Source organism: Amphibalanus amphitrite, unplaced genomic scaffold (genome assembly GCF_019059575.1).
Source record: "Amphibalanus amphitrite isolate SeventyFive unplaced genomic scaffold, NRLGWU_Aamphi_draft 000021F_arrow, whole genome shotgun sequence".
NCBI classification, from domain to species: Eukaryota; Metazoa; Arthropoda; class Thecostraca; order Balanomorpha; family Balanidae; genus Amphibalanus; species Amphibalanus amphitrite.
The window spans coordinates 343,548-412,837 of record NW_024881517.1 but is presented as its reverse complement, the minus strand read 5'-3'; the positions used below and the strand labels follow the sequence as shown (position 1 = coordinate 412,837).

At 50.2% G+C, this 69,290-nt stretch overlaps 5 protein-coding genes across 9 annotated transcripts; all 5 read left to right on the top strand.

The window, feature by feature from the left end:
• The first annotated feature begins 6,296 nt into the window (after positions 1-6,296).
• Positions 6,297-13,225, top strand: LOC122391215 (basic proline-rich protein-like). The gene is made up of 5 exons (XM_043384914.1): positions 6,297-6,731; positions 6,948-8,318; positions 8,741-9,002; positions 11,488-11,733; positions 12,243-13,225. Exons 1-5 carry the CDS (start codon positions 6,297-6,299, stop codon positions 12,296-12,298), a joined length of 2,370 nt encoding a protein of 789 aa, XP_043240849.1. The 3' UTR covers positions 12,299-13,225.
• A 1,387-nt stretch (positions 13,226-14,612) lies between these two features.
• LOC122390804 (cellular tumor antigen p53-like) lies at positions 14,613-22,190 on the top strand. Of its 3 annotated transcripts, none has more exons than XR_006258228.1 (6): positions 14,613-14,707; positions 16,856-17,022; positions 19,715-20,124; positions 20,422-20,770; positions 21,208-21,731; positions 21,959-22,190. XR_006258228.1 is itself a non-coding variant. In XM_043384140.1 (6 exons), the coding sequence occupies exons 2-5, from the start codon at positions 16,858-16,860 to the stop codon at positions 21,349-21,351; spliced, it is 1,068 nt and encodes a 355-aa protein (XP_043240075.1). In that variant the 5' UTR covers positions 14,627-14,707; positions 16,856-16,857; the 3' UTR covers positions 21,352-21,389; positions 21,425-21,872. The 3 variants fall into 3 exon arrangements, 2 of the variants coding, with proteins under 2 accessions (XP_043240080.1, XP_043240075.1); XM_043384140.1 differs by lacking the exon at positions 21,959-22,190 and having other exon boundaries at positions 14,627-14,707; positions 21,208-21,389; positions 21,425-21,872; XM_043384145.1 differs by having other exon boundaries at positions 21,208-22,190.
• A 1,015-nt stretch (positions 22,191-23,205) lies between these two features.
• On the top strand, positions 23,206-42,509 carry LOC122390803 (methylthioribose-1-phosphate isomerase-like). Its single transcript, XM_043384124.1, has 7 exons — positions 23,206-23,340; positions 37,658-37,818; positions 38,258-38,493; positions 39,365-39,573; positions 40,097-40,305; positions 40,707-40,863; positions 41,254-42,509. Exons 2-7 carry the CDS (start codon positions 37,687-37,689, stop codon positions 41,370-41,372), a joined length of 1,062 nt encoding a protein of 353 aa, XP_043240059.1. The 5' UTR covers positions 23,206-23,340; positions 37,658-37,686; the 3' UTR covers positions 41,373-42,509.
• Positions 23,226-37,019, top strand: LOC122390792 (mucolipin-3-like). 3 transcript variants are annotated; one of them, XM_043384103.1, is made up of 2 exons: positions 23,226-23,377; positions 33,830-37,019. In XM_043384103.1, the coding sequence occupies exon 2, from the start codon at positions 33,907-33,909 to the stop codon at positions 35,905-35,907; it is 2,001 nt and encodes a 666-aa protein (XP_043240038.1). In that variant the 5' UTR covers positions 23,226-23,377; positions 33,830-33,906; the 3' UTR covers positions 35,908-37,019. The 3 variants fall into 3 exon arrangements, with proteins under 3 accessions (XP_043240038.1, XP_043240028.1, XP_043240045.1); XM_043384093.1 differs by lacking the exon at positions 23,226-23,377 and adding an exon at positions 23,624-24,249; XM_043384110.1 differs by lacking the exon at positions 23,226-23,377 and adding an exon at positions 31,931-32,129.
• Positions 42,510-57,515: 15,006 nt separating the features above from the next.
• On the top strand, positions 57,516-61,719 carry LOC122390790. Its single transcript, XM_043384077.1, has 3 exons — positions 57,516-57,627; positions 60,204-60,354; positions 60,974-61,719. The coding sequence occupies exons 1-3, from the start codon at positions 57,625-57,627 to the stop codon at positions 61,177-61,179; spliced, it is 360 nt and encodes a 119-aa protein (XP_043240012.1). The 5' UTR covers positions 57,516-57,624; the 3' UTR covers positions 61,180-61,719.
• The last annotated feature ends 7,571 nt before the right edge of the window (positions 61,720-69,290 follow it).

Genomic DNA, 69,290 nt, shown 5'->3' with positions numbered 1-69,290 from the left:
AAGTATTTTTAATCATTTTTCAAAAATAGCCGTTCTGCCGTATCTTTCAGTGCAAGGTGCCGTCGGTCATCCCCGACGTGACGTCACGCCGGGGATTTCCAGATTTTCCTACTAGACTTCGACGCCCCCTGGGCGGTTTATTCTTTACAACATGGCGGCTGGCGTTACTTTGGCCCAAGGCCGTATAAGAGAGCTTCGGATTTGCCTACGAAGATGAACAGAAGCCAGGAGTGTAGTCTCCAAGCCTGTTCCTCCTCGGATTCGTCAGCAAGAGCAGAAGCCAGGAGAGTAGTCTCCGAGCCTGTTCCTCCTCGGATTCGTCAGCAAGAGCAGAAGCCAAGAGAGTAGTCTCTGAGCCTGTTCTGCCCCCGACTTGTCGTCTAAAACAGAAGCCAAGAGTGATGACTCTGAGCCTGTTTTATCAAGCCTGATATGTTCTCGAGCCCAGCTGCTTCCTGCTGAAGATGCGGCTGATCTCCAGTCCTCCGCCGTCTCCTCTGTCGGCTCGGCCGCCGCTCTACACGGGACGGCCGCCGCGCGGCGCTCCGCCATGGCGCGCCCCTTGACGTGCCCGGTCGGCCGAGGAGTCCGGCGGCCCTGACCAACGATCGACTCACCGAACGTGACGTATGTAACCGTGTCATGTCCTTGCCGAATAGTGTCCTTCGAATTTCGATACGAACCGATGTGATGTGCTGAATAGTGACTAGTCATGCGTGTATTTTTTTTTTGTCATCCGCGGTTATTTCAGTTGTCTGTTTTCATGCGTTGCTTATCGGTAGACCTTGATCATTTATATCTAACTATAACCCTCTGCTGTTTTTTACGCGTTTTTGATCCCCTGATGCAGATGGTTGGGAGAAAAAAGTGAAAAGTGATCACACCACCACACCCTGCTGACAGGTGTGGTGACGTCTGTGGCTCGTCGTGCCGCCTGTGGCGCGTTGTCTGTGAACGGCGCTCGGCCTCCACACCACACGGTTCGTCGGAAGGTCATCTCAGGCTCAAAAGAAACGGTATATACCATTCGAAAGCTGACGGCGAGCTGAATCCAAACATGTATTTTTTATCAAAATCGATCGATGGCCTTTTTTGAAAATTGCGTTTTTGTAAAAACTTAATAATCTTTTATTCAACGGGCTGTCCCGGACATTCTTGAAAATATTAACATATATTTTTGAGTTCCAGTGAAAGCTGAACGCTAAAAGAACAATATCTAGCGAAGCAATATTTCCAAACATTAATATGCGTCTCCCACAGCCGACAATAAGGCGCAATCACACAGCTCAGTGTCACGATGGACCAAAGTCAGCCACACAGAAGCGTGAAATGACCCCTATCGACTCGCAGACCGGGCGCTCTCGGCCCGCCTGACCGGCCACGGAAAGGACGTTCGGCTCTCGTTCTACTAAAAAAATGTCATATTTGTCACTTTAACTGTCCACATCGCTATTAAAGTTATTCAGGATACCTGTGAAGAAAATTCATTGTTCTGCTCGATTTACAACAAGCTTTAATTTACATTTTTCTTATACATGTTTTGTTCCATCCAGCTGCGATCAGTGCCCGCGCAGGGGAAGTGAGTGGGGTTTCACTGTCAGAGGCTGTACTGGTGACAGCTGCTCGGCCGTGCGACCGGTCAAAGGTTACCCTGCCCCGCCGGGCGCTACCCCCACTCCACCCGAGCTGAGGCCGGTGCAACCTCTGACATTTCAGCGCGGCCAATTTTCCTTATATGGGCATGATACCAAGCTCAATTGAGCAAAGTAGACATGAACAAATGCAAATTAATGCATGATGTGAAGATGACAGAACAATGAATTTTCTTCACAGGTATCCTGAATAACTTTAATAGCGATGTGGACAGCTAAACTGACAAATATGACATTTGTTTAGTAGAACGAGAGCCAAACGTTCTTTCCGTGGCCGGTCAGGCGGGCCGAGAACGCCGGGTCTGCGAGTCGATAAGGGTCATTTCACGCTTCTGTGTGGCTGACTTTGGTCCATCGTGACACTGAGCTGTGTGATTGCGCCTTATTTTCGGCTGTGGGAGACGCATATTAATGTTTGGAAATATTGTTTCGCTAAATATTGTTCTTTTGGCGTTCAGCTTTCACTGGAACTCAAAAATACATGTTTATGTTTTCAAGAATGTCAGGCACAGCCCGTTGAATAAAAGATTATTAAGTTTTTACAAAAACGCAATTTTCAAAAAAGGCCATCGATCGATTTTGATAAAAATTACATTTTTGGATTCAGCTCACCGTCAGCTTTCGAATGGTATATATCGTTTCTTTTGAGCCTGAGATGACCTTCCGACGAACCGTGACCAGTGCCCAACTGGTGCGCCGAGCGACGATCTGCGTGCCACCTGTTGGCCGCAGCTGAAGATGTGCGTTGCCCCCGTTCACGCATTGCAGCGCTGTCTGCATCCGCCACCTGGCGGCCATAGTTGGAGTTATTAGTAACTTCCGTTACGTCGCACTCTCGGCCTGCGACCGCCGCCGCGTCTGGTCGACGGACGGACCGGCTCGTGTTAATTCGTAATAAATCTGCTGTCACTGTAGTGAACCTCTTTCCATTCTACGGGGTGACTGGCGCAGTGTCTTGGCCTCGGGACTCGGGAGTTCCTGCCCAAGGACGTTCTCGCCTGCTTGTAGGTTGACCATAGCTCTGTTCGCCCCCCGTTTATTCATCAGCAGGCTGCGAGCATGCTGCTACTTCTTGGCTCCTCATTGGTCGAATTCAAGTGGTCTATTCGTTAGACCAATGAGAGGCCAAGAAGCGCCAGCAATAACTTCCTTATTTGGGGAAAACCGACAGCACGCTGAGATATAAAAACAGTGCCCGAACAGAGCTCATGTTGAGGACCTTAGGTATTTCAGAGAAGGTGGTGGGTTTCTCTTCCATGGAACCTTGTTCTTAAGCTTTTTTTGTGTAGATCCCGGGATGAATTGGATATCAGCACTTCCAATATGTCCTGGAGACGTTGGTTCGAAGGCGTCATTCACAGATAAATCAGTTGGGCAAACTGCAGGGAGGTAATCTAAATGTAGATTAATCAGAATTTAGATTATTCTATGCCCATATTTGGGCATTTGTGCAGTCCTCTGCAGAAACAGCTGTGTAGTGGCCAAGGAGTGACAGAATCACACCACTCTTTCACAAAGCACAGTTAACATCTCAAACTGCCTCTGAAGCACCAAAACAGCTCTGAGAAAAAATTTGGGGTTCCTGAAATATGATGGGGAACATAATCTAAATTAGGATTAAAAATCCAGCCTCAATGGGCGGATAATCTATATTCAGATTATGTCATCAGCTGACTAATCTTTATTTAGATTACACAATCAGCTGACTAATCTTAAATTAGATTACATTCAGCTGGCCTAATCTAAATTAAGATTACATATCTCGCATCCAAGAGGGTAGGCATAAAGTTTAAACCCTAGCATTATAATCTGACAGTATAAGGCGCTGGAACGTCACGTCCTGTGCAGGGAGATAGAGCCAGTCTAACGTAGAAAAGAAAAATACAGCACATTACCTGGCTTTCTGTAAGTATATTTAAGCTATTTTAGAAAATAAAACACAGAAATAAGCAATCAAAATTTGTTTTTATTTAAGCTCAAAAGCCTATTCAAGGTATATAATGCCATGTGAATGTGGAATACCAATGACCTGGCCTAACAACGATATCGTCCCACGACTTTTCCTGTAACACTTCCCGTAACTACGGAGGCTACTCAAGTTTTGGTATCCCTTGGGACCTACCGCACTTTATAAAGATAAAAACTACCTAACTTGTTTGATTTCCGCAATGATGTCATGTATTGCAGCCCTGTTGGGCTCTGAGGGCTGTTCACGGGCCCTGTGTGCGGTCGGACCGCACACAGCCTCCAAGCTCCGCCCACTGCGTCCCTACGTCAGCCTTCCGTCACCGCACACAGCGACCGCTGTGGCCGGTCAGGACTGGCCACAGCGAACCGTCCACCGCACGCAGCCGTGACGTCAGAGCCGCCTACCCATCCCCTACCCCCACGCCTGCTGGACGCTCCGCACACACCGCACGCAGCAGTGTGCGGTGCCCGTGAACACCCCTCTGACTGGGGTTCCGGGGCATGCAACTTTGAATAATTCATACTTTTGAGTTTCGTGTTAAAATACCCGTATAGCATTAAAAGCATTGAAAATATAAGCCAAAACTGCACCCCAAACCACAAACACACAGACTGTCATTTCAAGGAAAAATATAAATAATCAAAATTCAGAATTATTTCTGGAAATATGACACCATAATACAATGTTTACATTTTCAGAGAAGTGTCCCAGCAACTCATTTCTACTCTCTCAGACAAAGGTTTATAATGAATTGGCACCAACGATTCAGGATGTGTTGATTGATGTCCTAAGTTGTCAAAATTAACAAAAACATGCCATGCCTGACAATATTTTGTCAAAAAACTAGGTTGAAATGACTGGGGGTGCAGCTGAGTCACCTTCATAACAACACACTCACCGGTTTTGTACGCCAATAACGCATTAATGCCACACTTCTACCACCCAACTTTAATTTTGCTGGGTAAATAACATGTTACCATTATTTTGGTACCACTTTGGCACCATTCCATCGAAAAATACGGGCGGGAAAAAATTATTACCGAGAGGATACACGACGCCACGGACAGAGCTAGATCGCGGCCGTAAATCGCCGTAGCCGAAATGAAATAAATGCGTTGTATTATACGCATTTTTTCGTAGTGGGATTGAATAATTTAATATTTCTTATCTCAGAACTGCCAAAAAATCCTTTCTTAACATTTAATGAGTACCATAAAAAGGAGTAAAATGGATTAATGTATTTGCCCGTTCAGCGGTGACCTTCACTATTCACGTCATAACTCCCAAAGTCCAATCTCAAATGTGCTGGCCAGTTCGCAATCTGTAGGATCGGGTTTTGTCTGTCACTCAACAAAAAAATATCGTGGTTATGAGCAGTTCTTCGATGGTTATGAGGGGTTTGAATGAGGACACGTCGGAAATATAATCTAAATATTGATTATCGCTCCTTATATGGTCATCGCTCCGCCCATTTCGGTGACGTCATAATCTCAAATTAGATTAATCTTATTTTAGATTACCTCCCTGCAGTTTGCCCGACTGAAATAGGCTGAAGCTCAAGGTCCCAGTCAATTGTTGCTATATGGCGGTTGATCATGTCATATTTCCCGTGGTGCCACAACAGACGGTGCGAGTTCTCTGGAGACACCTCTATGTCTTTGAAAAAACATAGCTGCAGTGGATGCTGCAATGATCGCATCCCGGAGGAGGGGCATTGACCATAACGTCCCCTATTCTGTCGTCCTCAGATGTGAGTATGAGGTCGAGGATGTTGCCTGATCGTGGAAAAGCCGTAAACTCATCGCACATAGATGCGCCATGCTCCACTCTTTCGATTGGGTCTATCACTAAACGAAGTATATGCCTTTCGTGGCAACAAAATGCAAAAGTTTGCTTTTGGGGCAAATATAAACTTTTGGGTTTTGTTGCCAAACTGGATGGAAAATATATACGATGGTAATGCCAATATAAGGTGCAGAGTCTCGCGCGTCTTGCTGTTACGATTTCCGAGTGACCGATAGCATAGTATCCGCGTTATTCTCGGTTTTGTCGAAAAAAAGAATACCTACCACGCAGTTTGCACTTTGCAGAGGGCTGTACCTTCAAGTTTCAGGCCTTGTTTGATGTCAACTGTGCTGCCATGTTTTGCAATTTGGCTATGTGTAATGTGAATTTTGCGATTTGCATATAATTTCACAATATTTTCGTTATTTGTATCCTTTTCATTTCAATTTCTTTCTCACCAGGATCAGGAACTCAAAATTTTTCCCTTGGAAGGATGATTTATTATGATTATGAATACCTACAGTTGAGTTATGGAAAACTAAGCAAAAACAGGAGCTGAGAATGCATTGAAATTTGAAGGTGTCCCAATCACCAAAAAAGGCAGATGGGTGATGATTCCTTTGCAGATTCTTGCCATGAATGATAGTGAAGTTGTAAGTAACCACAGCAGATGTCGTGTTGCTCCCATCAGCAGTAATTAGTAATTACTGTAAAATTTTCTCTTCAGATATCACCATTGGCTGGCTGAAGCCTAACAAGTGCATGGAGATTGTGGTTTATCAAAGATCTAATGATAAAAAAATCAAGACATATCACACATGAGATTTGAGAAGCATTGACAAGTCTCACAGTTGTGTATCTTTTCGAAGGAACTGAAGAGCTGACAAAGGATGTCAACGTCGCGCGTGTTTTACGCCAGCGGTGCCGGCCCGGGCGCGGAGACGGCCGGCCGGCCTCGGCAGTCGCCGTTCGGTGGCGGAGCGCGCCGCTCGGCCGAGCCGGGCCCAGGGCGCGAGCGCCGTCCGCCGCAGCAGCTGTACGTGCCGCCGCGACACCGGCAGGGCGGCGCCAGCAGCGGCTTCAACCGCGCCTCGTCACCCGGCCTGTCCATTTGCTCGGAGATAGTCACCTCGTGGCGGGCGCGCGCCACGCCGCCGCGCGCCTCCTCGCCGGGCCCGCTGAGCCCGAGCGCGGCCCGTCCGCCGACCGGCCCGCGGCGGCGACTCTCGCAGCAGGCCAGTGACGGCGGCGGCGGCGGCGGCGGGGCGTGGCGACAGAGCGGCGACAGTCTGAGTCAGTCGCGGCCGTCCAGTCGACAGGGCAGTGTAGAGCCCGCCGGGTCGCCCCGCAAACGCTCCGGCCGACGGCGGCGGCGCAGCGGGCGCCGCTCGCGCTCCAAGTCCGAGGACCGGCCGGCCAGCGCCGCCGAGCCGATGTCACCGTCACACGCGCCCTGGCGGCGCGACCACCGCGACTCGTGGGACGGCGGCCAGCCGCCGCGCCCGTCGTCACCGCGCGGCCCGGCCCGGCCCCGGTTCCAGCAGGTGTATGTGCCGCCGGCGCGGCGGGACGGCGAGAGTCCAGCTCCTCTGGCGGCGGCGCCGCGCCCCGAGCTGGACCGGCCCAGTCCGGCGCACCAGCCGCCGGGCGGCGGACGCGGCCGGGGCGTCCACACGCCTCAGAGAGTCGCCTCGCCGGCACCGACTGCGGCGTACTCCCGGCCGAGTCCCGCGCCGCCGCCGCTGGGCGGCCCGCCGCGGCGACCGCCCGCCGGGGACGAGCCAGGCAGCACAGCCTCACTGGGAAGGCGTGGCAGCTCGCGGCGCCGGCGGCGCGGCCGCGACAGCGGCGCCGCGGCTCCATCACCGGCGCCCGACCGCCGCTCCATGTCGCCCACCGATCTGATCGCCAGTCTGCAGCTGGAGGGCGCCGGGTCCGCACCGCTGGCGCCGGGGTCACCGGCCGGCCGCGCGCCCGCCCTCAGCGAGCCCCAGTCGCCCACAGACGTGATGGCCCACCTGGGCGTGCGGCCGAGCCCGCTGCTGGCGCGCACCGACAGCCTCGGACAGCTGGTCAACACCACCGACGACGAGAAGGTGACGCTGGGCGGCGGCCGCGGACGGGGCAGGGGCCGGCCGCGGGAACGCCAGCCCACCTCGCCCGGCCCGGCCGCCGCTGTCCTGCCCCAGTCGGACGAGGTCAAGGCGGCGCTGCGGCGCCCTCACAGCGCCCGGTCCAAAGAGCGCGGCTGGGCGGACTCTGCGGATAACGAGCGTGGCCCGACGCCGACGCCTTCTAAGGTTATCGTGGGACCCTCTCCTGCTGGTATATCCAATAAGTCTGGGTGTGATGTGTCGCCGCACCACGTCCAGGGCGCCATTGTTCGACAATCTCCGGAGCGGAGTGGGGGAGGACCGGGTCACATCAGTGCCGGGTCGGCCGGCTCCCAGCCCGCCGTCTCTCAATCCCCGCCGGCCACATCGTCACCACTAGAAGGCGTCGCTTCAGCGGCAACAGTGACACAACAGTCGGCAGTGTCACGTGCGCCACCTCTTGCCACCAGCGCAGAAGAACGGACGCCGCCTAGCCACCCAGATTCCTCTCAAGTGATGAATTCACCGCCGGAGCCCCCGTCCGCTCCTCCCGCCGACCCAGCGCCCGTAGCGCCCGCCCCGGACTCCGTACCCGCTGCTGTGGACGCCGAGGGTCCGGAACCGGCCGGCTGTCGCGCGGCCGAGCGGCCGGCCTCTGCGGAGCCGCCGGCGCCGGAGCGGACGCGGCGCCGCTCGTCCGCCTCGTTCAGCGGCCTCTTCAATCTGAGTCTGGACGAGCCGTTCGACTGGGCCGACGAGGTCGACGAGTGGGAGCGGCGCTTCAACGACGACGGAGAGGCCGCGGACTCGGAGCACAAGGTGGGTATGTCCGCTGTCGGCGGTGGACGGAGGCCAGGCTTTGTTAGGGGCTTAGGATTAGCGATTCGGGACAGAGATGTATTGTCCGGCCTGTACGGATTTGTCATGTAACGGGTTTATATCGTGCGAAGGAGCAATTTTCCTGTGACATCGTGAGCGAGTCATTTCCGAAAAATAATGGGATACATACTATTTTCCGTGTTATTCAGTTAGCTACTTCCTATTCAGCGAACACATTTAGTCTGCTTGTTGACCTTGATCACGTAGGGAAAGTGCAAATTATAGCTCTAAAGAAAAGGTGTACCACTACTAGTCTGCACTGCACTAACGTCAAGTCTGTTTGTATTGCCTGCCTCTTTCTTTCACCACTTACTCCAATGACGATGTGACCCGTGTCTGACCCGTATCCGACCTGTCACCAGGCGCCGGCCAGTCCGGTGAAGCGGCGACCGTCTGCCGGCGGTGGCGGCGGCCGGTCCCGCCGTCCCGACAGGCCCGAGGTCGGCGACGAGCCGCCGTCAGACCCGTCCCTGCCCGCTCACGTCATCGAGCTCTACAACTTCCCGTCTGGCTTCAGCAAGCAGGACTTCAACGTGGTGTTCGCCGACTTTGTGAAGAGTGGGTTCGATGTGCGGCCAGTGGACGACCGGCACGCGCTGGGCGTGTTCTCCAGCGCCGCGTGTGGTGAGTCCGACCAGTCCGACCGCGGCGCGGCCATCCGCCTACCGGGCCCGGCGCTCAGACGAATTACTGCGAGGTAGCTGTCGTGCAGGCCGTATGCTATGCTTTTTGCGCGTTAGGAAACGGCTATATAGGATACCTTTGACGGCATTGACTTGGCATGGTGTATGTAGTCTTGCAAAATGTGACAGGTTCGGTGGCTGGATTGTAGTGAAGAGCTGCGTTAAAGGTAGTGTGCCACCTTTGAAAGATTTCCCATTTTATTTTTCCTAGGATAAGAAGCTTCTGTTTTTACCTAATATCGCAAAGAAAATCAAAAATGGGCCTGGAATAGTGCCTTTTTCGCCTAAAAGTTTATCGGTTTTTCGATATGTATAACAACTGTAGTGGGCTGACCTGCAAACAGGCGTCGGCAACAATCGCGAATGCGGCGCACATGTGACAATAAGCAAAGGTCATTATAGAGTTACGACGTACGGGAATGAGTTATCAGCTGTCTAATCGTAGACAACACAATGTCGAGCCTTAAACTGTAAGCCTGTATTGGTATTGTTTCTTTTATTTGGCTGTCGAACATTATTTATGGTTTGAAATATGATTTTATGTAAAATAATTGATATGAAAAAGCCGTCTCTTAAGTTATGACCCCATTTCACCACACGCAAGTGGCAGAAATGACAATGATCAGCTGACGCATTTTTCTTGGCCGAAGTCAGAGCGCGCGGCCCGACGCACCACCACCGCACCACAAAGTATGAGCAGAAGCCGCGCCCAAAGCCAGGGCCCCGGTAACGTGAGGTAGCCGAGTCGGGGCAGCGTGCGCTGACCCAAGCCGGGGCCGCAGCTTTGGGCGCGGTCTACCGCATCCCCGCGGGCAGCCCCGGGCTATCACATGACACCGGGAGGACGCGCGGCCCCGGCTTGGGTCAGCGCACGCTGCCCCGACTCGGCTACCTCACGTTACCGGGGCCCTGGCTTTGGGCGCGGTCTACCGCACCACCTAACAGGCGTGTTCGAAACCGCAGGAGATGATGATGAACGGGTTTATCGAAACTTGATTGGATGAGCATATCGGTAATAGCGATTTCAGTGTGTGCATTTATTGTTCATAGTGGTGTGAAACAGACATGTGCACGGATCTGAGACAGCCAATCACGAAAATCGAGCTGATCATTAGATTGGCAGTCTTCAAGCATGCAATTATGGTGGAAAACATGGCTAATAGAAGCCTCTCAACGATCCAACTATTTTGCATGCCTTCAGAGTTTACAGTTCTGAGAAAAACGACAAAGATCCATCTCGGATCCATAATCCTGGCTCATGGATCCGAGATGGATCTTTGTCGTTTTTCTCAGAACTGTAAACTCTGAAGGCATGCAAAATAGTTGGATCGTTGAGAGGCTTCTATTAGCCATGTTTTCCACCATAATTGCATGCTTGAAGACTGCCAATCTAATGATCAGCTCGATTTTCGTGATTGGTTGTCTCAGATCCGTGCACATGTCTGGTGTGAAATGTGGTTGGGGTACGACCGACAACCCGTCGGGGCGAATTTCGCACTGGGGTACTCAAAATTTGAAGAATTTAAGACGTTTCCATGAGTTTTGAAGGTATGGATAAGTTCTAAAAATCCGGTTCTCCTTATCTGGGCCATTAACTCCATACGGTCCAGGAAAGCTGGCACACTACCTTTAAATCATCGCTCATAAAGTTGTCACTGTTAAATTAGATACGAATAGCGCGACTTTCACTCCATTCGCTTTTTAAGGCCGATTGTTCGTCTATTTGCTGTGCATCTGACTAACGATAGACATTGGGTATGTTCCAGTGGCTCCTCCAACCTCCTCTAAGCTCCTCCAACCTCCTCTGGTTCCAAAAAATTGTTCCCGTCCCTCCTCCAAGCTCCTCTAAGCTCATCCCGATTCCACATCTCACCACCACTATTTGCCTCCACCCTCATCCCAAACGAAAGTTGGATTTATGGATGAGGCTCTGCGTAGACATATTGGCGCACGTTATTCGAACAAATTGTTTGTACGTTAGATTTGAGCGACAAGGATATGATTGTAGGGACTGAGGAAGATAAGAAATTTTTGGATAGTAATTGTCAATATTTATTCATATTTTTTATTTGAAAGCAATGCTGATCTCAAAATGAATTATGGCGCACCATAAATCGCCATCCAAGAGCCCGCAAACAGCTGATTTCCTCGCAGAAACGTTCCCGTGACTCCTCTAGTTCGGCTTACCTCGAAGCTCATCCAACCTCCGCTGATATTTTTTTTTTTAATTTGCCACTGGAACATAGCCATGCCTAGTGTGCATCGTAGTCCAGTTGGACCAGCTGGCTCGTGCCGCTGGGCATGTCTCCCTGTCATTATCAGCCCCGTTGCACGGGTGCGGTTCCGTCAGCTCCGTTCTACTATTGAACGGTTCCAGAGTGCTGCTAACCGCCCGTCCCCTCCCCCGCTATCTTTCCCCTGGACAGCGGCCGAGGCGCTGCGCCTGTGCCACCCGATGCTGCTGAGCCGGCCGCTCTCGAAGGCGACGGCCCGCTCTCGGCAGAAGGCGGCGGTGCCGGCCAACGCGCAGCTGCCGCACCGGGCGCGGCCGGAGACCTCGGCGCTGCACGCCGGCCGAATGGTGGCCACCGCCCTGGGCGTGCACGCGCCCGGTGACGGCCGCGCTCGACAGCGCCGCGACCAGGAGCAGCGCAAACTGCGTGACGCTAAAGGTGCGCCGCGGGACGGCAGTGCCGCACAGGGAACTGTGACGATCAGAGAGTTAGCCGAGAGGGACTGACGAGCAGGGAGGAAGTCGGGAGGGACTGTGACGAGCAGGGAGGAAGTCGGGAGGGACTGTGACGAGCAGGGAGGAAGTCGGGAGGGACTTTGACGAGCAGGGAGGAAGTCGGGAGAGACTGTGACGAGCAGGGAGGAAGTCTGGAGGGACTGTGACGAGCAGGGAGGAAGTCGGGAGGGACTGTGACGAGCAGGGAGGAAGTCGGGAGGGACTTTGACGAGCAGGGAGGAAGTCGGGAGGGACTGTGACGAGCAGGGAGGGAGCTGTGACGAACTGGCAGAGACCGGGACGGGAAGGGTGAGACTGCGGCTGGTATCACTAGTCTCGCGGTCAGCACGCGTGCCAGGTTTTGCATTGTGCCCATCCTGTGTCGATTTGGTGGGCTGTTTTTCGTGCCAATTGAATCCCCCACGGTCTGACCAGTCTCCTGTATGTCCGCAGATAAGAAGCGTCTGGCCAACAAGCAGCGGGACGATGCGTGGGAGGGCCGCTTTTAACCGCCGTTTGGGCCGCCGAGGCTCAGTGGGGTAGCATCTTCGGAATGGCGCCGCCGCTGCCTCTACACAGAGCGTGTTTTGAACGTTTTGATGGATCTTCAATCAGTGTGATGGTTTATATGACCGGAATTCGGATTAGTATTTACTATTTAGCACCATACGTGTCCCACATTTGATTGTTTTATCCCTATCATGCTTTGTTAGTTTTTACTGACATTTACATATAGGAAATCATGTGGTTTGGTAAGTAGTATGCCTTTTACACGGATGTTTTAATCACTGACGCTTGTGATTAATATTTAAGTTGTAGAGATGTATTGGTTTTGCTACCGTCGTAATTGGTTTATAGATGTGTTAAATGCGAATTTACTCTTAAGGACGCGTCGCATGGGCTAGTTCCTATTGCGTGCGGCGGGCATTCGGAGTGTTGACCGAGCTTACAGTGAGCTGTGCCGTCCGAGCGGTCAGGCCGTGGCGCGCAGGCCCAGCCCGGCGCGCCGTGTGGCCGCGGATGTTCCGGCGGGTTGGCCGGACCACTGGATGATCTGACAGGGCTGTGGCTCGTCCTCGTGTTGTTTGTACTGTCTGCCGCGCTCCCAGCGTGTACCAGTGCCGCGCTCCCCCGACCGCCTCCGAATCCGACAGCCATCCTCATCGTGAAATATCGAAAATCAAACGGCGCCACAGTTGGCACAGCGTGCCGTCTTATCTGAACGGGTGCCATTTGTCCATTATTGCGCGGTGTCCGCAGTCCGATATCAAAGTGCCAGACGAGCCGTTCAAGTACCTGGGAGTGTTCACCTCTTCAATGTGTGGCCGACCAAGCGCATCTGCGCAGGCGAATTTTTGTACAAATGTGATATGGTTTACGTGACATCCGAAGTGTATAACGTTCCTGGATTATGAACAATACACTAAAGAACTCCGGCTTGTGCTGCTTTGAGTGAAGAGAACCATAATGTTGGCGAATTCCAACTGCATGTTGCTAGTAAAGCACAAGCGGCAAGCATAGGCGGCGGAACGGGGAGGGCACCGGGGCCCCGTGCCCCCTTTGATTTTGGCATTTTAACATCAGCCCTATGGGCGTTGCATGGAAAGAATGGGACCAAAAGTCGGCAGTGCCTCCCCCCCTCTGCCCTCCCCCCCCCCCCCCCAAGGTGTTCCGCCGCTACTGGCGGCAAGCGCCGTCGAATGTCGATCAAGTGTCGAAAGCCATGACGGCGGAGCCTCTGATGATACCCTGCTCTGATGCGCATCGAGCTAGAGACTTCTCCGCTGCGGTCTATGCCGATCATCATATAGTAAGGATGGCGATTAAAGAAAGGTTGGCGTAGACATACACCAAGGGTGATACAATATTGGCGAATAAAGGGCATCTGAGGTCATGTCATGTCCCCCAAATGATCCTCGGTCAGCAGCCCTCGGCCAAAAATTACCTCGTACTCCACCCGTCCCATCAAAACGCACCACGCCGATTCCGGCAAGGATTCCGGCCAGGGGCGCGGGAACTACGTTCAGACTGGGGGGGGGGGGGGCACACCATAATAGAGATCAACCTAGGGTACCCCCAAATCTAGTTTTCTCACCGGTTTTAGGCCACTTATTTTTCATCCCATCCATTGCTTTTTCAACAAAAAAGAAAACATTTGCAAAAAAGTGTGGTATTCCGTCTCAAAGCTGTGGGGCCATCATGCCCCCACGGCCCCAGAGTTGGGGGGGGGGCAAGCTGCCCCCACTGCCCCCCCCCCCCCGGCTCCCGCGCCTATATGATTCCGGCTTTGGCCCCGGCCCTGTTTCGCCGGTGATAGCAGCACGCTGCTATTACACGTGTCAAATTGGGTTTCCATGGAGACGTCAACAAGCCTATTCCAAAAACACCTCGCGAAATGAAATAGCAGCGTGCTGCTATCGGTGAAACCAAGGCCATATATCACACTATGATATAGTGGCCTTGGATATAGTGTGAAATAGGGCCCCGGGGGAATTCCCCACTCGCCCCGTAAGTATGACGTCACAGGGATGACGTAACATGATAAGGAGGAAACTTTGAACAAACTTAAAACAGATTCTAATGATGTCATAAGACTTACCAGGCTTTCTATTTGTTTTACGCTTTCAATCTCGGCAAAGAGTTATTTTTTCAAATTTGTTACATCTAAAAATAATAATATTTGAATGATAACAATGTTGCAAAACCACAAAACTAATTTTGGAAAGGTTGTCTTATTTTGCTAAGCGAAAAGTCTTTTGCAGGTATTTGATGATGTCATCAGACCAAAGACAGAGACTTGCAGCGATTTCTCGTAGCGATTCAGGCATCTTTGAGTGCATTCCTTTTGGCATCGAAACGTTTACAATCAACGTGATTCAACTTGTTGACGGCTGCCGCTTGCATCCAGAAATCCAATGGTAAGTTGTAGGTTTCGATAGTTTACTGATTCATCATCAATTTATCATTCATTACATAACAACAATTCAAATTGATTCATGAAGAAGCATGTTTCATGATCGTCGTCTAAAGATCGCCACGCTTGAGGTGCGCCACAGCTTCCATGCCGACTCAGACTCGAGCCTGTTTCTAGTTCTGCATGATATCTGATAAGTATATTCGCAATGCCTCGGAACGTGCAATGGGTCATATCAGGCAAGATAAAAAGACCTTTGGGCTTTGACGGCGACCTTTTAGATGGGTACCTTACCTACGAACCGCCTGCAAATGACTTTGATGCCTCATTCGTATTCTCCTTGTCAGATTTCTTAGAAAAGGACTACAAAACGCTGAAATTTGATGTACTAGTCTCCAAAATAAATTTTCATGTTCTCCTGTATCAGTTACAGTATAAACTATTAGTCATACCTGAGGGCTGTTCTGTTCAGGTCCCAGCAGCAGAGATCTGTGCTGCGTGCGTCAGACTTGGGTGACGTCGGGCGCCTGGTTCTGCCCACTCTCCGCCGGCACACAGAGGTCAAGCGTCACTGCAGCCTATTTCACCCGTGGTGAACCGTTGCATGGGTGGACTGGTGATTGTCGCCCAAATAACGGTTAAATTGCGTTCAAATGTGGTTAATAGCAATGTGTCACTGAAAACGGTAATGACACCCGAAAAAACAGCATACAAACCGCTTACAATAAGAAATATTGGACTGTAAATTTTAATCCGCGCCACTTTCGTCTCCTGTAGCACCTAATTTCTGGCTGCAGGAAAACGAAGTGTGCTTCAGTAGGTGACGTCACACAGGCGATGACGTAGTTGTGTGGGCGGGACTAACGGGCTGCGTAGCCCTTACTGTGCATGCGTGCTGCAGCATATTTCATTTTGGCTACACAGCCGAACAGCCCTAGGAGCTACACACGGCATGGCTTCATGCGCCACAGGTACAGGTAGCCTTGCCTATGCCAATTATGTATCACATAGGCGGGGGAACGGGGAGGGCACCGGGGTATCGTGCCCCCTGGAGAGATTTCAGAGGGGCAGTGTCCCAAAATATACCAGTTTAGGTGGGAAACGACATCCAAATCAAAATAATTTTCCACTCTCCCCGCCAATTTTCCACAGCGATTTTTCACTCCCTGTCTTACCAGTTAGGAGCATCTGTGTGTACCTTTTACCTCACTCCATATTTGATTCAGTCATCTTATAAGGCAGCTCCCGCATCCTCTAACATTCACAAATAAATTGTTGATCCCTGTTTTCAACTCTTTTTAGTGCCTTTCTGACTGGCAATTTTCCACTCAGCCCTCTTCGTAGTGACGAATATTCCCCTCCGACACCCAAGCCAAAATATAATTTTGGGACACTGCAGAGGGGTGTTCACGGCCACCGCAAACTGCTGAGTGCGGTGTGTGCGGTGTGTGCAGCAGGCGTGGGGGTAGGGGATGGGTAGGCGGTTCTGACGTCACGGCTGCATGCGGTGGACGGTCCGCTGTGGCCTGTCCCGACCGGCAACAGCTCTATATAGGGCCTTGCAACAGCGGTCGCTGTGTGCGGTGACGTAAGGCTGACGTAGGGACGCAGTGGGCGGAGTTTGGAGGCTGTGTACGGTCCGACACTTTGCACAGAGGCTTTGTAGTTAATTTATTTACAAAAACGAATTCAATGATCTTTGAAATTAGCAAACACATTTTTACTCGCAATCTCAAACAAAAGTTGAATTTATTCGCGTTTCATTAATTTAATCAGCTGGCACCCATCACCCATCGTCCTCGATGTAGTTGAACTTGGCGCACTAAGGGTGTTCGAAAATTGTGACGCTTACTTGTTGCTACGGCGACCGGGCAGTACCTACGCTTTTCATTCGTCAACAAGTGCTTGCGGAGCTGCCGCTCACACTTTTGAACACAGTTTTTATGCGTCAGTTTGTGTGACGCGTAATATTTGAAACTTGTTTCGTGAGGCTCCAAAACTATTCAATTCATCTCCTTCAAAAGAAGTGTTTTGTAAAATTTACGATGTTTTTTTTGGGCTTAATTGCTAGCTCCATTCATCCTAGCAACTAGGAATAGGTATGTGATGTTTGTAGTACCATAGGATAATGCTGCATTTGTTTGTGTTTCAGCGATGACCTCATCATTGGACAGCAGTCTTCTGCTGTTCTCTTCGGATGATGAGGTCCTGGAGCAGGTCAAGGTCGACATCGGATTTCAGAATCTGTCACAAGACTGGGACAGCTACATGGATCCTGTAGAGCACCCACTGAAGGAGCACCAGCTGTCGGAATTGGAGGTGAGAAACATGCAACTCCCATAGGTGTGTTCATGCCAATCTCTTCAATCAGATATGTTCAGCTTTTCTAGTGACTGCGTGCGTAGAGATTGCTAATCATGCATTCCAAATTCTAGCCAATGGCTGCAGGCTCTGCTGCTCTCAATAGTTCAGAGTTATTTGGTGTCCCAAGCAGGGCAGCGGAGTCGGAGTCGGAGTCGGAGTCGGTCGGAGTCGACAGTTGTGACCGGAGTCGGAGTCGGAGTCGGAGTCGATATTGGAAACCCCAGCCGGAGTCGGAGTCGGAGTCACCGAAAATCTGTCGACTCCGCACTCCGCAGCCCTGCCAGGTGTGCGGAGTCGGAGTCGGGAGTTGGAGTCAATCGGATTCGACATTTCTGCCCGGAGTCGGAGTCGGAGTCGGAGTTGGTTTTTGAAAGCCGGAGTCGGAGTCGGAGTCGCCGTAAATCCATCGACTCCGCAGCCCTGGTCCCAAGTATCTTACTGTATCACGGCTTACGGGGTCGGGAACGGATCAGCGGCGAACGATACTGGGATGCTGGAGGTCGGGAATTTTGCCGCACGTTAAGTGACCGGTCTTTAAAAATGTGATCACATCTCTCGTGCGCAAAATCAGTTGTGTTTTATGGTGTCGTGTCAAAAGTGTGATTTATATACCTATACTGCAGCTCACAAGATACTCATCAGTGGAAAACCTTCCGAACTGACCTCACAATATATAGGCCTAGGGCCTTCACCTCACTTTTTCAGCGCTTTTCCGACGTGCGCAGTTGTGACTGTCAGACTAGACACGACGGGACGGGCGTCTTCGGCCGCCGACTTTCCGAACCGTGACCGGACAGCGAGCCTTTAGTTGTCGAGCTGTGACACTTTTCAACCGCCTACCTATCGAAACCCGAGCGCTAGGCCCGTCTGCCTTTAGCCCGCGCCCCGCTTGGGCTCTTGGATTTCACGCCCTGGGGGGGGGGGGGGGATTGAACAGTAACACCCTTTTTCTAACTTAGCTCCCGGGTCACGTAGCGACACGCCGCAGGTGGTGTTCTATGAGCACCAAAAATAATGACGAAATAACTTCGGTCTTTTTTTAGTTCAGGTAAAAGGTTAAGTCATAAGAGGTCATCGAAGGTAAAAAACCGCCAATTTTCAATTCAATTTCGACAGTGTTCAACAAACCGGCGCATAACTCGGAAACGAATAGAGCTGTAGCGCTGCAGAATAGCGCATTCGATAGCTCTTTGAACACTCTTTCTGTAGGCTCTCCTCAGATTTGAACTAAGGTCAACAGTTGAGCCTGCAGAGGGCAAAAACTGCCAAATTGTTTTTTGCGGAAAGTTTTCCTGCAACAACTTTTAAGTCAAAATTTGCACGAGCTAACTTTTACTGGCATCGTGTTCCTCTTGTCGAGACGCGTCGATTAAAGTGACCATCCCACTTGAACATTAGTTTTGAGTTGAGATAGCCAAAATGGGGTCCCTGGCTTACACTTACCGGTTTGAGCACTCACAACATCGAGAAATGCCTCAAATCGAAAATATCTAATTTCAAAGTTGCAGCACTTTGGATTAAAGGGGGCTAATGCATTTGAATGCCCCCTCTGAATGTGTGACGTCAGCGCAGATCTAACGATTTTAAATATTTTACTAAAACGTTTGCTAGCACCGCGGTCATTCCGCGGTGGTATATGCTGCTTTGCGCGCAACAAGTGCCGCACTTTCAGCTGCCAAACTACTGCTTCCAAATAAAGTCGCTAGGAACAGCGGCGATCCCAAAAAGTAAACAAAAGTGAGAGTCTAATCTCTTGAAAACCGGTGAATATTTTTCGGTGAAATTTGGTAGATATTCGTTTTCGCTCTTTCTAAACCGAGCGACATCACTTTCATGCCAATTCATTAACTTTTTGAAGGTAGGAGAGTCCCTTTAAGTTATGATTTGACTTTGCAAGGTCAATTTAAATGATCTTTTTTCTTAATTAACGTGATGGTGATCTCAGGTCCAAGTCATGACCTGACCGGGAAAGGTCATGTAACATGTTGCATATCAGTCGATCTGTATCGTCGAGCTGAACACACCTAAGACATTTTTAACGCTCTAGCAAGCCTCTATCAAAAGTTATTAGCGAAAAACGGCTAGATATTATTTGTCATGAGATGATCTCAGGGACAAAACAAGGGGTCACGGTTACCATTTCCGGTTCAGTGTGTCATGCTTACTTGTAGTTCAATGTTTGAAAGTGTTTCGAATGATGTTCGTCCAAAAGAGGCTCCTTTCAACTTTCTTCCATTAATTTACAATTGAGAGGTCACAAAATTGAGTTGACCTTAGGCACCGATATGAAACTTCCGAGATATACAGATATGAAACTTCCGAGTTGTACATTTCGTACGTAATACTGCTCTTAGCAATTGCTGAAAGTTTCAAAGTGATCGGTCTCTCGATGTAGCTGTAGCAGGCATTTAAACTTTTAATGATGTGAGGTCACTTGGCGTGACCTGGTGACCTGACCCTGAGTGACCTTGGTCTGAAATTTTCACAGAATGTGCAGAAAGCGCCGCTGTTTTGAGATATTTGCAAAAAACGCAAGAGAGGTGTTCAACCCCCCGCCCGCGCCCATTAGGGGGCGGTTTGAAGCGCTCTCACTGTCACTCCCCTCTGTGCAGCGCGCCTGATCGGCCACCTCCCGCTGCCGTTTCAGCCGGCGCCGGCCGAGGTGAAGGAGGAGCCCACGCCGCCGGCGCAGAAGCAGGTGTCGGTGCAGCCGGTGGCCAACTCTGTGCCGGTGTTGGACGGCTGGCCGGGCGTGCATCAGTTCCAGGTGACGGTGCGCCGGCGGCCCGAGCAGGCCGGCCGCCAGCTGCCCTACGTCTACAGCGCCGACGGCGCGAAGCTGTACACCGACATGATGGTGGCCGTGCCGTTCAGCTTCACCTACAGCGGTGTGGCCGACCCGAGCGCGCTGCGCATCCGCGCGCTGCCCATCTACCGCGAGTCCCACCACATCCAGACGCCGGTACGCCGGTGCGCCATCCACCGCGAGCCGCAGGATCCGTCCAACGACACCGGACACATGATGCACGTGGTGCGGGCCGATCACCACCACGCCAGGTTGGTAATGCATTATACAAACACTTGGCTCATGCAATTATTATTTAGTACCAACCGGCAGGTGGAAGCTCGTCATATGATATTTTCTTTTTGTCTAGCTGGCGTCTCATTCTTTAAGCATACCACCGAATAAATAGGAAATATTTTCCCAATATATTGATTTTGTTGATAAGCTCTCTCAGCATTGTTTGTAGCACTTAAATATTTTCTTCGTTATTTTTTTCTTCTGAGCGTGTTGTAAACTGTGGTCATTTGCTGAGATGTGAGCTCTGACCGGCTCCTGTCTGTCGCCGACAGCTACCACGTGGAGCAGGAGCGGTGCAGCGTCACCGTGCCGCTGGAGGCGCCCGAGCCCGGCACCGACGACTACCAGGTGCTCTTCAAGTTCGCCTGTATGAACACCTGCGTGGGCGGCATCAACCGTCGGCGGCTGATGCTGGTGCTGACGCTGGAGGAGCGCGCCTCGGGCCGCACACTCGGCAGACAGGCCATCGAGGTGAAGGTGTGCCGCTGCCCCCACCGCGACTGGCGCGCCGACGAGAAGCGCAAGGGCTCCGAGCAGGCGCAGCCCAAGGCGAGCAAACGGCCGCGCCGCGAGCCGTCCCCGCCGCGACCCTCCAACGGCCAGCAGCAGCTCTACGTGGTGGTACGTGGGCGCGCCGCGCCGGACGGCTCAGAGCTGTGGGACCCGGCCGACGCGCGATAGCATGTGGAATATGCCCAATTGACGACTGATAACGAGTGATAACGATAACGCCTTAGGCTCACCACTGAATGGGGGGGGGGGGGGTGTTAGTGCGTTGCTTTGTTTTCTTGTCGAGTGTATTTAGAATGTATGTACTTCGTTTTTCGGTCGTCTTTTGTTATTTTAAGCCATGCAATGAATCTAGAAATCTCTTATACTTATTGATAACTTGGTTTCAGTAACTCTTGTACTTATTGATAGATAAATACTTATTGGGTTGTTCAGTCATGACCCTGAAGAGTGAGACATTTTTGCTCTGTATGGATTGTCCCCACCTTGTCTCCGGTGCGGATACGTTTCTAGTGGCGGCTGTTCTGACTGTGTTACTCTGTTGGCAGGCGGACGACCCGGCGATGTACCGATACCTGGTGGAGGCGCGCGAGTCACTGCTGCGCTACCGGCGCTCGGTGCTGGCCGAGCAGGCGCCGCCGGCACCGCTCAGCCGCCAGGACACGGCGCCAGTCAGGCCCGAATACCGCTAGACGGCCGACGGCTGGGTGCCGATGACGGCGACGGATGGGTGTTGATGACGGCCACGGCCACGGGTGGGTCAGGGTGCCGATGACGGCGACGGGCCGCGGACTAGGAGCGAGGATTGGAGAGGCCATGATTACTCCCCCGCACAGAGGTGCTTTGAGTTTTGTTTCTGGAGCGAAAGGTTCATGGATGCTGCCACGTAGCACTAAGCTAATTTAAGTACCGAGCGAAGCAGCTCGGTAACGTATAGTTGAAATCAACGAGCTGCACTTACTCGTAGTGGCTGTATTTTCGAATGTTTGTTGATCTTAGTTGCTTGTAAGTCTTTCTTATGATGCATGCTATGTAAAGAGTGTAAACGCAGTCTGCAGTACTGGGCCGTCGAATTGTCGTAAATTTTATGTACAGTCTGTCTTAAAAGTACCGCGCAAAGTGGCGGTGGATCCATCAAGCCTGACCGAGAAAGGGCCTGTTTTAATTTAAAAGTCACCGACCAATTGACCTAGGGAATGGACAAGGATGTCAGTTGCTTCGGTGACCCAAATTTAGCAGGCCCTTGCTCAGTCAGGCTCGATGGATCCACCGTCACTTTGCGCGGTACTTTTAAGACAGACTGTACATACTTTATCCTTTGCGCGTAGGCATTGATTGCTGGTCAGTTTTCCACATGCATTGTGTCAATGCACGCTCGTTACAGATTTAGATTCAGCATTGTGTGGCGGGAAGTGGGGCCAGGTTAGACGCAAACGTTGAGAATCAGTCGTGGTGCACGTCTTGCGTTTGTAAAGAAACTGTTGAAGCTCGAGGTGAATGCTGAGGCCTGTGAATAAACTTTACCTTCTGACATGTTTGTGCTAAGTTCTTTGTAACCTTCCGATGATGGCGAGGAGATGCGCCCGGACTGCATTGGCCATAGACGTTCTAACCCGTATCGGTCTACATAGCCTTGTCTGAATCCACCGTCTTCTGTATGATAATATGGGCAAGGTGGTAGGTCAGGTCCAAAACGGCTGCGGGTGCAAAGCTCAAGACTGTTCGCGGTGCCGCGGTGTTTGCGGAATGGATCTGGAGTAACCGTCTGCTTATCACCAGTCACCACTGGCATCTGGAGCGGGTGAACGCAGATCGGTAACGGCCCACGACCTCAAATAAATGGCACTTCAATCAGACTCAAGGTTCAAGGTTCATGACCTTCACTCTTCAGCACAAGAAACTCATGGCTGGGATAGTTGGAAATACGACCAGCAGATTCACGGACATGCTGCCGTGCGTCTCCACTGCATCACATCCCGAATCTGCTGCTAGCAGACAGACATTCGGCAAATCCGCTGCCAGTGGTCGCATATTTAGGGTCGGATAATTTCTGTATCTGCTGCTGGCAGACCGACATTCGGCGAATCTGCTGTCATAGCAGCAGATTCGAGGCTGGGCTGGCGAATTTCTGAATCTGCCTCTGGTGCTGGTAGATAGACGTCCGGCGAATCCACTGCCAAAGCAGGTAGCAGCATATACGGCAACATATTCGGCCCGATCGAATGTCTGGCTGCCATCAGCAGATTCGCGAATTTCAGTGTGTTGCAGCTAGATGGACGGACAAGAAATATGAATGCTTTAAAAAAAAATCATATGATTGTTGACTAATGAATGAATTTAAAGAAGAAAGTGCAGACCGCAATGCATTTCGCACCTCATTATTTCGTAGGGTAGGCGGGGTAGGCTACTTATCATTATTGGTGCATTATGTACCACACCACCGTACACTGAAATAGTTTAAAGATATATTGAAGATCTCTAATCGATCATATCTTATTAATGACGTCATAATAAGGCGCAAGTAAAAACTTGGGTGAAGGCAGAATTTCGCTGATCTTGAAAAAAAACTGAATGCGAAAAAAAACACGGCGAGTGATCGATCGGGCTGGGTACTGCTTGGATAATGGGGCGTCGTTGATATTTTTGATATTTACACTTGTGGATACCTGCTGCCCTGCTTTGTGAGTTTCTCCTCCTTATGGGATTATTCAGATAAGGGTGCGTGAATAAATTCTTTTTAAGCACCCGTCGCTCTGCGCATCAAATGTCGCATGTGTTATTTGGCATGCAAAGTAATATAATCTGATTACTTTTTGGTTTATTTAGTTAATAAACCTTACATAACCCTACTTCTTACTTGACAATAAATAACTGTATACAATTTACCTGAAATCTGGCATCCTTACCACCAACCTCTGGTATTTGCTACTTGCCAGATGCTCACCTCAGTCGGGCAAACTGCAGGGAGGTAATCTAAAATAAGATTAATCTAATTTGAGATTATGACGTCACCGAAATGGGCGGAGCGATGACCATATAAGGAGCGATAATCAATATTTAGATTATATTTCCGACGTGTCCTCATTCAAACCCCTCATAACCATCGAAGAACTGCTCATAACCACGATATTTTTTTGTTGAGTGACAGACAAAACCCGATCCTACAGATTGCGAACTGGCCAGCACATTTGAGATTGGACTTTGGGAGTTATGACGTGAATAGTGAAGGTCACCGCTGAACGGGCAAATACATTAATCCATTTTACTCCTTTTTATGGTACTCATTAAATGTTAAGAAAGGATTTTTTGGCAGTTCTGAGATAAGAAATATTAAATTATTCAATCCCACTACGAAAAAATGCGTATAATACAACGCATTTATTTCATTTCGGCTACGGCGATTTACGGCCGCGATCTAGCTCTGTCCGTGGCGTCGTGTATCCTCTCGGTAATAATTTTTTCCCGCCCGTATTTTTCGATGGAATGGTGCCAAAGTGGTACCAAAATAATGGTAACATGTTATTTACCCAGCAAAATTAAAGTTGGGTGGTAGAAGTGTGGCATTAATGCGTTATTGGCGTACAAAACCGGTGAGTGTGTTGTTATGAAGGTGACTCAGCTGCACCCCCAGTCATTTCAACCTAGTTTTTTGACAAAATATTGTCAGGCATGGCATGTTTTTGTTAATTTTGACAACTTAGGACATCAATCAACACATCCTGAATCGTTGGTGCCAATTCATTATAAACCTTTGTCTGAGAGAGTAGAAATGAGTTGCTGGGACACTTCTCTGAAAATGTAAACATTGTATTATGGTGTCATATTTCCAGAAATAATTCTGAATTTTGATTATTTATATTTTTCCTTGAAATGACAGTCTGTGTGTTTGTGGTTTGGGGTGCAGTTTTGGCTTATATTTTCAATGCTTTTAATGCTATACGGGTATTTTAACACGAAACTCAAAAGTATGAATTATTCAAAGTTGCATGCCCCGGAACCCCAGTCAGAGCCCAACAGGGCTGCAATACATGACATCATTGCGGAAATCAAACAAGTTAGGTAGTTTTTATCTTTATAAAGTGCGGTAGGTCCCAAGGGATACCAAAACTTGAGTAGCCTCCGTAGTTACGGGAAGTGTTACAGGAAAAGTCGTGGGACGATATCGTTGTTAGGCCAGGTCATTGGTATTCCACATTCACATGGCATTATATACCTTGAATAGGCTTTTGAGCTTAAATAAAAACAAATTTTGATTGCTTATTTCTGTGTTTTATTTTCTAAAATAGCTTAAATATACTTACAGAAAGCCAGGTAATGTGCTGTATTTTTCTTTTCTACGTTAGACTGGCTCTATCTCCCTGCACAGGACGTGACGTTCCAGCGCCTTATACTGTCAGATTATAATGCTAGGGTTTAAACTTTATGCCTACCCTCTTGGATGCGAGATATGTAATCTTAATTTAGATTAGGCCAGCTGAATGTAATCTAATTTAAGATTAGTCAGCTGATTGTGTAATCTAAATAAAGATTAGTCAGCTGATGACATAATCTGAATATAGATTATCCGCCCATTGAGGCTGGATTTTTAATCCTAATTTAGATTATGTTCCCCATCATATTTCAGGAACCCCAAATTTTTTCTCAGAGCTGTTTTGGTGCTTCAGAGGCAGTTTGAGATGTTAACTGTGCTTTGTGAAAGAGTGGTGTGATTCTGTCACTCCTTGGCCACTACACAGCTGTTTCTGCAGAGGACTGCACAAATGCCCAAATATGGGCATAGAATAATCTAAATTCTGATTAATCTACATTTAGATTACCTCCCTGCAGTTTGCCCAACTGACCTAGTAGATGCTCACCTAGTAGATTGGATAAGAGGCATGGGAGCAGGATTGCTCATAGGATGCTGCCTCTCTCACTGTTTCGACATGTGTTGGTCCAGTTTCTTCTTAAATGTACTGATGGTGTGACTCATGACCACATCTTCTGGCAGGTTGTTCCAGCTGTCGACGACTCGGGACGAGAAGAACATGTTCCGCTTGTGTGTCCGGTGTCTCGGTTTACTTAACTTGAGGGGGTGTCCACGAGTCCTGTGTCGGTGTGGTCCTGCTTGCAGTCCAAGAAACTTGTCGCCAGCGTTCACCAGGTCAATGCCTTTTAGTATCTTGAATACTTGGATCAAGTCGCCTCTGTGCCGACGTTCCTGTAGGGTAGTTAGGTCCAGTCTTCTTAGGCGCTCTTCATATGGTAGGTCCGCTAGGCCTGGCACAAGCTTTGTAGCTCTCCTCTGGATTTTCTCAAGTTTCGTTATATCTTTTTGCAGATATGGATTCCAGGTTTGTACCGCGTACTCGAGTCGGGGGCGCACCAAGGACTTATAGAGCGACATGAACATTTCTTGGTCCATACAGGTGAATGTTCTTTTGATTCTTCCCAGCATTGCACTTGCTCCGGCCACGACTTGTGCGACTTGTGCTGACGGCTTCAGGCTTGGTGTCAGGAGTACTCCTAGGTCCTTTTCTCGTTCAGTGGTTGCCAAGGCAATTCCCTTCATCGTGTACCCATGGTTCATATTCCTGTCACCAAAGTGCATGACCTTGCATTTCTCGGGGTTGAATGTAAGCAGCCAAGTCTTGCTCCATTGGTCCAGCTTCATTAGGTCAGCCTGTAGGATGGAATGGTCGTCGGCAGACTGGATGCTCCTGTAGATTTTCGCATCATCTGCAAACAATTTCCCTGGTGATTGTAGGTCATCCAGAAGGTCGTTAACGTACACCAGGAACAGTACTGGCCCGAGAACGCTGCCTTGGGGGACGCCGCTCCACACTGCTCTCCATCCAGAGCAATGGCCCCGAACGCATACTCTCTGCTTGCGAGTCGTCAGGAAGTCATCAATCCACTGCAGGATCTCTCCATCGATGCCAGCACTCCTGAGCTTGACAAGCAGTTGCGGATGTGGGACCGAGTCAAACGCTTTTTGACAATCCAGGTACACAGCGTCAACGCAGTAGCCATCATCGAGGTCATTCTCCAGGTCAAACATATACTCAAGAAGTTGAGTGACACAGGATCTCCTGGACCTGAAGCCATGCTGGTTCTGAGTGATAATATTGTGTTGTTCGAGGTGTTCCACTATTCTTGTCTTCAACAGCCTCTCCAACACCTTGCAGGGGACGGAGGTCAAGCTTATTGGACGGTAGTTAAGTGGCTCGGTGCGTCTCCCTTTCTTGTGAATCGGGGTCACATTGGCCTTTGTCCAGTCACTGGGGAGCTTTCCTGCTGCCAGAGACTTCCCAAAGATGATCGACAGTGGTTCTGCCAAGTTTCTAGCACAGCTTTTTAGAACAACAGGATGGATCCCGTCTGGGCTAGGCGCAGATGGGTTCAGCTGTGTCAGTATGTTGTACACATCATCAACATCAATTTCACACCTCGTAAGTCTGTCATCAGCAGGGAATGGAGGGCCTGGGGGACATACTCCAGCCGTCTTGTTGAATACTTTCTGGAATTGTTCATTCATCTCTTCACATGTTTCTTCTAGTGTCGTTGTCAGTTTCCCATCTTGCTTCTTGACCATCAGTATGTCTTCCTTGATTGAGGTCTTGCTTCGAGCATATGCATAAAATGCCTTTGGGTTGGATTTTATTTCATTTGCTAACTTGTGTTCGAAATCGTACTTGGCTTTCCTCACTGTCTTGGTGGCTGTATTCCTTGCCTGGACATATAGCTGTCTCAGTCTCTTAGAATTTCTGTTCTTCCGTAGTTTCGACCATGCGTCTTCCTTCAGCTTAACCTGCTGGAGAACCTCCCTTGTCACCCACTTTTTCTTGTAACGACCTCTTCGTGCATGGGAGTAGAGGGGTACTGTTTGGGCGATTGTTGACTGGTATTTGTTGAGAAAAACATTCCAGGCCTCATCTACATCCAGGGGGGTTAAAACACCCTCCCAGTTGACCTCATCGAACATGGTGGAGGCTAGCTCATAGTCCCCTTTATGGAAGTTTCTCTTAAGAGGACCAGAGGACCAGAGGGCTGTTCGGCTGTGCAGCCAAAATGAAATATGCTGCAGCGCGCATGCGCAGTGAGGGCTATGTGGCCCGTTAGTCCCGCCCACACCACTACTGCATCATCGCCTGTGTGACGTCACCTACTGAAGCATACTTCTCTTTCCTGCAGCTGGAAATTTGGTGCTGCAGGAGACGAAAGTGGCGTGGATTTAAGTTCACTGTCTATTATTTCTTATTGTAAGCGGTTTGTGTGCTGTTTTTTAGTATCATTATCACTTTTCAGTGGCATATTGCTCTTAACCACATTTGAATGCTATTTAACTGTTACCTACTGAGCGACAATCACCGGTCCACCCACCCGCGCCACGGTTCACCACAAGTGGAGTAGGCTGCAGTGATGCTCGACCGTGGCGTGCCGGCGGAGAGTGGGCGGAGCCAGGCGGCTGCAGGCTGACGTCACCCAAATATGACGCACACACACAGCACAGATCTATGCTGCACTTGCAGGGACCCGAATAGCCCTCATAGGTTGAGGATGATAATTTGTATTATGAGGCTGTGAGCACTGAGCTATGCACTGTTTTTTTCTTCTTCTAAAATTGTGGAAGCTTGAATTGGATATTGGCAATGCCTTACCTTCAATGACCCCTGGGAACCTTACCTTTGGCCTGACGGCTGACGCATAAAGTGACCGAAGGTTCATTCCTTTTGGCACTTGAATGCCACCTATGGTGTGTCGATAGTGCTATGTGGCCCAGGGATCGAGTTAGAAGGGTTGTGTTAAAAGAAAAAATAAGCATGATGTGGAAATTCAGAACTCAGGTCTCAGGTGCCTCAGCTGGGTGCAGGCTAAATTATTCTAAATCTGAAATATTCCAAAATTCAAATGCAAAACTATTATGTTTCTGACAAAGTCTTTCATTGGTTCTGAAACCAAGTTATAACATGTCATTACAACATTCAGTAGTACCATCATACAGTGTCTCAAATGATTTTTGTAAATTTGTTTTCTTCCTCACACTATCCCACCTATCCCACTATCCCACCTATCCCACCTATCCCACCTATCCCACACTATCCCAAGGGACTATCCCACCTTTAACATGGGGTTTGAGTTGAGATAGCCAAGTTTGCGGCGAGGTTCAGAAACCACTATCTATCTAGGTTGCAACCCCCGTGGCCTCTTGGTGTTGAAGAAATTCGTTCCCTTCATTTGAAAATGGGCCTTGCGCAAGGCCCTATCTTCAACATGGAGCGACCGTTAGTGTGACGTCACCTCGTTTAGTCATTCTGATTTAAATGGGTTTGTTCGTTGAAAAATCGCTTAAAACTTGGTCTGAACTTTGTTGTGGTGCCTACAGAGTAAAAAGAATCAGCTTTATGACAGTAATGTGGCCTGGGGAAGGAGGTAATTTTGGGCTGTGACGTCACATATTTGAAAGTTTGTGTTTGGAATATGGGAAGCCTAAGATGTTTAATGAAAAATAAATGCCAGAACCGTGTTCCTGGTCATCCAATCTATAAAGTCGGGCACAATTTAACTGGTTTTAACAACATTTTAGAAGGTGGGACAGTCCGCGCCGAGCTGGGGGGGGGGAGGTGTTTGAACACCCCCCTGTGGTTTTTGGCACACCTGTTGGCTGTTTGTCCATGTTTTCTGCACATGTTGTGAAAATTTTAGACCCAGGGGCCGTATTCACGTCGATCATTTTCGTAAGAATTTTCTTAAGTTTGACCTACTTCTTAAGTAAATTTTTTCAATCACGTGAACTCCGTCGATAAAAACTTAAGAAGTGTCGACGTGAATACCAAATTATACTTACGAAAGAAAATCGACTTACGAAGTCGACGTGAATACGGCCCCTGGTCTCTCAAGATCAGGTCACGCCAAGTGACCTCACCTCAGAAAAAAATTGGAATGCTCGTCATAGCTACACCGACTGAACGATTGACTTGAAACTTTCAGCGATTGATAAGAGTAACAATATCTGTAAAACGTATATCTCGGAATTTTGATTTCGGTGACATAAGGTCAGGTCAATTTTGCGGCCTCTCCATTATAAGTCAATGGGAGAAAATTAAAAAGCGTCTCTTTTGCACGAACGCCATTCTAGACACTCTCAAACATCGGGATATAGGTAAAATTGACACACTGAACCGGAAAATGGCACCTGTGACCCCTCGTTATGTGCCCCGAGGTCATCTCATTCTCAGGTCATGAATAGTATCTAACAGTTTTTCGCTAATAAATTCTGATAGAGGCATGCTAGAGCGATGAAAACGCCTTATATGTTTTCGACTCGACGATGCGGATCGACTGTTATGCAACATGACCTTTTCCGGTCAGGTCATGACCTTGACCTGAGGTCAAATTTTTAAGTTGACTGTTCAAGGTCAAATTATAGTTCATTCGAAGCGTCTCGACGAGAGGAACACGATGCTGGCAAAAGTAACGTCGTGGCTCTTTTGAGTCAAAAGTTATTGCCGAAAAAAACACTTCGTAAAAACGGCTATTTTTGGAGTTTTTGCCCTCTGGAGGCTAAACCGTTGACCTGAGGTCAAATCTGAGGACATGTTGGCGAAAGAGCGTTAAAAGAGCTATCGAATGCGCTTTTCTGCGGCGCTGTAGCTCTATCGGTTCTCGAGTTAGCCGTTGGCAGTCTCCAAAATGTTGAAATAGCCAACATTTTACCTTTGGTAACCTCTGGTGACCTGACCTTTCACCTGACCCAAAAAAACGACCGAAGTGTTTTCGACCTTATTTTGGACGTTCTTTCGATTGCCGCTTACCGCGTGTCGCTACGTGGCCCAGGAGCCGAGTTAGAAGGGGGAGGTGTTCAGCCCCCCCCCCCGGCCCGGCGCGGAAGTCTCGGAGCACCGGCCCGGCGCGGGTTAATTGCATGGTCAAATTTACCCAGTTGTTCATTTATACTGAAATCCAATATGAAGAGAGCATGATCTTTAAAACAATATTGATTAAAAAAAAATCCATAATAAAATTTTAAACATTTCAATAAAATTGGAAGCAAGCTTTGTTTTTGAAGAGTAAATTATAACCATTTTTATTGTGTGCCTGACATCAATCACCGAAACAATGGGGCCAAACAGATGTCTACCCAACCAGCCAAAAATGAACCTTAATTCAAGACTATATGAACCTGGAGCCATGTACTTAAAAGGCTCGCGGGAAATTTATGAACATTCATAAACAGTATTGCTAAATTTCCTATAATATGATGAAATGGAAAGGTCACAAATGTATAGTTAGGTACCATGTGTAACATTTCCTTAGGTAACTGTGCAGGGATTCCTTTGGCTGCTTAATTGCTTGTACAGCCCTCGGCAGACTGCGTGGTACTGGTAGGTATTCTTTTTTTCGACAAAAGCGATAATAACTTAAAGGCTATGCTATCAGTCGGTCAGAACTCACTGTAAATAGATGCGCCATGCTCCACTCCTTCGATGAGGTCTATCACTAAACAAATTATGCGCCTTGTGTGGCAGCAAAATGCAAAGTTTGTTTTGGGGGCAAATATAAACTTTCGGGTTTTGCTGCCGAACTAGATGGAAAATGAATACGGTGATGATGCCAATCTAAGGTGCGGAGTCCCACGCGTGTTGCTGTTACGATTTCCGAATGACCGATAGCATAGTATTCGCGTTATTCTCGTTTTTGTCGAAAAAAAGAATACCTACCACGCAGTTTGCAGAGGGCTGTACCTAGTTATTTCTATTGTGCTACGGAGGCCCATAGCATGGCCCGACTCTCACCCTGCATGGTCCATTGTCCACACCTATTTTCAGGAAATTCTGCCTATTGTTTCATGAAAAAAACTAGGTAAATAAGGCTGTAGTTTGTTGTGACTTCACTAAGTTCACTTCGGTTTGGTATTTACCGGATTTTTAGTATTAAAAAAGTAAAATGATTTCCTCGTCTGCTTCATCTGAATTTCGTGTCACCTATAAGCTGTCTATTGTTTGATAAATCTAGGTCATAGTTATGAACGATAAATGTTGCGTTATTCTCATTTAGATTGAAAGGTAACCATGTTTACTACTTGTCCACCGTGCATGGACACACCGTCACCGTCGTGCCGTGCTGCGCTCGGCGGGCGAGGGAGCGGCGCAACTCGTCCTGTCGGAGCCGGCCCGCGGCCCGGGGTGGAGTAGAGGGGGGGGGGGAGGGCGGCCGGTCCTCAGTCGCCGCTGCGCGCCGCCGCCGCCCGGGGACGCCTCAGCGCCGCGCTAGACCCGAGCCAAGACCGCTGTTTCTCATCGTCGAGCGGTGCCGTGAGGAGGGGTAGAACCTCCAGGCGTCCTGTCCAGCTCCGTGGCGTCACGGCGCTCTTGTTCCGTGTTGGAGCGGCGAGGAGGGCGGAGGAGCGTGGGTGGCCGTCACTGGGCCCGTCGCCTGTCTCGCCGGAGCCAGTGTGCGCGCCGTGGTCTGGTGCGGCCGACAAACAGCGGTACGTGGGCTGACGGGCGGTTATCTGGACTGGCCACTGGCGGGTCGGCATGCTTGGGTATTTGGATGGAGCGACCGGCTGCATGATGGAACCCGGGTGGTCCGCGACTGTCAATCCAACTGTGCGCTCGATGTGGGCCGGTCGAATCCAGCTGGGTGTGCCGGGTCGAAACTGGTTTGAATCTGCACCGTGTGGCTTTTGGCTGCCGAATATGGAGCCTGTCTGGCGAGCACTTAGATATGTCATTTTGCCTGTCGATTGCACTGCGTAGGTACTGACAAAGAGCGGTTTGTTAGAACACCGCTCACCCATTGTCGGTAAATTTGATTATTTACCCCCATGTTATCCTGCTAAATGCATTCTGCTGATAAATGACGATTATAACGAAGTTTGAAATTCTTGGTCAAAAGATCTTTGTTTGGTTATTGTCTTGATGTCACTATTAATTTTGATTATTGGGCCTTCCAAAAAAAAAAACGAGTTTGTTTTATTTCTCAAGCTATGGACGGTCGCTTGGTACTTTATTGACCACTAGTGCATCCCGATTAGTAAGTGAAACTTGGGCAGGGACTAAGCACGCGCCTTAGACACGATCATTTGACATTTGTACCAGATTTGTGCACCTCTTTGGTTCAGGCTTTCTTTGAATTCTTTAAAGTTTGGTTCTCTGAAAGTTGGAGAAATAGTCGTCCAGAGGTACCCTTTTGGTCAGTTTTCCCCTCGTCAGCTAAGCATGGTAATAGATGATGCGTATTCTACCGTGGTTTACCCAAGGAGCAGTCTTGACTCTGGATTGGATCAGTATATATAGGTTTTACTTCTGGCTTTCGTTTGGCGTTGGTTTGGAGCAGCCCAGTTTGCTGCTGATGTTGTGCTCAGGCTAGCTGTTGCTCTGTTTTCGGTCCGGTGGCCGCCCTTCCTGTCCTGGTGTGCTCGATGCCTGGCCTGGGTCTGGACACCGTGTGTCTGTCTGTTGTGTCACATGTCGTCCACATTCTGCATCCGGCGGCGCTCTGTCGTGTCGCCGCCGGTGACCCAGTTGGGTTCCGGCCGGTCTCTGTCAGCTCCAGCAGCTGACCCGGGTCTGTAATTCGGAGGGTCGGCTGCTCGTCTCTGGCCGCCGATCAAGTAACTGGGGGAGGTCTCCGCGTTATGTAACAAGCATGTTCGTGTGTAGTTGGCTAATTGCAGAGGGAGTTGCACAATAATGCCTGCTCGGACGAAAAGTTTAATGCTCTTGGGTTTATTACGGCTCAGCGCATATTTCTTGGCTTCGGTAATACCGGTGAATGACAGCGATTTCGGTATTAGCCCTGCGTACTTGAACGTGTATGGGTTTTCTGCTACGAAGTTTGATCGAACATAGGTGTGCTACGTAGGTAGTTATTGGATGCAGTTCATTTTGCCCCCGCGTTGCATGCTATTATTAACGATGATTCGCTGGGCCAAGCGTTTCCAGACTTGAATGAGACCCGCAGAGACACGGGTCACTTGAACTCTAATTAACTGGGGAATAAAATGTTCCTTCCATAAGACCGCCATGACTTCGACAGTCCATCCCTTGTCTGACTTATTGATAGCTGACACTTTTCTCAATTTTCATGTAGTTTGAGTAGGCATTAGTAGGCATGTAGTTTGAATAGGCATTAGATTGGCTGACTTGTATAGACCATTTATGTCAATGTATCTAACTGTTGCAGGTGTTCGGCGCTGGCTCTGCCGGCGGACTCCTGACGGCTGAAGACGGCGCCGAGTTCGGGCGGCTGCGCGGGCTGCCATGCAGGCCACGCTGGCGCACAGTCCGTGCCCGTCACCGCTGCCGGGCCGTCGGCTCTCGCGCTCCCGGGAGTCGCTCACGGATGCAGAGGTGTCTGACCTGCTGGCGGCCGGCGCGCGCGGACCGGCACCCAGGGACGGCTGCGGCAGCAGTGGCGCCGCCAGCGCCGGCCTCCGGCTCAACGTGCCACAGGAGATGACACAGACGCCGCCACGCTCCGGCTCCGAGCGCTGGGAGCGCATCAACTCGCCGGACCCGCACCAGCGCGCCGCCGGCGAGCGCACCCGCCGCAAGCTGCAGTTCTTCTTCATGAACCCGCTGGACAAGTGGCGCGCGCGCCGCCGGCCGCCCTACAAGTTGACCATCCAGCTGGTGAAGGTGGTACTGGTGACGCTGCAGCTCACGCTGTTCGCCAGTCGGCGCTTCTCGCACGTGACCTACCTGCAGACGAGCCAGGTGTCGCTGCAGCACCTGCTGGTGCGCGGCTGGGACGTCAGCCGGGAGGTCAACGCCTACCCGCCGGCCATCGGACCGCTGGCCGTCTACGCGCAGGCCGACTACTTCGCCGCGCTAGACTTCGCCATCAACGCCTACTACGACATCAGGAACCTGTCGACAGCCGGTGTGGACTACCCGGCCTCGAGCGGTCCCGTGTCGCAGCTCTGTGTCGACGAGTACCGCGTGGCCGACATCCGGCCGGCCGACATGTGGTACCGCTTCGACGAGCACCTGCAGACGCGCTGTCTGGTGGTGCGCCCGGCCGAGGCCGACTTGGTGGCGCACAACGTCTCCAGCCAGCGCTACATGCGCGAGCACGACTTCAACGTGTCCTTCTCGAGCCTGAGCGAGACGCGACTCTCGCTGGGCCTGAACGCGGTGAAGCTGAAGCTGGTGATGCCGCTGGACGTCCCGGACTGCTACTACTTCAACGTGACGGTGACTCTGGACAACAGCAACCAGGACGGCCAGATACTGCTCTCGATGAACGTGGAGCCGAGCTTGCGCCGCTGCGACGGCGACGTCGAGTTCCGCACGGACGACACCGAGATCGAGGTGCTGTTCACGCTGGTGAATGTGCTGGTCATCGTGGTGTGCGCCGTGTCGCTAGTGATGTGCGTGCGCGCCCTGTACCGCGCCCAGCTGCTTCGGCAGGAGACCGACCAGGTGATGCGCAAGTTCTTCGACTACTCGCTCACCACGGAGGAGCACCTGCGCTTCCTGAACCTGTGGTACGTTCTCATCATCATCAACGACGGCCTCATCATCCTGGCGTCGCTGATGAAGATCCAGCTGGAGAACAAGTTCGGCGACTACCAGGTGGACGCCGGCACGTGGAACGTCTGCTCGGTGATGCTTGGCATCGGCAACCTGCTGGTCTGGGTGGGCGTGCTCCGCTACCTGGGCTTCTTCAGCGCTTACAACGTGCTCATCCTGACCGTGCGCAAGTCGCTGCCGAGCGTGCTCCGCTTCTCCGTGTGTGCGCTCATCTGCTACGCCGGCTTCCTGTTCTGCGGCTGGCTGATCCTTAACCCGTACAACATGAAGTTCCGCACGCTCAGCCTCACCTCGGAGACGCTGTTCTCGCTGATGAACGGAGACGACATGTTCGCCACGTTCGCGCAGACGTCCCGCAGGTCGATGCTAGTCTACTGGTTCTCCAAGTTCTACGTCTACGTCTTCGTCTTTTTCTTCATCTACCTGGTGCTCAGTCTTATGATCTCCATCATCATGGACTCGTACGAGACCATCAAGACGTACTACCAGGAGGGTTTCCCGCAGACGCCGCTGGACGAGTTTATGCAGGTGCGCCGCCACGACCCGGCGACGGGCGTGTACCGCCAGGACGAGGACGAGCTGCTGCTGTTCCGCCTGCTCACCTTCTGGAGCGGCTGCTGCAAACCGGACCCGAGCGGCCTGGTCGGCCCGCCGGCCGACTCCAGTCCGCTCACCGACTCGGAGACCACGCCGCTGCTGCGCTCGGCCGCCGCCGTCCCCGCCTGAGGTCGCCGCGGCCCTCGCGGCGGCCCCGCCGTACATCCCCGAGGCCCCGAGAGGGACGCGTGGCTGCCGCTCTCGCCACCCGGGCACCGGTAGAACCGAGCGCTTGGAGCGCGCTGATGTTCAAAGATCGGAAAGGCCGCTGAAGTCTGTCAACTCGTGTGAGTGTTGCGCTTGTGGTGCAGGCTTTTCTAGTTTGAAAACGACGCTGCTCACTTTTTGAGCGTCGCTGCTGCCTGAAAAGGTGGTAGGTAGCTGATGTGTCTTCCGTGATCCGTCGCTTCTGCGCAGATAAGAATCTCATTGAAGGTTATCTTAGAGCCACCAGCCCACTTCCTGACTTTTACACTGACCAAAACCTATGCAAAACTGCTAAGGGGCTTTTACATAAGGGAAGTACGGGGTCGGTTATCCTTTTAGATTATATTAAAAACAAGTGAAAGTGGTGAGACATAGATAGCCTTTGTGCCAAGTAGATCAGTATTATTGATTTTTCGTCAAATCAACGAAGTCACATATTTTCCGAACTATCTGCTGATAGTATTTAGAGTGGTAAGCAGTGAGTTATGTGTGATTGGCCGTGAAAGTCAGTGGTGTTTTAGGGTGTGATGGCGTACGAGTGTCGTACGTATTGGTGTGATTTTATCACGACTCTGTATCTTTGCTGTGAGAGTTGTTGCAATTGTATTAACGTTATTTGCATGATTCATAATTAATTGATCAAAATAGTCATGATTATAATTTATAATAGTCATCAGCTGCAATATGCATATGTTATCATTGATTGCGTTTATCTAGTTCTGTTTAGCCCTGACGCCATTATCGAGCAACAGATCCACCGTACCCGGTTACCGTATCACCATGCCAACAGCCTGCACGTCGCAGCCGGCTGCCCTGGTTTATTGCAATATGAAACATTAACTGTGTTGTATATCGTGTATGAACGCTATCATGCTGCCGTGCTGACCCAGCCGGCCGGCCGGCCCTGTGGCCATAACGGTGCTGTTTTTCCGCGCTAATGAGTGTGACTGTGGCGGTCTGACCGGCCCGTGCGCTCCGGGCTCCCCGCGCGGCGGACGGGGCACGGACGGATGTAAATACACGCTGTCGTATGGGCGCCGGCTCTGCGGTGTGTCGGGGCTCGTGTGCAGGCTGGGGCGGGCGAGCGGGCGGCGGGGGACCGCCGGTGGTCCCGACAGGGAGGCCGGGCCGAACCCGGTGTCCGGTGTCTGTCCCACGCTGTGTTTTGTCCGCCCGTGTGGCGGGCCGGACGAGGCTGGGATGTGCCGCGTTCGCCCCCGTCCCGCCGGTGTTTACGGAAAAACGCCACGCGTGGGTCGCATGCATGCGTCTGGAGGACAGAGGCACTTGGCTCAAGGTCCGCCCAACAGACCTAGGCGGCAGACAGACGCCGCCCGCCGCCGGAGCCTGTTGACTTACACCGAGTAGCTGCGGCAGACCGTCATTGTGCGAGTCGGTTCTGGGCATCGCAGAGTACTGATATTTCCCGAAGCCCACTCGTAAATCACAGATCCATAACTGGTACTGTATTACCGGCCGTTAGTCTGTTTAATCCCATAGTGTAGTTCAAAGTCCATATCGAGCCCATCGCTCCCGTAATCCAATCGACTTCGAACCCGGTCGCTGCCCGTCTCGATCAGCCAGGCTCTTGATTTCAATCACGGGCTGTTGAACAGTCCACCACTCCGGGACAATCTGCTGAACTGACCCCCGGTTCTGTGTGCGTCCTCAGTGTGTGACCTGCCCTGACCTGCTGAGACGATGACGCTGGAGGCGATCCGCTACTCGCGCGGCCGGCTGGAGGTGCTGGACCAGCTGCTGCTGCCTCATCAGACCGTCTACATACCTGTCCCTGATGCTGACGCCGGATGGACCGTCATCAATAAGATGCAGGTGGGAATTGATGGCCTGTCACTGTGTTTTATAGACGTCTCTAGTGGGAAGTGGGAGCCGAGTATGTGTACTGTGTAGGTATATCTGTCTATGAATGGTCACACCGGGCCCGGACTCCTGACGTGTGCCAGAGTCCAGACTGGCCGGGACGGGCGAGGTCATGTGGTACAACGCGCTGGCGCTGGGGGCCGACCGTTATTGATGCCAGCATCAAACAAACTGGCGGATTGGATGTATGCCTTGTATGTGGATTGTGTGTACGTATATTAGTGACCTCTGACCAAAATGGACCAATCCGTGATTCAGCCCATAATTGTAGCCATTCTGGTGACCTGCGACTTGGCTTGTGACCTGGCCTGTGACTTGGCCTGTGACCTGACCTGTGACCTGGCCTGTTACCTAATATGTGACCTGACCTGTGACCTTCCCGTGACCTCAGGTGCGTGGCGCGCCCGCCATTGCCATTGTGGGCTGCCTGAGTCTGGCGGTGGAGCTCACCACCGGCCGGCAGTTCGAGACGTCCGCGGCGCTGTTGGAGCACGTGCGGCAGAGACTGGCGCACCTGATCACCTCTCGGCCGACGGCAGTCAACCTGAAGAAGGCGGCTGTCACACTGATCGAGCTGGCGGAGAGCACAGAGAGCGAGGGCGGAGGAGTGGAAAAACTGAGGGACAGGTCAGTAAGCCAGCTGGGGAGTCAGGGGGGACACACTGAGGGACAGGTCAGCAGGGAGCTGGAAGGCGGCGGTAGCCTGAGGGGGCGCGTGGGGGGGGGGCTTGGACATACTGAGGGACAGGTCAGTAGTGACTGTGAGCTGGGGGGGGGGGGGGGCTGAGGGACAGGTCATTGGGGAGCTGGGCGGCGATGGTAGCCTGGGGATTTGGCCGAGAGAGTTTGGCCGAGGGGTGTAAACGGGTATGTTCGCTGCTGATTAAATGGGTGTGCTTTGAACTTCTTGTAGTATCTTGTGTAAAAAGAAAGTTGCGTCCCACGCAAGCAGTTCGAGTAGCTTCTTATGGCTCGAAAGCAAATAACTACGTTGCCCCATCAATTTCACCATTCTTCGCGATTCGTCCTTCCTGTTGGTGTGTCTTGCTCTCGCGCTCTCCCGCCTGCCCTCTGACCTCCCATCCGCGCCCTGTCCCGGTACTACAGCGTAGTGTCTGCCTGCGAGGCGATGCTGGCCGCTGACTCCCCCGCGCCCTGTCCCGGTACTACAGCGTAGTGTCTGCCTGCGAGGCGATGCTGAATCTCTGACTCCCCCGCGCCCTGTCCCGGTACTACAGCGTGGTGTCTGCCTGTGAGGCGATGCTGGCCGCTGACTCCCCCGCGCCCTGTCCCGGTATTACAGCGTGGTGTCTGCCTGCGAGGCGATGCTGGCCGCTGACTCCCCCGCGCCCTGTCCCGGTATTACAGCGTGGTGTCTGCCTGCGAGGCGATGCTGGCCGCTGACTCCCCCGCGCCCTGTCCCGGTATTACAGCGTGGTGTCTGCCTGTGAGGCGATGCTGGCCGCTGACTCCCCCGCGCCCTGTCCCGGTACTACAGCGTGGTGTCTGCCTGCGAGGCGATGCTGGCCGCTGACGTGGCCGATAATCGGGCGATCGGTGAACACGGCGCGGCGGCGCTGCTGAGCTCGGCGGCCGCCGGCAGCCCCGTGTCCGTCCTCACCCACTGCAACACGGGATCACTGGCTACGGCCGGGCACGGCACGGCGCTGGGCGTCATCCGCTCCCTGCACGCCGCCGGCAGACTCGGTACGGACTCAGACAGAATGGGTACGGACTACGGACTGTGTGTGGGACAGGCTGGTTACGGCAGTCACTGCGACAGACTGGGTATAGTTACAGACTCGGTACGGACTCGAGACAGAATGGGCAGGCTGGGTACGGTAGTCACTGCGACAGACTGGGCATGGTCACAAATGCGGTGCGGGCTTAGAGTATAGACAGACTCGGTGCGGTACTCGGCAGTCAGTGCGACAGACTGCGGCAGGCTGTATGTGACGACTCGGTACGGTCATCAGACCTTGTGAAAACTTACTAGCTCGTGGTGGGTACTTTATCGATTCGTGAACAATTTCTTGAAAGCAAGGTCGCTTTGCTGAGACAGTGTGGCGTTATTTCAACCATCAGCAATATGCCAGTAGTGTCATTTGTACGGGTAGAGACTAGAGACAGGCAAGTGTCATCGCTACCAGTACCGATTAGTTCACTGCCCCGCCGCTGTGTGTCGCTGCTGTAGACTGAACCTCTGAGTCTGCCCTCTCCCTCCCCCCAGGCAGGGCGTACTGCACCGAGACGCGGCCGTACATGCAGGGCGCGCGGCTCACCAGCTACGAGCTCGTGCACGACGCGATCCCCGCCACGCTGGTGTGCGACTCGGCCGTGTCGGCGCTGCTGCGAACGGGCCGCGTCCAGGCGGTGGTGGTGGGCGCCGACCGGGTGGCGGCCAACGGGGACACGGCCAACAAAATCGGCACCTACCAGGTGAGCCCAGAGGCAGGGAGGGAAGGGCAGAGGACAGAGGGAGCCGACCGGGTGGCGGCCAACGGGGACACGGCCAACAAAATCGGCACCTACCAGGTGAGGGAAGAGGCAGGGAGGGAAGGGCAGAGGGTGAGTGGAACAGAGGGCGCTGTGCTACCTGTGAACTAGAGAGGCGTAGAGGTTTTGAGGAACGAACTGATTGGACTCGATAACTGCTGTTTGAAATGCATCGCTGGGCTTGGAGCATACACTTACTTGTGCAGTTAACAATTAACTGCTACAACAAACCTTCGCAAAAGGTGTGAGTAACTTCACGTAGCTTTCGTGTCCACATTTCCAACTTTCTCACCTAAGCCTGCCTTTCTCTCTGACCGTCGCTATCGCGGTCTGTGCACCCTCAGCTGGCGATCGCGGCCGCTCACCACTCTGTACCGTTCTATATTGCGGCGCCGGCCACCTCCATCGACCTGGGACTGCCCAGCGGAGACCAGATCCCCATCGAGGAGCGGCCCGCCGACGAAATGCTGCAGCTGGCCGGCCAGCGCGTGGCGGCCCAGGGTGAGCTGACACCTGGCGGCGGTATTTAGGAGTAGTAGTTATCTGAACGGCCGCTAGAGGTAAACTGGCTTTTGCTTTATGCCACGTGAGAGATGCGTTTATTTGTGAATAAAGATGTTGATGGTGAGTACTCGTATTATGCTATTTAGATCTATTTATATATGTTATACGTCAGTGATGGCCTATGTAACGATTTCTGGCAGACCAAGGCCATATTCAAAGTAGTCGTTGCACCACCGATCTTTGGAGCCATTTCTAAATTGTTATTGCACTTTATTCTGATTTATACACCAGTGTATGCCCATTCATAAACCGTCTCGGCTCTCTGGTCGCCTTCTCCCGCCCTTTGAGCTCCCCGGCCCATTACCGCCAATTGTCTGGTGTCGGCAGGTATTGAGGTGTGGAACCCGGCGTTCGACGTCACGCCGGCCAGTCTGATCACGGGCGGTATCATCACCGAGAAGGGCGTCCTTCCGGCCGGAGAGGTCAGCCGCATCGCCACACTGTAGCGCGGGCTGGAGAGCGGGCAGAGGTCACCATGTGTGTTGTCTGATAGTTGAAGGAGTCATTTTTGTACGAGCTCTGCGATTGTGAAAATCGTCGGGACGTGTCCAGTGGTTTGAAGTTTCGATATTATTTTCGAATCGGCTGTAAACGAATCTCGCTTTGTATCTCACGAGCTTGCCATATATATCAGGACCTCTTCAGTTGATGAGCTCAGTTTTTTTTTTTTTGCTTGGTAGCTTGCAAGTATGCCCACCTGGGCTGTTTATAAGGGGGTTTGCTACCAACGTAACCCTAGTTTTATATATATTCGATGTGGGGGTCATGCTGCTTACTTGATGCTTGGTTAACTGTATCCAGCACATTTCTGCATACGCGTGTAGTTATCATTAGGTAGGCATCTGATTATTGTTAACCCTAACATAATTGTCTTGGGATTTGCATCGTAATTTTAGCCGGTGTTTTTCTCCTTTACATTTTCCCTTTTTAGTCAATTTCGTCAACAGGTGATCTGACTACTGTTTTGTTTTGTGACATACGTGCTACGAAGGCAAGGCCGGCGCTTTGAACAGTTATATGAAGAAAAGGCACAGCATGTGAACACGCAATTCGTCAATACGCTTAAAGTGACCATCCCACCTTAACATTAGTTTTGAGTTGAGATAGCCAAATTGGTGGCCATGGCCTGAAAATACCGGTTTGGGCACTCACAACATCGAAAAATGCTTTAATTCGGAGATATGGAATTTCAAACTTGCAGTTTTCGGATTCTAAGGGGCTAATGCATTGGTATGCCCCCTTAGAATTTGTGACGTCAGCGGAGGTCTAACAGTTTTTAAATCTTTTACTAAAACGTTTGGAGCACGCGGTGGTATATGCTGCTTTGCGCGCAACAAATGCCGCACTTTCAAATAAAGTCGCTAGGAACAGCGGAGATCCCAAAAAGTAAACAAAAGTAAAAGTCTAATATCTTGAAAACCGGTGAATATTTTTCGATGAAATTTGGTACATATTCGTTTTCGCTCTTTCTGAACCGAGCGACATCACTTTCATGCCAATTCATTAACTTTTTTGAAGGTGGGAGGGTCCCTTTAACCGACGGAACATTGTGCGGACAATACACGTGTCAATCGAGACATAAATCACCTTTGTTTAAGTCAATCTAAGTCAGGGGTGTCTAGCTGGAGTCGGAGTCGGAATTTGTCGGAGTCGACATTTCCGATTTGAGTCGGAGTCGGAGCGAATTTTGGGGGATGGAGTCGGAGTCAAAGTCGAAGCCACCGAAAATCCATCGGCTTCGCAACCCTGGTCTAATCATTGCCCATTCTGTTGGATTAATTGATATCCTCTTAACCCTCGCCGGCCGAGGGGGGGGGGGTCGGGTGCCGCCCCCCCCCCCCCATAGGGTTTTTTCGCGATAGTTCCGAACACGCTGGCGATAGAGAGTTGAAACTTGGCATACCTGACCTTTGATTCAAGCCGGATCTTTTGACACCAACCGTATTTTTGGGTCAGGTCAGGTCACTGACCTATGACGTCATAAGTGAACCTCTGCACGGTCTTCAGATGTCGCAACTTCGCAACGCCCTCACTGCCAGAGGAGATGTCACAAGGAAATGAAACTTGCAGGATCTAGTATCCATTATGAGTCTCACAACTTGTATTTCTCGGATTTTTCCTAAAGGTCATATGAGGTCAGGCCATTTCCGTGACCTCACCATTATAAGTCAATGGGGAAAAATGAAAACTGCTATTCTGGCGCCGAGAACGATCTCCAACTATCTCAAGCACACAGAATCGTGATTTGATGCCCTCCTTGCAAGGTTAGATGCGTCACTTTTGCAATGTTGACTTAGCGTGACGTCATTTATGACGTCATCAAGGTCATATTCGTTTTTCGTCAATAACTCTTGATCAAAGTGAGCTAGCGAGTCGGGAAAGCCACCAATGGACTCAGAAAGACCTGCCGAATCGAATGACATGCGACATGACCTCTTTCAAACAACTTCGTGACCTGAGGGTGCTGACCTGACCGTGACCTGAGGTCAAGACCCTAAGTTGACCTGACCCAAACAAAAAACATATCATTCGACACGCCTGAGCGAGGCGAACACGATGCTGCCAAAATCGCGGCTCTGCGGCCGTTTTTTGCGAAGTTATTCACCAAAAACTGAACCGTACCTTAGGGCACTTGACCTGACCTCAGAGGTCACCGGTTGACCTAGGACCTTAAAATCGGGTACCAATCTCTGCTTCTCGTAACGGCGCACACGCTCGTTTTTTCCGCGACGCGCTAGCTCCACCAGGGGCGAAACGGCGAGGGGGGGTCGTACCCGCCCCCCCCCCCTCGGCCGGCGCGTATGTAGAAAACCAATAGCTCCGGCGAGGTTACAGGGTAATGCTTACCTCCGATGTTTTTATTATATTTTTTTCGGTGCTGGTGAATGCACTCGACTGAAACTTGGGCTAACTGATTGTTCTACGTTTTGATACCTGGCTCTTTTTCTATTGAATGAATGCTAAACTATGTGAATTTTAACCATTCGATCTTCCGAATCTATGACTTTTTGACAACGGCCAAATGTAAGTTTATTATCACCTTCGGTTTTATCATATGTCCCATATGTTTTCCAAATGATTCTGGTCGATGCTGACACACTTAAATATTGACATCTCGTGAATAATCAGTCTAATTTATCAGACATTTGGTTTGATAAGTCAAATGAGTTGTTATATAGCGCCGGGAGCCTCAATGCCTCGGCTCGGTGGAATTGTGCATTCAATGCCGACAGCTCTTTCGACTTGTTCTTTAACCCTCGCCGGCACAGGCCATTTTGCGACTCGCTAGCTCAATTTGATGGGGAGTTATTGACGAAAAACTAATATGACCTTGATGACGTCATAAATGACGTCACGCAAGGTCAACATTGCAAAAGTGACGTATCTAACCTTGCAAGGAATGCATCAAATCACGATCCTGTGTGCTTGAGATAGTTGGAGATCGCTCTCGGCGCCAGAATAGCAGTTTTTCCCCATTGACCCTCGCCGGACCTATTGGTTTTCTACATATGCGCCGGCCGAGGGGGGGGGGCAGGTACGACCCCCCCCCCTCGCCGTTTCGCCCCTGGTGGAGCTAGCGCGTCGCGGAAAAAACGAGCGTGTGTGCCGTTACAAGACGCAGAGATTGGTACCCGATTTTAAGGTCCTAGGTCAACCGGTGACCTCTGAGGTCAGGTCAAGTGCCCCATGGTACGGTTCAGTTTTTGGTAAATAACTTCGCAAAAAACGGCCGCAGAGCCGCGATTTTGGCAGCATCGTGTTCGCCTCGCTCAGGCGCGTCGAATGATATACTTTTTGTCCGGGTCAGGTCAACTTGGGGTGTTGACCTCAGGTCAAGGTCAGGTCAGCACCCCCAGGTCACGAAGTTGGTCGAAAGAAGTCATGTCACATATCATTCGATTCGTCACGTCTTCCTGAGTCCATTGGTGGCTTTCCCGACTCGCTAGCTCAATTTGATCAAGAGTTATTGACGAAAAACTAAAATGACCTTGATGACGTCATAAATGACGTCACGCAAGGTCAACATTGCAAAAGTGACGTATCTAACCTTGCAAGGAGTGCATGAAATCACGATACTGTGTGCTTGAGATAGTTGGAGATCGTTCGCGGCGCCAGAATAGCAGTTTTCATTTTTCCCCATTGACTTATAATGGTGAGGTCACGAAAATGACCTGACCTCATATGACCTTTAGGAAAAATCCGAGATATACAAGTTGTGAGACTCATAATGGATACTAGATCCTGCAAGTTTCATTTCCCTGTGACATCTCCTCTGGCAGTGAGGGCGTTGCGAAATTGCGACATCTGAAGACCGTGCAGAGGTTCACTTATGACGTCATAGGTCAGTGACCTGACCTACCCGAAAATGCGGTTGATGTCAAAAGATCCGGCTTGAATCAAAGGTCAGGTATGTCAAGTTTCAGCTTTCTATCGCCAGCGTGTTCGGAGCTATCGCGAAAAAACCCTATGGGGGGGGGGGGGGCGGCACCCGCCCCCCCCCCTCGGCCGGCGAGGGTTATAATGGTGAGGTCACGAAAATGACCTGACCTCATATGGCCTTCAGGAAAAATCCGAGATTTACAAGTTGTGAGACTCGTAATGGATACTAGATCCTGCAAGTTTCATTTCCCTGTTACAGAGGATCAGTGCTACCGCTTGCACGAGTATTTTCATTTGTGTAAAAATAGAGGTCACGAGAATTTTGAGAGAATACAGTGGCGTATTGGATCTTGAATTATGTAGTGTGTTTTTGAAAGTGTATTGAGAAAATATGATTAAGATATGAGACTTGATCCTTATGATAATATCTTGGAATGGATAATTAATTGAGCTTTTGAGATAAGGTCAAGATTCGAATAGCTTTCACGCTTTGAACATTGCTAAGATTGATTCATTAGCGTAAAGTAAATAGCATACAACACACTAACGTAAAACTGTTTAAACACAACGCGAGATCACGGAAACATGGTGCTAGTGACCCAGATAGAGAACCTAAGCAAGTTAAAAAGAGTCAGAAATGGGCATCGGAGTGCTGCTCAAAGGCTGATTACCGCGATCGATGATCTGCTTTCTCAAGAAACACTGGACAAGACGGCGTTGGAGCTGAAATGTTTGGGATTACGCAAACAGGATGAAAAGATCAGGAAACTGGACGGACAGATAGAAGATGCTATTGATGAAGCAAATGTCGAAGAGGAGATTGATGAATCTACGTCGTTTAACGCTCAGATTGACAAAGCTCTTTTCTCGGTCGACAAATTACTTCAAGAAGTACTAAACGCTAAGATGCCCGAAATGCAACAAGTGAGCTCAAGAGCCAACGTAGGGAGGCTGCCGAAGCTAGAACTCCCAACATTTGACGGAAATTTGAAGAAATGGTATGACTTTTGGGACTTGTTTGAAGCAGCGATCCACACCAGAGCTGACCTGGCTGACATTGAAAAATTTCAGTACCTGAAAGGTCAGCTGAAAGGAGCAGCGTTGAAACTCATTGAAGGTTTCCGCCTGACGGGAGCGAATTATCAAACTGTGCTGGATCTCTTACAAGACACATATGGTGACAAAGAAGAAATCATTGATGCCCATATAAATGAACTTGCAGAAATGAAGAGCCCGCACGGTGACATGGAGGAATTGGAGGCCTTTAGAACGGACATGGAGAGCCATCTACGGGAGCTGCAGGCGTTGGGCATAGATTTGGGAACATGTGGGAGAGTTCTGGCACCAATCCTAATGAAGAAGCTTCCATCAAAGTTCAAGGAAAATATCATCAGGAGCACAGGAACCAGGCATCCGACACTGAAGGAAATGAGAACGGCGCTGGGTGACGAAATGCAAACTGTGAGGGCTGCAGAAGTCGACCAGGCCGGAGACAGAACTCAGATGCACAGATGCCACAGAAAGGACAAAAGCTGGACCAAGAAAACACTGATCAGCCAGACAGAACGCACGGTCTGTGAGCTGTGCGTCGGTGATCATCAACTGACAAACTGTCAAAGTTTTGGAGGGATGGATCTGGACCAGAGACTGAGCACATGTAGATCCTATGGACTCTGCTTCAGGTGTCTCCGCCGCGGACACCGTGCTACGGATTGCACATCGTTTCCCGGCTGCAGTGTGGATGGGTGCAAAGGGAAACATCACACTCTACTCCATGCAGAACGCACAAGTGGAAGATCCATCGGCTTGGGCGATAAACAGCTTAGTGACGCCACAGAACAACAAAAGGACCGGCAACAGAACAGAGCGCTGTCAACGTCAGCGCATAATAACTCCAAGCCCAAGGTGATGGTCTTCCAGACTGTCCCTGTCTTCGTGGAGACTGGAGTGAAGAGACTAAGGCTTAACGCTCTACTGGATCCGTGCTCTGATTCTTCCTACCTCAGTGAAAAGGCAGCGGAAGAACTGAGTGTAAATGGCACGCCTTGGACGTTCGAACTGACGACAGTGAAAGGAACTGAAGAAGTTCAGATGAAGAAAGCCCCAGTAAGAATATCGAGTGTCGAAAACAACCAGATCAAGATGGATCTCAATGTGTTCGTCACCGAAGATCTAATTGGATCGTCAGACGCCATCGATTGGTGCAAAGTACAGGAACGCTGGGCGCATATGGCAGATCTTCCGTTTCCAACGTTGGGAAAGAAAACCATCGACATTTTGATCGGCGTGACCCCGGAGACTATGTGTCTCTTCACGCCAGAGAGACAAGTGAAGGGCGAGAGCGACGAGCCAGTGGCTGTCAAGACGCCATTCGGCTGGACGGCCTTCGGTCCCGTGGAAGCAGATCTGGTTTCCAACCAGGAGAAGATGAAGATACGTGCGGGTGTCACCAGATATGTGAGAACAATGCGAACGACTGTACAGAAGTTGTCAATGCAAGAAGAAATATCAGCCATGAGAGACATGACCGAGTTGGATCTAATGGGTGTCAAAACCGAGGATGAAATGGCTCCGTCTCATCTGGAAAGAATCACCATCAGTCGTGCCAAGGCATCTATCCGACACGACGGCGAGAGGTATGAAGTTGCTGTTCCATGGCGCGAGGAAAAACCAGACCTGCCATCAAACTATTGCAGCGCTGAAAACCGTCTGGTCAAAACGGAGAGATCTCTGCTGAGAAATCCAGACGCAGATCTTGCTGTCAAGTATGATGAGATTTTCTCTGCCTACGTAGAGAAGGGCTATCTCGTGAAGCTCGAAGGAGCTGACGCAGAGCTTGCGAGGGAAGATGGCTGGTTTTTACCGCACTTTCCTGTGATCAGGAACGACAGGACATCTACTCGAGTCAGAATTGTGTACGACGCAGCTGCTAAGTACAAGGGCACAAGTCTCAACTCACAGATCTTCCCTGGACCGTCGCTGTATAACGACATGACTGAAGTACTCCTTCGTTTTCGCCAGCACCCTGTGGCCCTAGTTGGTGATGTGAGCGAAATGTTTTTACAAGTTCGTCTCAGGGAAGAGGACAGGAAGTATCACAGGCTTCTGTGGCGAAGCATGGACACAAAGAGTGAGCCACAAGTCTACGAGGCACAGCGCTGGCTGTTTGGTAATGCAGCGGCACCATTTTGCACACAGCTAGTGATACAAGAGAACGCCAAAGAGCATTACGCTGAGCATCAGGTGGGAGCAGATGCAGTGCTGAACAACTTTTACATGGACGACGCCTTGACGTCTTATAGAACTGAATATGAAGCTCTGGAAGCGAAGGAACAGCTGGTACAGCTCATGGGCATCGCTGGCATGAAGATCCACAAGTGGATGAGTAACAGTAAAGAAATACTGAAGAGCATACCCGAAGACGAAAGGGCATCTTGTACTAACGTAGCTCTCAGGCAGGATGACAGTCCCTTTGTGAAGACTCTGGGAGTGCGATGGACGGCGGAGCAGGATCAGTTCACATTGAAGATCACAGAAGCTCCAGAAGACTTCCGCTTCACAAAACGTAACTGCCTGAGAAGGATGGCGACCGTTTTTGACCCTCTTTGCTTCTTCGCGCCATATCTCATCATCTCGAAGATCCTGTTTCAGCAGACGTGGGAAGAAGGCATTGACTGGGACGATCCGATGCCTGTCGAAGTGGAAAGACAGTGGAGAGAGTGGTTTGACGGACTAAGGGATCTGGAAGCAATCGGAGTCCCTCGCTGCTTACATCCGTTTGGATCTGACACTGGAATCCAAGACCAGTCTCTCCATGTTTTCTCCGACGCCTCCGAACTGGCATATGCGGCTGTGGTATACATGGTGACCGAGTCGTCTCCCGGAAGCCGTTCGTCAGTGCTGATGTTGGCAAGGGCCAGAGTGGCCCCAACAAAGAAGAAACAAACAGTCCCTCGACTGGAGCTCGTTGCTGCCGTACTGGGCCTGAGACTGGCGAAGAAAGCGTGCAAGGCAACGGGAATCCCTTTAAGGGAAGTCCACTTTTGGTGTGACGCCATGGATGTCTTGTGCTGGTTGAGAAATGAAGTGCGCAGATTCCAGACATTCGTGGCCAACCGTGTAGCCGAGATCAGAGAAAGCACAGACCCAGAACAATGGCAACACTGCCCAGGTAGTCTGAACAGCGCCGACCTGCCAACCAGGGGGCTGTCAGCGTCCGAGCTTCTCCACACTAAGAAATGGTGGAACGGGCCAGAGTTCCTGACGAAAGATGAAGAGGACTGGCCCGCGAAGAAAGAGTTCGGAGCCGAGGGTTGCGATCAGACAGAGTTTCGAAGAGAGCACAGAAGCACAGCCACCCTGGCTTCCCCAGTGAAGTTTGAAGAGAATAGTCGCCTGAACCCATCGTCATTCTCGAGCTGGACAAGACTGAAGCGGGTGACGGCGTGGGTATTCCGCTACATGGACAACCTGAGAAACGCAAAAGACAGACAGGTGGACTCAACCCATTCCGAACGAAGCTCGCCTGCGAGGCGGATGGTGCCTGAGCTTGAAGTGGAAGAAATAGAACGAGCAGAAGAGTTTTGGGTGCGCAAAGCGCAAAAGAATGCGTTCAGCAGAGAGCTCAGTGAAATGAGCACCCAGAACGACTCAGATGACCAGCGCCGACGACCGGTCTCTGACAGCAGCATTCGACGTCTCTGCCCGCAGCTCGACTCGAGAGGGCTCATTCGAGTGGGAGGTCGGCTTCAGAGGTCAGAGCTACCATACGAAGCCCGGCATCCACTGCTGCTGCCAAAGAACGACCCTGTGACCAAGCTGATTATTCGGCATTATCACGAAGACGGCGACCATCAGTTAGGGTTAGAGCACACGCTAGCTGAGCTGAGACAGCGTTACTGGGTTGTGAGTAGAAGGGAAGCAGTCAAGAAGCACAATGCTGGATGTCTCGAGTGCATTCGGAGAAGAAGACAGCCTAAAACCCAAATCATGGCTGCAAAGCTCGAAGCTCAGGTCAAGCCGTCATTTAGAGCATTCGCCAAGGCCGCTGTGGATTATGCTGGGCCCTTCGAAACAAAACAGGGAAGAGGCAAGACGAGAACAAAAAGGTACTTGTGTCTGTTCACATGCCTCCAGACAAGATGCATTCACCTCGAACTGGCATATGGGCTGGATACGGATTCGTTTCTGCGTGCACTGGATCGCTTTGTGGCCAGACGGGGTGTCCCAGACGATATGTGGTCTGACAACGGAACGAACTTTGTGAGAGCCGACAGAGAAATTCAGCAGCTGTACCGTTCGCTAGATGAGCACAAAGTGAAGAAACACGCGGGCAAGAGAGGAATGAAGTGGCACTTCAATCCTCCGGGAGCGCCACATTTCGGTGGAGCATTCGAGGCGCTGGTGAAGCTGGTTAAACGGACTCTATATCGAACACTTGCAAGCGCAAGTCTCTCCGATGAAGAGCTGCTAACGGCATTTTGTCGAGCAGAAGCAATGATCAACTCGAGGCCGTTGACGCCGCTGTCATCGGACCCGAAGGACAGCCCGCCTCTCACTCCAGCCCATTTCCTGATCGGTAACATCAGGACAGAACTCGACCCCTCCGCTGACGGCACCGAGTCCACGCATCAAAAGAGATGGCGTCGGCTTCAGCAAGTGTCGCTGGCGTTCTGGAGGCGATGGGTGAAAGAATACCTCCCGCTGCTCCAACCAAGAACCAAGTGGACTGAGGTGCGACCTGACCTTCAGGAGGATGACATCGTGCTCGTGCAGAACCCCGCCGCACCGAGAGGAGAGTGGCCCCTGGGAAGAGTTACAAAAGCATTCAAAGGTGAAGATGGTCGAGTTCGAGTGGTAGAAGTCCTGACTAAAGGCAAGTTGGTGAAGAAACCTGTCGTGAAGCTAGTCAAGTTGGAAGTCAGCGAGCCAGACGAATAGTGATGACCTGAGAGGTCATTGTGATGACCTGAGAAGTCATGGTATTGGTGGTGACCTGAGAGGTCATGGTGGAGGGGAGTGTTACAGAGGATCAGTGCTACCGCTTGCACGAGTATTTTCATTTGTGTAAAAATAGAGGTCACGAGAATTTTGAGAGAATACAGTGGCGTATTGGATCTTGAATTATGTAGTGTGTTTTTGAAAGTGTATTGAGAAAATATGATTAAGATATGAGACTTGATCCTTATGATAATATCTTGGAATGGATAATTAATTGAGCTTTTGAGATAAGGTCAAGATTCGAATAGCTTTCACGCTTTGAACATTGCTAAGATTGATTCATTAGCGTAAAGTAAATAGCATACAACACACTAACGTAAAACTGTTTAAACACAACGCGAGATCACGGAAACATTCCCTGTGAAAGCTCCTCTGGCAGTGAGGGCGTTGCGAAGTTGCGACATCTGAAGACCGTGCAGAAGTTCACTTATGACGTCATAGGTCAGTGACCTGACCTGACCTGAAAATGCGGTTGGTGTCAAAAGATCCGGCTGGAATCAAAGGTCAGGTATGGCAAGTTTCATCTCTCTATCGCCAGCGTGTTTTGAGCAATTGCGAAAAAAAAACTATGGGGGGGGGGGCGGGTCCTTCGGCCGGCGAGGGTTAAGCCCTAGTGACCGAATCATTGTAAGATAAACTTGCATACCGTAAAGTGGGGCTATTTGAGACAGTGGGGCTATTTGAGACAGGATTTAAAATCGCTATAAAATGAAGATAGTTTGATTTTTGTGTGATATGTTTTGCTCAGCGAGGTGTGGAATCGAGCATTAAATCGCCATTTAAAAAATTAAGCATAAATTTTAGGTGGTTTTTATTTAATAGCAATTTTAAATACTGTCTCAAATAGCCCCACTGTCTCAAATAGCCCCACCTTACGGTACCTCTTCCTGTTCGTGTGCATTGTCAATTTCATTACGGATATGAACACTAAGTATGTGCAGTAAAGATTCAGTGAATTCAACCGTCAAACTACGTCATAAATGATCAGGCCACACGATTATACCGATATTTAATGTCTGCGGAGTGCACGTATATTTCTCCCCCAATATAGTATAAAACACCTCATTCTCTTTACTGTCGTATGTAAGGTAGACCTCCCCAGCCAGTCGGATCCCTCCCGGTGAGGTCGTCCGGACGTCTCCGTGACGTCTCCCAGAGCACCTCTGAATGGGTGTCGTTCAGACAGCGCGCCGCGGCCGCCCACGCGCCTCTGTGCGCCGCTTTACGAGCGCGCGCGGCCGGCGGCTCCTTAGAGCAGTTATTGCCGACCGCAGGCGGAACCAGCCGCCCTGGCCGTCACTCGGTGGCGCGCACGGGACCATTTCGGCTCATCAGTCGAGTGCCAGCACCGGTAAACCCGAGTGACCGCGCCGGTCACTGCCCGAGCGACCCCCGCGATCGCGCCGCCCGCCGGTCAGTCATTGTCCATTGTCCAACCCCAGTGACCGCGCCGGTCACTGCCTGGCGTCCGGTCACTCTTCAGCACCTATGGCAGGTCACTGGTCAATGGTCATCTGTTAACCTGGGGTTCGTAGGTCACTGGTCGTGTCAGAACACGATAGCCGCCGATCATTCGCGGTATACATACCTATACTTGTAGTTTGTACTTACATACATAAGTCAGTCGGCAACTGTCTGTCACCGTTTATCTGAGAGCCTCGGTCACTGCCACTTGCCAGCCATGTGCAATATCAGAGCACACTTGACAGCCTTCTCGTAATGGCTCAGTCCTCAGCCCACAGACAGTCCTCAGCCCTATCACCTGTCTACCTCCCGCGCCTCCGTAAGTCAAACAGGGCTGACGCTGCAGCACCGAAGCCATCTGAATTCGTTCGCGGCAGAATTGAGCTATACCGCTCGCTGCTGGAAAGGTGACGTGGGCTGCCAGAACTGTGATATGCAACACCTACGACCCTCCAGTTTATGATACACGTGACGGGCTGTCAGCTTGATGTTTCAAAGGCACAATACTCGCAAGACGCCACCTACGGCTTCTGCGTGGGAGGGAATTCAGGCGGTCAAAGTTTAATCACGTCCTGTCCTGTCCCGTTTCCATTTTCATGCAGTCACCTGCCTTGATCCGATTTCACTTTATAAGATATATGAGCCCATATGTTGCTGGATTTGCTGCTTTTCATTCAATGGTCTCCTCCCCATCGCTAATGTCGCGGTTCATTATCATTAACCCGCGCCCCACTGGGGTCTGTGTATAACACGCCCTACTGGGGGGGGGCTATTCATAGCCCCCCCTCCTAACTCCGAAACTACTGGGCCGATCGTCAAAATTCAAACGGCGTCTGATAGCCCCGGAAAAACTGTCGAGCGAAACCTAATTTCATCGACCTCGAGGTCACCGATGACGTCACAGGTCAGGTCAAAGTAAAAATTATTGGCATTTTGGCTTGTTCACATTTTGGGCTCTGGCCGCCGTCTTACAAGTCAGATCAGGCTCATTTTTGGTTTCCACACTCGTGAACAGATTCTCTAGATACCTTGAGGGTACCAAACTTGTACTTTGATTTTCAGGTCAGGGTCAGGTCATCACAGGTCACGAAAATATTATACCATGCGTCGGTCACGTGACACATGTTTTATGGTCCATTTAGGCCATAGATTTCGAATTTGATGTCGTCTGTGTCATTCGAGGTCATTTTGAGTCGAATTTAGCTTAGGTCAGGTCACTTTCAGGTCAAAAAAGGTCAAATTTTGAAGTTAAAATTTTTCAACAAAAAAGGTGTCTTTAGGATGCAGTTTGAGCTCAGGAACACGATGGTGCCATTTATATTGGTGTACGATGTCAAATACGTACTGAAAAATTGATTTTAAAAATTAATAATTGTGAATTTTTTGCAATAATGCGTATAACTTGGCCATTTTTGAAGATATTTAGCTAAAACTTGCTAGAGTTAGTCATAATCATGTGTTCTGTCACATATATTCCGGTTTTTTCGAAAAGTCAAAAACTTTTTGAAAAAAATATAAAAATATAAATTTTGAATATTATTATATAAAATTTTCGACATTTTCAAAATTTTGAAAATCCGAGATAGCAGTTTGATAGCGCGGTCAATTCTGAGTCCTTTCATGCAAAGAAATTGGATCTAGCTTAAAAACTGAGCTCTTGGGAGCGATTGCCGTGGTTCAATGTTTTGCGTCGAAATCGGACGAACATGACGTCACTCTGACGTCATTTCCGGCCGACCTATGGTAGGTACGAAGTTCAAATTTTGACACAAGGTGTCAAATTGATGCAGCCGAAGGTACTGAAAGTTTGGCGTCGATCCGTCAAGCGGTTTGGAAGTTATTGCAGAAAAACGGGAGGGGGGGCTATAAATAGCCCCCCCAGTGGGGCGCGGGTTAACTGTCCGTCCTGGGTCTTCCATTGGTCCATCGTGTTAGAAGGGTTAGCGTTTTACCACCCGTTTGATATTTTTTGAACACAAGTGAAAAATTCAAATGACACAAAGCAGTCACTTGTCGGAACTGAAAGTAATTTACCCTTAAGGTTGCATCGTAACTCACATTTTAAACTTTGTGCGCTCTGACACACTAGAGACGGCATATCATACCTATCAATAATTAGCGTCACTTCCGCACAAAATCTGAGATCGTCGCTGGAAATATCCATTCAGGGCAGAACATAGAATAGTTATAGGTAGGTATTATATAAATGACATGAGTAGGGGAGAGTGGGGCAAAGCGGCCACCCGGGGCAAAGCGGCCACCCATTATTTTAGCCCTTCATAGCTGGCGTCAGTTCCAATTTATGGTTTCCAATTATACTTCTCTTTACGGTCGTTCGAATGAGCCAGACCGGGGTTTCAGGCCCATCACCATTGTTCTGTGAAACACGGAAAAGCATTTCTTGCCAGGCTACCAACTATGTTTACAATTTTTAAATGTTATGTTATTCCATAACCGTTTGGAATTTTTATAAGCGCTCTTGTCCAAGCATTGCATGGTTATCGTACATGTATTCTACCAATTTTAATGTTTTTTACCCCACTAATAGCTAAGCTGGAATATTTTTGTCTCGGACGGTATGCGCGGGGCAAAGTGGCCGGGGCAAAGTGGCCACCCCCCAATTGGCCATAAGTTGCTTCCATCTGGATAAAAAACATTATTTATATTCAAATGTGTCGTCATGCATTCATCTTGGCCACTTTTCAGTTGCATGAGTTACCAAATATTGCAATTAAATGTTTATTTTCATGAACATCCTTTCTTTGTTTACCTACAGGTGGAAGATGATAAAGTAAACATCCATCTTCGCTTAACCTTGTCACCATCAAATACCCTAGTCGTACACGAGGCACCTATTTTGTTTCTCATATCGGGACTTGAGAAGACGCCGGTGGCCGCTTTGCCCCAGGGTATGGGGCAAAGTGGCCAATATGCATAGGTTTAAAGTTTTGTCAATATTTTTCATATGTGGACGCCTTTGGAAATAAAACGCAGTTGAAATAAAAGGCAACTTAATAGGGATCACATTGGTATAAAAAGAATCTTTCCAAATTTAAAAATCAAGCGTTGGCATCGTGAGAAGCGTTAGGGTGGCCGCTTTGCCCCACTCTCCCCTACCTATCTGTCCCTGAAAGCCAGCCTCAAATAAAGTTGGTATGATTTATAATGCTGAGACGTGTTCATATATAACTACCTATACTGTTAATTTCTAATATAAAGATTCATATTTGGAGAAAGAACTCACGACAGTACGATCTTCTCAACGAACAAATATTGCCAAATAAGACTTTTTCCGGTAACCCTAAGCGGTTCTTTCACGATAGCATTCCAGGGTAAGATATGTTGACAATAGCCGTTTTCACGACGAGCTATCCGGCGAGTGCACCTAATTTGACCAAATCTGCACCTATTCTCTGTTACAGCAAATATCTTTATTTTATGAATTTATTTCAGTGTTTTAATCGAAGATACTCTCTGATAATATGACAAAGCAGGCATATAAGCAATTAGTGCAACCCTATAGCTGATAGCTACTAAGAGACACACTGAACCTAATTTGACCAAATCTGCACCTAATCTGCACCAGATGTGCACCAAATGTGCACCAGATGGCCGTCGTGAAAACGGCTAATATCGTGTAACTGCTAAAAAAAAACTATAGCACGTACAGGTCTCACGGGTTTTAGCGGTAGGTTTTGCACCTAGAAAATTTAGTGTACTTCAGGCTATTTATTCGTCGTCTTAAGCTTTTAACCCGCGTCCCGTAGGGCTACCGGCGGACCCTACCACCCGTAGGGGGGGGGGCGTTTCGCCCCCCCCCCCTAAGATCTCGGAAATTTACCGGCCGATTTTCAAAATTCAAACGGCGTTCAATAGCCCCATCGGGGAACTACCTTGTGACCAAATTTCGTTGACCTAGGTCAAACCGATGACGTCACAGGTCAGGTCAAAGATCGGATTTTCACCGTTCACAGGCATTTCAAGAAATATGTTGTGAAGTCAAGTAAATTGGTAAGTTAGTTAATTAAAACCATCGAAGGTACAGTGTTCGTCAAACACATACTTTGCTATCTGAGGTCACTGATACGGGGCGCGGGTTAAGTGTTGAAGATGCGATCGACTCGTTGGTTCACAAGCCGGCCATGATCGTGTAAAATGGCTTCATCGTAGATCGATTAGTTTCTGAGATACCTATAACCGGAAATGTAAAAGTGCAAATCCTACCGCTTCTTCTCGCGAAGCCGTACATGCTAAATATGTGTAGATGATACTGTGACACGGACAGGGACGCACATTTCTGATTTTATTGTTACCAATAGCCAAATGTGTTACTTTTGACGCATTGTCTGTTCACGTTTCCGGTGAGGAACGGATCCAAACTGGAGGAGGGGGCGGCGCTGATCACCACCCTCCCAAACCGACCTCGCTGATTGCACGTGCGGCGTCTCGCTGTGCGCTGATTGTCCCAGTGCGCCGAGATTGGCGCCAATCGGTCTGCCGGGGACGGGTGGCCAGCGGTGACGGACAGGGCCGGCTCCTGAGGACGGACGCTGCGCTCAATACGGTATTCGGGTGTGGGGGCGCGGCGGCCAGCTGCCCGGGCGGTCCGGCCGGCTCGTTTGTGGTGCCGAACGGCTATTTCAGGTGGCACTGCGGCGCTCTTTGGCAATAATTATGGCGTGGATGGGCGGCGCGCCGAGGATAAAAGGTAAGACGCGCGGGTCTGTCAGCAGCAGTGTGTCAGTGGCCGGTCCGTTGAGCCGTCACCTGTGCCAGCCCGCGACGGTCTCCGGCTCGGGAGGTCAGGCACCGGCGGCTGCAGCGACCAGGGTCGGGTCACATCACCCACCAACCATGGTGAGTTGACGGACGGTCGGACGGGACAGACAGGGGAGATGGGCCTAGACCAGACCAGCCTACATAGATTGATGGGTCAGACTTGAGCTGAGCCTGACCCGTCTTACCACTATGTAGAAGGACGGCACACGACCCGGAGTGGACAGGTAACAGACATGTATGACCCGAAGAACGGCAGTCTAGTAGTCCGGCCAGTCCAAACAGTCTGCAGATCTCCTGCAGTCAAAACAGGCGGGTCAGGTAGACTGATAAGCGGACTAGTTAGACTGCATAAGTAGCACATAAGTCGCTGATAAATACTGATAAATCAGACCAAACCAAAAATCATATATGTAGTCATAGGTACTAAAGTAGCATGATTCTGTAGCCCAGGATCGATAAAATTCTGTCAGAGCAACGAAGTTCATATAGCTCGAAAAGTAATAAAAAGACCTGGCAAACAGGTGCGACGCTCATGCTTCTTCAGAAAGAATAGGTATAATGCAAACGGCGATAGATGAGTAGTTTGTTGTCGCCTACCCACAAAACACCTGTAATGATACTATACAAAGTGTTACGGTAGTCAGTCACAAAAATGTACGTTAGGCATGGACTACTGTATCACAGAGCATGCAGAAATGGCTATTGAATAGACAAAACAATTGCATTCTGCTTTCACGTAGCTGAGAAAGGTCTCGTATACCCTTACCGCAGACAGGCTGCTTCTATGTATATTATTCTTTGATTATGGAGCTGATTGATTCGCGAAATGGAAGCTATACGCTAAAGATAGCCAGTTTCGGAGACCTCGGCCTCAATCGCTACTCGTAACTCTGATTCATTGGCGGCACTCACACGTGAAAGGTATAGGCGCGTCCTGGTTTGAATAAAGGGCACACGTGGCAGCTTGCTGTATTTGTTGACGTCTGTAACATAAATGTACCGAGCGTTCCTTACCTATGTATAGAGATAGACGAGCTGTTCTGGTTATAGGTAGAACAGTTTGTGTCGAAGCTTTATCTGCCTCCTCTTACTAATAGCACTATCAATGAATAGACCTAAACCGACCAATTCAGCCTATGTAGAGGACAGCCAACGCACCGTGACGAATCGTTCTCCAACGCTCGAACTTAGCGCAAAGGTAGGCTGTACCGCAACACATGCGAGTACTGCGGGCAGCCTGTTTCACAAGAACACAAGAACAGGCTCAGGAACAAATCACTTTTTGCCGAGATACGCGATTGGCAAGTGCATCGAAACAGTTTGATCCTCATTGCGGACTCTTCCTACAATCATGGGTGGAGAATGTTTGAAAAAGTTACCCCGGCCGGTGGCCGGTAGTCGGAAAGACGATATGCTCACGTTGTTGTCAATGGTCACCAAAAACAAACCCCTATTCTGAACCTGGGAAATGGAATAATGGATGATGTGTTTGTTCAAGGCTGAGCGTTGTATCCGACATCGTATCATTCATAACATCTTTTGGCATGATTGAAAAAGCGATTTTCTTTTTGAAGTGTTTTTTTTTTTACTTAAACGTATTCGGTTTCATCCATACCCAAACCATATCATATGCCATTATGAGTAAATGTTACGGTTTCAGCTTTTTATTGTGTCTCAAAATATTTACAAAACACGACAGCCTACCTCGTAGTTTTACAGAGAAAACTGAACGTTCGAACCAAAACATAAAAATGGGTCACTATGTACTCAATGACATCCAGGGACACAGCCTTTTTCAATGTTGGGCGGTTCGACCTCTTATACCTAAGACAAACAGGGAGTCGATCCAGGGATATCGACCGGTCTTGGCCTCGTAGCTCAGTCGATAGAGCGTTGTACACTTGTACTCCGCGTGGCGAGAGCATGTGTCCCGGTTACAACGGTCACGGTCCCGTCCCCTAAACAGGTATGGTTGCGGTAGGTGGCAGGCCAGTCGAAGGCAGTGGCCGGTGAGGTCAAGCAGTGGTTCTGAAAAAGTGAGCCTAAGGTGCGCCAAATTTTAGAAACTGAACACGATTTGAGAGCAATCTTGACATTAGCGACCACAAACGGTTCCTACTTCCTAGGGTTGGATATTATGGTAAGCGAATACCTACCTGATTTGCAATATTACGTCCATGGCAGTCAACATCCAAAGAACGATAGTTGTTTTCGTATGGAGACAGCTTTTAGGATCTACAAGTGTGGAAAAGTTACCCCGGCCGCGCCGGGGTAGGCTGAAAGTTACCCCGGCCACGGCCGGGGTGGCCGGGGCAGGTTCTCCACCCATGCCTACAATGATGAGATGAGCCAATAAAAAACGACTTTTCCTTATTCCTTCAGATGAACGACAGCTAGAATACCTGAGCTGACCTTTCGTATTTGATTTCATTTCGCCTCAGCATTAATTATTATATCCAAGCATAACGCACATTTCGCCTCTCTACTGCTTATTTTTCTAAGTTCCTATTGTCTTTCTTTTCACTGCTTGAATCGTAACTTACTGTGATGACTGTTGTTGGATTTCAGGCCGGTTCACACCTGTGTTCGATGCTGTCGACTCTGGTGGTCCTGCTCTCTGTATTGTGCTATGCTATCTGTGCCTGTGATTTCAGGCCGGTTCACACCTGCGCTCAGTGCTGGCGACTCTGGCGCTGCTGCTCTCAGTCGTCTCCGGCAGAATGTTCCTGGTCAAAGGGAACGAAAGCTCGGACGGCTGCGGCCAGAACCCGCTCGTCACGCTGATCCACGCAGCGCAGCAGTTCCGTGAGTAGTTGCCTGCAGCCGAGAGTGATCAGTTGTGTCCTCTTTAACGGTATTGCATGTACAGTCTGTCTTAAAAGTACCGCGCAAAGTGACGGTGGATCCATCAAGCCTGACCGATGAAGGACTGCTAGATTTGAATCACCGAAGCAACGAACATCCTCGTCCATTCCCCAAGGTCAATTGGTTCGGTGACTTTCAAATTATAGCAGGCCCTTCCTCGGTCAGGCTTGATGGATCCACCGTCACTTTGCGCGGTACTTTTAAGACAGACTGTACTTGCTATTCGTTTGTGTCCGTATTTCGTTCCTGTCTTTCTACTTGTGTTCTACATTCCGCATTTGATGGAGAGATGCTGCTTAGAATTTAGGCAGCAGATAGCAAAAATAACGTCGAAGCTTCATCTACCGCTGATGACCAATGAACAAGGATAAGCCCACCAAGTGGGCCTGAAAGGCAGCTAACGTAACGTTACGAATCGTCCCTCAGCGCTCGACGTCGAGCGCGGCTCAGAAGCCAGCGTAGGTAGGCTGTCCCGCAGCACACGCGGGTACTGCGGTACAGCCTAACCGCCAGGCACTCCGGCGCCGCCCGCTCACCGCGCGCCCGTCTGTCCGTGCAGAGGGCCTCAGCATGAGCCAGCTGATGGCCGCACTGGAGCAGGACCGCGAAGCGTTCGGCGAGCTCCTCGGACTCATCCAGGCCTACCACGACTGCGTGCGCACCGGCGACGGCATCCGGTTCAAGCGGACGCGCTCCAACACGCGCAGCTCGATCCTGTCGCTGCTGAGGTCGTCGGCCACGGCCGTGCCGTCGCCACGCGCCTAGGCGCCGCGCCGCGGCCCGGAGCCGGCGCCCTGGAGGCTGGGCGCCGCCTCCGGTGTGCTCCTGCTCTACTGCGTGCTGACTGTGTGCCGCGCCCAGATCGTTATGACGCGCATCCTGCTGCTGTGGCTGCTCGTCGTGATACGATAGTCACGTGAATTCCAGGAGGAGGCGCCGCAATATATGAGAGCATAGGAGAATTGTTTCAATTATCAAAGTAACAGCTCACTGTTGATGCTGCTAATGACATGCCTTACTAATATAAAATAACTAACGTTTACGCAGCCTAAAAAATAACAAAACTTATGATAGAACGGATGCTGAAGGCAAGGCAGCCATTGCATGGTCGCATGCAGTTATAGGAATGTCCGACCTCAACCGCCCTGTGTCTTTGAATACATATGTGTCGATGTGCTGACAACTCAAGATCTTTAACTCTCAGCTAAATGAAAACGAGTAACACCAGCCACGTGCTTTTAGTTTCCAAGCAGTCTGTTGTGGCTTAGGGCATATTACGACCGAATATATGTATTGGAATACCTACCACTACTCTTTGTCAGCTAATAACAGCAATGGAATTCTTTTTAATCATAAAATAGGCAATCAACTTAATTTACAGTAACGTACTTCATTCGAGGTGAGGCTTACTAACTGGCTACGGACGGGTTGGTGTGGCCAAAACGGGCAAACGTTATAATTTCACTGATGTTATGGCAAAATGTGACCTCGACGAAGGTTTACGGAACGGTTTATATAACGAACGGAATGATATAAACGCATTTTCGGTGGAAAGCTCTTCAGGCATGTTTTACGGGCTAGCATATATATTTTTGCTGAGTGCGGCGCAGGCGCGGATCCAGGGGGGGGCGACGGGGGCGGCCGCCCCCCCCCCCCCCCCCGCCATCCGAAAAAGGCGCCCATATCCCGCGGCAGAGAGGGCGCCCCGAGCAGAAGAGCGGCGACACAGCAAAGGTTCAGCAGAAATAGGGCGCCTCCAGCAGAAGTTGGGCTCAACAAGCAGGAGAGTGACGCCCAATTGCCTATTCCCAGCAGATGAGAGTCGCCCCAGCAGCAGATGGGCGCCCCCAGCAGAAGAGGGCGTCTCGTTACAAGAATATAAAATACCTTCTGTTCACGAGGGGCGCCCCTGGCAGCGGAAGGGCACCCTTAGCAGGAGACGTGTCCCCCTGAAGAGGAGCGACGCCCCAGCAAAAGGAGAGAGGCGCCCCCATTCCGAGAAGAGGGGCGCCCTGACAGCAGCTGGGCGCCCCAGCAAAAAAGGAGCCCCATAATAAGAAAATGGGTGCCACTGGTAGAAGAGGAGCGCCCCAGCAGAAGAGAGGGGTCTCCAGCAGGAGACGGGCGCCCCAAGCAGAAGAGGGGCGCCCCAGCAGAAGAGAGGCGCCACAGCAAAAGTTAATCAGAAATAGGGAGCCTCCAGCAGAGGTTGGGCCCGCCAAACAGGATATGGGCGCCCCATTGACAATATCCGGCAGAAGACAGACGCCCCAGCAGCAGATGGGCGCCCCCGGTAGAAGAGGGGCGCCCCATTACAAAAAGAAAAGGAGTATATTCTACCAAAAGGGGCGCCCCTGACGACAGCGGAAGGGCAACCCCAGCAGAGGGGCGGTGCCCCAGTAAAAGGAGAGGTGTGCCCCGTTCCGAGCAGCAGAGGGTCGCCTAGCGCCCCAGAAAAAAAACTGGAGCCCCATAAGAAGAAAAGGGGTGCCTCTGGCAGAAGAGAGACGTTCCCCGCAGTGGAAGGGCGCCCCCACAAGAGTGGCATCTCCAGCAAAAGAGAAGTGCCCCTGCAAGAGAGGGGCACCCCACCAAAAGTTGGGCAGAAGTGGGGCGCCTTCAGCAGAATTTGGGGTCGCCCAACAGGAGAGGGCCGCCCTATTCACAGTAGAAAAAAAGACTCCTCAGCAGCAAAGGGGCGCCCTAACAGAAAAGGTGCACTCGTAGTAGAAGTGGGACGCATCAGGAAGAAGAGGGGCACTTCTAGCAGAAGATGGGCGTCCCAGATAAGTGGGCCGCCTGCAGCAAATTGGTCGTTCTTAGAAGGAAGAAATGAGGCGACTTAAGCAAACTGGGTCTCTCCATAATGGATTAGGCGATCCAAGCAGAGGTTGGGCGCCCCCGGGAAGTGAGGCATACCAGCATAAGTGAGACGCTTCCAGAAAAAGGAGGGGGCATCACCGGGAGAAGAAGGACTGCACCAGTAAATGGAGGCCACCTTTTTGCTAATATCTTTTGCTAGGGTAGCGGTGCCCATCTACGACTTTTAACCCGTGCCGTGCTGGTGGTCTGAGTTTTCCGTGTCCTGCTGGGAAGGGGGGGGGGCAAACTCCCTCGTCTAACTCGGCTCCTGGGCCGCGTAGTGACACGCGATAAGCGGCATTCGAAAGATCGTCAAAAAACAGGACGAAAACAAAACGGTCATTTTTTAGGTCAGGTCGAATGTCAGGTCACCAGAGGTCATCAAAGGTAAAATGTTGCCTGTTTCAACATTTTTCCGTTTTCGAAGCAGCGGCACATAACTCGGAAACCAACAGAGCTATAGCGCCGCAGAAAAGCGCATTCGATAGCCCTTTTAAAGGTGTTTCTGCAAGCTGCGCTCAGATTTGACCTCAGGTCAACGGTTTAGCCTTCAGAGGGCAAAAGACTCTAAAAATAGCCTTTTTACGAACAATGTTTACCTGCAATAACTTTTGACTCAAGAGAGTCTCGACATTACGACGTCAGCATTGCGTTTCTGTCGTCGAGACACGTCGAACAAACTAAAGGTTGACCTTATGAAAGGTAATTTTGAGAATTTGACCTCAGGTTAAGGTCATGACCTGACCGGGAAAGGTCATGCTGCATAGCAGTCGATGCGTATCGTCGAGCTGAACACAGCTGAGGTGTTTTTATCGCTCTAGCTTGAATCTATCAAAAGTTATTAAAAAAAACTGCTGCGGACCTTTCATGACATGGGATGACCTCTAGGACATAATGAGTGGTCACACTAGGTGCAATGTTCTTATTCAGTGCGTTAATTTTATATGTATCCCAATGCTTGATATTGTCTAGAATGGCGCTCGTCCAAAAGAGATGCCTTTCCGTTTTCTCCCAAAGACTTAATTATACCTACCTACCTAATGGAGACGTCGCACAACTGACCTGACCTTAGGTCACAGATATCGAAATTCCGAGATATACATTTCATGAATAGTGTTGCTTTCATCAATCGCTGAAAGGTTCAAAGCAATCGTTCAGTCGGTATAGCAATGGTAAGCATTTGAACTTTTTCTTAGGCTAGGTCACCTGGCATAACCTGGTGACCTGACCTTCCATCAACCGCGTCAGACATTTTTACAACATGTGCAAAAAAGATGCATGATAAGGTATGCTAAAAATGGCGGCGCTGCGCGCAGCCGTTTTTCAGATATATGCGAAAAACCTGAGGGGGAGCGCGATAACCCCCCCTAGCACGGCGCGGGCTTTTAGCTCCCGATTTTGACGGTTTGGCGCCCCCTTTGTATTGAGCGCCCCCGGATTGCCAGGTCGCCCCTATTTCGACTTGCCGCCCCCCCTCCCGAAAATTCCTGGATCCGCCCCTGGTGCGGCGCATGCTTCATCGATTTAGAGGAGGCCAGTGTTAAGTGGGTTACAAAATAGGCATTCTCCTTTTGTGTTCCTGAGTTACAAATGGCTTGATATGGCGTAAGTCCTCCAATCCCCCTGATCCATCATTATGGGACACTGATGGATTGATAGATAGCGGATACATTCTTCCTCACTGAACCCTTCCTAAGCTCCTTGTTCGAGGCCAGACGCCTGACGGTCGCCACCATTCGACTCAAGTGGCTTCCATCGGAGCAGGTTCCTGTATACTGAGGGGTGCAAATTTACGCGGCTGGGTGGCCTGTCGGCTGAGACGGACTCAACTGCGGTGGTGCACCCTAATGGTCTCTCAGACATTGTCCTCTCCTCGCCCAAATGTACCCAAATCCTACCGCTCATGAAAAAGTATGGCTAGATCGAAAAAAGAAGAAGCAAAAAACAATTAGAATTACAACAAGCAGACACGTTCTACGCATGATTATGTAAGTGGGTAGGGATATGTATTGTAACGCCCATTAGATAGCTTCGAGCATAAGCGCAAGGTGCATCGAGCCGCTTCTCCTGCCTCCCTCGTGAGGTAGCACCGATGAAGACCTATACCAGCGCCACCTATACCAGCGCCACCTACAATAGGAACCGAGCGTCGGTGGCTCCCCACACAATCGGTCAGCAGAGTGTCGGCTGAAGACCTCACCAGCGCCGCCTGTCACAGGACAGGGGACTGGTGGCTCCCCGGTCTGTAAGAACCGGACTGTAGAGAACCGCTGCGTGAGGTCAGACTTTTCCAGGTCTTCTTTGGTTTGTGTATGACGTACCGGTCCCGAAAATTGAGCATTTACTTGGCTGATCAATAAATTGAGCCTTTACAAAGTAAAATATTCGATAACTCAGCAACTGAGCCCAATAAGAGTGAGAATGTTATACAGCTGAGACAACGATAAAAAGATGCTGTAGCAGAAATGCCTTTACTTTCCAATAGAAACGTTGGAACGTAAAGACAGTGAGTGATGCAGTTAGCTAGCAGTGGAATGCATACGGAAATAATTATGCTAATATTTCCGTTTAGCATGCATCCCATCGTCTTCAGCGTCAGTCAATCCTCCTATTTGCACATCGATCAATTTATTATCGCCGTTCTTGGCTGACGGTGACTGTCGTCCCACCCAGGCGACAGCTGAGGAGAGTTCCATTGGGAGCATACTCTCCGAGTTGTAGCTGGGCAGCTGGGCGTCATTTCCCGACGGCGCACACCACACTGTAAAAAATATTGACGAGCTATGTGTCAAAACAAGGGTCTCGAAACAGTCACCAGGTTGTCAATGCTTCCGGTACCTACCACTTGACTAGTTACCGCTTAGTTAGCTTACAGGCTGAGAACTATCCAGATCGTTATGATCCGGTATTGTAATGATACCCTAGGTGTACCTTTGTTTTGAAGTGCTGAATTAACTATCAAGGTTGTTTGACGTTTGTTTTCGCCTCAATCCGAAACGAGGAAGACCCTCATCAAATTATTAGGTGAAAGCCAGGCTCAGGATGATCAAAATACTAGGGGTAGTTTTGTCATAGTAATCTGTGAAGGGTGAGGAACAAGCCGTAGCAATGCACTCGTCACTAAACCAGCCTGAGATTATTCGCCAGGTAGCTGCTGCGTTTCCCTACTTGCTGAATCATGTTTGCAACTTTCCATTTCCAGACACTTTTTACGGCAAATAAATTGTTGGGTTATTTGGAAGGTGAATGATAATTTTATTTCTATAAGTCAATACATTTGTATTTCCGATTGCCCTAAAGCTTTTTTTTAATCGTTTGCGGTAGGTTTTTATTGTTCGCAATAAAGTTGCGCACCTGTGAATCCTTCACTTAATGCGTTCCCGGCTTCCCGGTGCCAGTTGCGCTGTGCCGTGCCGCGTTCGGTCGGGGGTGCGCGCGTCTGTGCAGTGCGAGTGTTTATCACTGGGCAAACCTGTATCGTTTCCATTTGTGCAGTGTCTAGTTATGAAGAATTGCTTGCCGATATATGACCTGCAGTGATCGACGTTCTGATTCAATAACTTGCCATAAGCCATTATTCTCAACCAAATCGCGCAGAGACGTTTGTAAAGTTGTCGAGGGGGGGGGGGGAACAAGAGCGATTTTAAATGAATTGCTCTCCATGCAGTGCAATAGGACTTAGGTTTAATTTTTCGAAAGTTGTGGAGCCGCCCCCGGTGTCCGGCCTGGCCAACTCTCTCAAGAACCGACAGCTAACGGAACACTGAAGTTTCACTACGACGATTTCCGCCAAAGTTATGAAGAAAAGGCAAGTGCAAGAAGTACAAAACTTCTCTTGGTAATCAAAACTTAGGTTTGGCAAATTCCAAACCCTAAGTCACTACAACTGTGGATATAAATAAGCTGGTTATTGACGGCCAAGCTCTGGCCAATCTGAGGTTCAGACCTATCATCAAGTTCATGAGGCAGCTGCGGTTGGGCGGCTCACGGGCTCCACTGCATAGGCTCAGACAGGTACTCTACAAAATGTCTTCTGTGTTCTTAGGTTCAGATCTATCGATATGTGCATGCTTCTGATTCGATCGATAACTGTAAACGGGCGCTGGAAGTGAAATGTTCGCTTGATATACGAAAGGTGCATTGCAAGAAAGCACATTATTTCAGAAATACACTTTCATTTTATCTTGAGCGTTTTTGGAATGGGCCGGATTAATTCGTCATCAAACCGGTAAGGGATTTCGTTTGAAGACCACCGATATTTAAGAATATGATGGTCTTCAAACGAATTCGCTGGCAAATTCGATGACTGGATTGGGCGGCGTAGGATCTGCTGGTCATCTGACTATGGGTTGAGCAATACGTTAGTTTTGACCTAGTTTGAGCTTCATTCGTTAAGTAGGAACAAGACGATGCCTCTTTTGAGCATCGTCACTAAACAAGCCACCCTCGTTTTGACATTGTTTTTCGTTATTATTGTTACTAGGTACTTAATCATAGGCGGCGGAACGGGGGGGGGGGGCACCGGGGCACCGTGCCCCCCCCTTGAATTCTGCAAGGGGGGCACCAATAGCAAGGTGCCCCCCCTTAAATTTGATGTATTACCAGGGGCGGATTCGGGAAAACTCCAAGGGGAGGGTCATGAATCTTAGTGTTGCCCCTACCTATACCCAAAATTAAAACCTCAACGGATTTCGGCCACTTAATTTTGGTGGTGCCCTATTTTCAGTTTTTTTTTTTGGTTAGTCGTGTGATGACTGGTGCCCCTGCTAGGCCGCTGGTGCCCCTGGAAAGACTGGTAACTGGTACCTACCTACCCTGCCCCCTGACAAGCCTACGGTGGGCCCTGCACATGACTAAGGTGCCCATGGGCCCTGACAGGCCCGTGGTGCCCCTGACAGGCCTGTGGTGTCCTTGCTAGGCCTGTGGTGTCCCTGGGCCTTGGCAGGTCTGTGGTGCCCCTGTTAGAACGCAGGTGCCCTTGACAGGTTTGTGGTGCCCCTGACAATCCTAAAGTGCCAACGACAGGCTTGTGGTGCCCTTGACAGGCCCATGGAGCCCTTGCGAGGCCGGTGGTTCCCCTGCGAAGCCGATAGTGCCCCTGGCAGGCCTCTGGTGCCCCTGGCAGGTTTGTGGTACTGGTGCCCCTGGAAGACCTGTAGTGCTTTTGCTAGGCCGATGGTGCTCCTGACAGGCCTGTGGTGCCACTGACAGGCCCATGGTTCCCCCTGCTAGGCCTGTGGTACCCCTGGCGGGCCTGTGGTGCCCCTGTCGGCTGTCAGGCCTGTGGTGCTCCTGGCAGGCATGTGGTGACCCCAGGCCCAAAGTCATGACCCATGTGACCTTCCCCCTGGGATTCGCCACTGATTAGTACTGCGATGGCTTCTTGGTAATTTGATACATGTAGGATTAATGGAATTTATCAAACGATAATAAGGAAGAGACAAACACATAGGTACTTGAGGATCAGCTTAAAGTTAACCACACATGCGGGGGTGAACTGCCATTTTCGTTTAGTAAAAAAAAAAATAAAAAAAATCATCGTGTCAGGGCTGTGACGAAAAATAAGTGGCCTAAATCCGATGAGAAAACAGGATTTGGGGGTACCCTAGGTTTGGCTCCTTGAGCTGGTGCCCCCCCCCCCCTTGTCTCAAATCGTTCCGCCGCCTATGGGTACTTTGTTATCATACACAGCATTAACGAGGACCTGCTTCCAAAACAAGGCAGAAACGCTCCAGCTATTTTTGGGACGTGTTAAAAACTAACCGACACCTGGTAACTGTCATCTGACGAGCACAAAACAAGCCAGGGGCTCGCAGCGTGTGTCAAAAGTAGGATGCAAAACTAGTCTGTACCCCCGACATTTAGCGTTGAGAATCATTTGACGAGGGGCTAGTCAATATTTTTTTACAGTGCAGTCTCGACGGGACAGACAGACTCAGCCGTGCGGTGACCCATGACCCGTTGGTCGATTGGTCCAATATCGTCCTTCATTTTCGTATTGCGCGGCTAGCCCT

What these genes read in the sequence shown, in the direction of transcription:
- LOC122391215 (XM_043384914.1), top strand. Translation starts at nt 6,297, where the DNA reads ATGTCAACGTCGCGCGTGTTTTACGCCAGCGGTGCCGGCCCGGGCGCG. An exon ending in CCGCGGACTCGGAGCACAAG is followed by an intron (nt 8,319 to 8,740) that starts GTGGGTATGTCC and finishes ACCTGTCACCAG; the next exon opens with GCGCCGGCCAGTCCGGTGAA. An exon ending in CAAACTGCGTGACGCTAAAG is followed by an intron (nt 11,734 to 12,242) that starts GTGCGCCGCGGG and finishes GTATGTCCGCAG; the next exon opens with ATAAGAAGCGTCTGGCCAAC.
- LOC122390804 (XM_043384145.1), top strand. Translation starts at nt 16,858, where the DNA reads ATGACCTCATCATTGGACAGCAGTCTTCTGCTGTTCTCTTCGGATGAT. An exon ending in GCCGATCACCACCACGCCAG is followed by an intron (nt 20,125 to 20,421) that starts GTTGGTAATGCA and finishes TGTCGCCGACAG; the next exon opens with CTACCACGTGGAGCAGGAGC. An exon ending in AGCAGCAGCTCTACGTGGTG is followed by an intron (nt 20,771 to 21,207) that starts GTACGTGGGCGC and finishes CTCTGTTGGCAG; the next exon opens with GCGGACGACCCGGCGATGTA.
- LOC122390792 (XM_043384103.1), top strand. Translation starts at nt 33,907, where the DNA reads ATGCAGGCCACGCTGGCGCACAGTCCGTGCCCGTCACCGCTGCCGGGC.
- LOC122390803 (XM_043384124.1), top strand. Translation starts at nt 37,687, where the DNA reads ATGACGCTGGAGGCGATCCGCTACTCGCGCGGCCGGCTGGAGGTGCTG. An exon ending in GTGGAAAAACTGAGGGACAG is followed by an intron (nt 38,494 to 39,364) that starts GTCAGTAAGCCA and finishes CCGGTACTACAG; the next exon opens with CGTGGTGTCTGCCTGCGAGG. An exon ending in ACAAAATCGGCACCTACCAG is followed by an intron (nt 40,306 to 40,706) that starts GTGAGCCCAGAG and finishes GTGCACCCTCAG; the next exon opens with CTGGCGATCGCGGCCGCTCA.
- LOC122390790 (XM_043384077.1), top strand. An exon ending in CCACGCAGCGCAGCAGTTCC is followed by an intron (nt 60,355 to 60,973) that starts GTGAGTAGTTGC and finishes CTGTCCGTGCAG; the next exon opens with AGGGCCTCAGCATGAGCCAG.